At 36.8% G+C, this 72,089-nt stretch overlaps 4 protein-coding genes and 1 pseudogene across 37 annotated transcripts; 3 read left to right on the forward strand and 2 right to left on the reverse strand.

Moving 5' to 3' along the window:
• The first annotated feature begins 7,976 nt into the window (after positions 1 to 7,976).
• LOC147488925 (F-box/LRR-repeat protein At4g14103-like) lies at positions 7,977 to 16,120 on the forward strand. 15 transcript variants are annotated; one of them, XM_086572285.1, is made up of 9 exons: positions 7,977 to 8,382; positions 8,460 to 8,603; positions 9,347 to 9,626; positions 10,643 to 10,740; positions 11,865 to 11,915; positions 12,478 to 12,550; positions 14,280 to 15,242; positions 15,395 to 15,550; positions 15,645 to 16,120. In XM_086572285.1, exons 7-9 carry the CDS (start codon positions 14,304 to 14,306, stop codon positions 15,927 to 15,929), a joined length of 1,380 nt encoding a protein of 459 aa, XP_086428411.1. In that variant the 5' UTR covers positions 7,977 to 8,382; positions 8,460 to 8,603; positions 9,347 to 9,626; positions 10,643 to 10,740; positions 11,865 to 11,915; positions 12,478 to 12,550; positions 14,280 to 14,303; the 3' UTR covers positions 15,930 to 16,120. The 15 variants fall into 15 exon arrangements, with proteins under 15 accessions (XP_086428411.1, XP_086428415.1, XP_086428404.1 ...); XM_086572287.1 differs by having other exon boundaries at positions 8,056 to 8,603; positions 9,347 to 9,616; XM_086572276.1 differs by having other exon boundaries at positions 8,056 to 8,382; positions 9,347 to 10,740.
• A 2,508-nt stretch (positions 16,121 to 18,628) lies between these two features.
• Positions 18,629 to 26,664, reverse strand: LOC147488926 (uncharacterized). Its single transcript, XM_086574523.1, has 4 exons — positions 26,196 to 26,664; positions 19,540 to 19,627; positions 19,350 to 19,426; positions 18,629 to 18,798 (listed from the first exon to the last, which is right to left on the reverse strand). The coding sequence occupies exons 1-4, from the start codon at positions 26,662 to 26,664 to the stop codon at positions 18,629 to 18,631; spliced, it is 804 nt and encodes a 267-aa protein (XP_086430649.1).
• A 61-nt stretch (positions 26,665 to 26,725) lies between these two features.
• On the reverse strand, positions 26,726 to 27,478 carry LOC147488927 (uncharacterized). The gene has a single exon (XM_086574524.1). The coding sequence runs from the start codon at positions 27,476 to 27,478 to the stop codon at positions 26,726 to 26,728; it is 753 nt and encodes a 250-aa protein (XP_086430650.1).
• Positions 27,479 to 32,237: 4,759 nt separating this feature from the next.
• On the forward strand, positions 32,238 to 40,317 carry LOC147488928 (F-box/LRR-repeat protein At4g14103-like). Of its 20 annotated transcripts, none has more exons than XM_086571851.1 (9): positions 32,238 to 32,635; positions 32,713 to 32,856; positions 33,537 to 33,698; positions 34,809 to 34,906; positions 36,033 to 36,083; positions 36,677 to 36,752; positions 38,476 to 39,438; positions 39,592 to 39,747; positions 39,842 to 40,317. In XM_086571851.1, the coding sequence occupies exons 7-9, from the start codon at positions 38,500 to 38,502 to the stop codon at positions 40,124 to 40,126; spliced, it is 1,380 nt and encodes a 459-aa protein (XP_086427977.1). In that variant the 5' UTR covers positions 32,238 to 32,635; positions 32,713 to 32,856; positions 33,537 to 33,698; positions 34,809 to 34,906; positions 36,033 to 36,083; positions 36,677 to 36,752; positions 38,476 to 38,499; the 3' UTR covers positions 40,127 to 40,317. The 20 variants fall into 20 exon arrangements, with proteins under 20 accessions (XP_086427977.1, XP_086427981.1, XP_086427982.1 ...); XM_086571856.1 differs by adding an exon at positions 36,839 to 36,895 and having other exon boundaries at positions 32,295 to 32,856; positions 33,537 to 33,794; positions 34,809 to 34,930; positions 36,700 to 36,752; XM_086571845.1 differs by adding an exon at positions 36,839 to 36,895 and having other exon boundaries at positions 32,295 to 32,856; positions 33,537 to 33,794.
• A 26,609-nt stretch (positions 40,318 to 66,926) lies between these two features.
• On the forward strand, positions 66,927 to 67,563 carry LOC147488929 (isoleucine--tRNA ligase, cytoplasmic pseudogene; annotated as a pseudogene).
• The last annotated feature ends 4,526 nt before the right edge of the window (positions 67,564 to 72,089 follow it).

The raw sequence follows: 72,089 nt of genomic DNA on the forward strand, positions 1-72,089 counted from the left end.
TGTGTGATTATGATTAGCAATTATATGAGAAAACTCTGAAAACCCACAAATAGTAGAATCCCCTTCGCTCCTTTTTATACATATATATTTTAGTAATAACCTTGTTCGCACTTTTGGTTTAAGTTAGTTGGTTAATTTGTTTCTATGTTCATTCGGGCACATTGATAGAATGTTCTAACTTTCAGTTTTCTTCTACATTTGTTAATGGTGATTCATTTGATTGAATACACTGTATATGTGTTAACATTACTTCTATCTTATCTAGCTAGTTCGGTTGACAATATATGTGAGTCTTCTTTTGTCATTCAATCTATGTTGAGCTAAATGCTTAGTTTAGAATGTCTATTCAGCCTTCATGTTTTTCTTTTCTATCTTTCTGAGCATTTTATTTTGGCAGCCTACCTATGTTGTTACTTCTGACAATCTGACCGGCATTGATTGGAAATGTCATGACAGTTACGAGGGATTGGAGCATCAGCTTAACATTTTTTTCTTAAGCTCCATCCTTCCCATTCATCTTTCCAGATATGTTGTTGTTTCATGGCTTAACTATATGGAGTCATTATACATTCAAGTAGGCATGTTATGTATGGATATCTATTGAAGTAGGTTTTATGCAGAAATAATCATGTGTTGTTTATTTCATGTCTTTCCTTTATTCCATTGTTAGACATTCACAACCATGCATGCTCTGTTTGTTGAATGCTGGAACTCTAAATTGTCTGTTGGCTTTTTGTCTACCTATTTTAGATTACTATTTTCATTAAATTGTCAGAGATCTATTGAATCATATCAATATCGAGTGATTTTGAAAATAATGCATTCAGAACTGTATCCAAACATTTACATTGATGTTGGTTGCATTTTGAAGTAAATGTTAGTGCTACATTTGTCCTAATATCCACATAGTTCCTTGACATGTTGAGTGATTTCATAACTGAACCTTTGCTGAATTCTCGAATACCTCTTGTAATTTGATTGTTTGAGATATCCAAAAGCTGAAAAAGTTGCACGTTTTTGCTATTATGTAATAACTTTGTCGATATTATATGTACTAATACTTGTTTTTTTTCCTATTTATTCTGTAGCAATGCCTCGAACAAAGAATATGAAGAATGTAGCGAAAACTATCTACACGGGTGCTAAGAAGTTGTTAGGTGAGGGGAGTCGTAGTTCAGGTTGCGGTGAGGCACCTGAGAAAAAGAGATAAAGGGGAAATAACACCTCGGCATCAGTCCATAGAGGGGATAAAAAAAAAGATGATCCAAGCAATATAGTTGTAAGTGGTCTAGAGTTAGAAAAGAAAAAGAGAAGAAAGGGAAATGTTCTGAGTGATGTAAGCAATAGTGATACGGATAGTGATTTTAATGTAAATTTAGATGAAGATGTAGATTTAGATTTAGATTTAGATTTAGATGAAGAAGATGTAAATATGGATCATAGGAAGAGTGTAGTTGTAGCTGCTGCTGATGATGATGATGATGATGGTGAAAAAGATGACAAAAAAGTGTTGATGATGGAGAAGAAGAGGGTGATGAAAAGGAGGGTGAGGAGGAGGAGGATGAAGAGGAGGGTGAGGAGGAGGAGGACGATGTCGAGGTAGCCCCTGTACCTCCACCGGTTATTGTGAGAAAGTCTAAGAATGACTTGGAGTTCCAGAGAAGAAATTATAGAGGTGGCCCTTATGGGTCAAATATTTTGTATGACTATGCGATGCACGTGGCTCGCGATGTTTGGGAGGGGCAGGTAATATCATATAGTATCTATTAGTATTTAAGTTTTTTATTATGAAACCTTGTGCATACATACTGAGTTTTGGTTGTTTTAGGCGGATCGAGGAGCGTTGAAGTGCAATGGGCACCTAACCAAGTTGGTACAATGGGATATCGTCAGAGAGTGTTCAAACTGCTCAAATTTTCATGAGGAGCTTCAAAGGACCGGCTTATGTGCTATAGTATTCGGTGTATAGTATATAGATATCAGGATCCTGTGTTGGTCTCTACGTTTGTAGACAGGTGGCATCCAGAGACCAATACCTTTCATATGCCGCGGGGTGAGATGACGATCACGTTGGACGATGTTTCCCAACCCCTGGAGTTCCGATTAGAGGCAAAGCAGTGATTGAGGACACTGATTTGAGTCTGGAACAGACAAAGAAACTCCTCCACAAAGGTCTTGGCATACCCATGGACAAGATAGATGCGGAGATGAAAGCCAATAAGTTCGCTTCCAGAGTTAAGATGGATTTCTTGTTGAAGCAGTTTGCTGGGAAGGTGACGGATGAATATTTACATGATGGAAATGGGGTTGTTGTGAAGAAGGTGTCAACCCAGAAAGAGTTGCAGTTTGCTGTGAGAGCTTATCTCTTATTTTTCTTTGGATGTATCGCATTCACCGACATATCTGGAACTGTAGTTCCTGTTTGTTATTCGAGGCTGCTTTTAAAATTTAACGAGATCGAGACTACGCCTGGGGTGCAGCCTTACTAGCATACTTGTACAGGGATATTGGGACTGCGACAAGTGCCAAGGTGAAGAGTGTTTCAGGCTATTTAACTCTCCTATAGGTATGAGTATTTTCATTTTTCTTTTCAATGTTAATTTTATCTATCTATTAGAATGTTAACTGGGTGTCTATATTAATCTAGGCATGGATCTATGAGTACTTCCCGAGGTTCAGGCCATTCCCAAACTTGAATTATAACTTGAGCATGTCGCGCACTCATAGGCACTCAGTTACTCAGTTGAGCTATGCTAACACAACAGAAGCATTGAACTATACTCGAGCAATACTTAATGATTTGACTTATTTCAATGTAAGTATTTGGGTTTGTAAATAATTATATTTATTAATTGATTATTAGAGTACGTGGTTAATGATTGATTTACTCAATCATATATTATTTGACAGGTTGAATGGTATCCCTATGATAATGTCCAAGCCACACGCCCAATGGATGAAATAGCTTTTTTTGAGGGATTTATATGTTTTCTTGATGTTGTGGAGCATTACAATGTTTCTAGAGTTATGCGTCCGTTGGGACATGTTCAGTTTGTACCCTCAGATCCCCCAAGACCAAAGACCTTGACAAGAACCATTTCTGGATGCGGCTACGACGTGAAATATAGTATTGCGCATGCCTACTGGGGTAAATGGCAAAATCACATGATACAACCCCAAAATCGAGGACCTACCCCTACTTATCCATGGGAGTGTGAGAATAGGTACATGTATTGGTACGAAAAGCAAAATATTTGAATGATTAACCGTGATCTTCCTATTCACTTCTCCCTACAGAGTCGTCCATATTATAATCTGGTGAGTTAATATTCGAACTTTAGTTTTTCTTTTTTTTTTTTTTTTGTCTTTTGGAAATGTATATAATGTAGCTTTGCATTTTAATTTTGGCAGCACCCCATCATCGATGAAACTATTCGCTTGCTTAAAAGGGGTACTTCAATTGGGTGGGACTGCGATTCCAGAGGAAGCACGATACGAGTTCATGAATGCATACAATTTGACCCAGTGCAAGTTCTTTGGTGGACGATATCGCGCTGATACATCTTAGATAGGAAATTTGTTGTTTTGGATTTAATGTATTTAGTGTCTAATGTATTATGAGATTTGATATATGTAATTGTGGATCTTGATGTATTTTTAAGTTAAACGGATGTCTTCGTATTTGTCTTAATCTTTATTGGTTGTTTTGGATTTGACATGGATATGATTTTGTTTGGATATGAAAGTCCCAAAAAACCAAATGAATTTTGCCAAGTTTTTGTCCCAAACGATGTGGCCACATCGAGAAATCCACTCCCAAATGATCTAATGGGATCGTTCCAGAGCCAAAATTCCAGCAGCATCAAATTTTTGGTCTCGAACGATCTCACCACATCGGGGACTTCACTTCCAAACGACCTGGCTATATCGTTCCAGAGCCAAAATTCCAGCAACATCAAATTTTTAGTCCCAAACGATCTCATCACATCGAGACACTTCAAGCATAAACGATCTCACCACATTGACGAGTTTTAGTTCCAAACGATGTGACCACTTCGAGGGACAGTAAGTCCAAACGACTCCATCACATTGTTCCAGTGGTACACTTGAAATTTTGATACTTATAAACAAATGGATTGATACTTTCAAACAAATGAATTATTCAAAATTATTATGATTTAAATATTTTTTATTTGAATATAGTTATTCTATGAAATATGTTCAAAATTTCGATTTGGATTCGAATTTTTCGTACGAAAACACTTCTTCATAAACCCTAAACCCTAAATCCGGTGCAAGTAGTTTTTAATGATGAAATTATGAGTGAAATATGTTTGAAATGAAAATAATTATTTAGAACAATTAATTAAAATGGAATGAATTTTTGCCAAATCGACTTGGATACGTAATTTAGTCCGAAATTTCTAAACCCTATACCCTAAACCCAGTGCACGATGTTTATGATTTGCAATTGAACAAAACAAAATAGAAAATAACAAGTTTAGATTTAAAAAAATAATATTAGATTAGATTTGCTTTGATTACAATTATTCTCATTCAATTAGCGTAAACTGTATTGAATATATATGTCAAAACCCTAAACTTACTAAGATATACATTGAGTCGATGTAATTTGGTCGATAATTCTTCCATTTTAATCGATTATTATTCAATTAAGTATTGTTAATTAAATTTATAAAGTTTTAATCAATTTCATAATTTGTAATGTTCAATTAGCGTAAACTGTGTTGAATACATATGTCAAAATCCTAAACTTACTAAAATATACACTAAGTCGATGTAATTTGGTTGATAATTCATCTGTTTTAATCAATTATTGTTCAATTAAGTATTGTTAATTGAATTTATAAAGTTTTAATCAATTTCACAATTTGTAATGTTCAATTAGTGTAAACTGTGATGAATTTTGAGTCCATTAACCCAATATTAGGCATAAATGGATGAACACGGGAATGATTCTAGTGTTGTGGGTGGGTCGTTTGGAACATAGGATAATCGATATGTCCAAGTCGTTTGTAACAAAGGTTGATCGATATGACATGTCGTTTGAAACAAACCTGCTGGAATTTTGGCTCTGGAACGATATAGATAGGTCGTTTGGAACTGACTTCCCCGATGTGGTGAGATCGTTTGAAACCAAAAAATTGATTATGCTGGAATTTTGGCTCTGGAACGATCCCATCAGATCGTTTGGGAGTATATTTCTTGATGTGGCCATGTCCTTTGGGACAAAAACTTGGCAAAATTCATTTGGTTTTTTGGGACTTTTATATCCAAACAAAATTATATCCCTGTCAAATCCAAAACAACCAAATCTAAACCATCCAAATCAAGCAAGCATACATCCATACATCAAATTCCACCAAAGAATACCATCAAATTTAAGAAAATTGTATCAAAAACCAAATTACAATTCCAACCACACGAACATTAATTAAATAGACTTATTCGATAACATGTACTATTGGAGTTTCAGACTCATAATTAGTGTGCTCGTCTTCCAATACTAAACTGGGAATGTTCAATGCTGTAAATTGCGCTTGTCTTGCTTGTAATGCAACATCCCAACTATCTGCAATTAAGTGTCGAGCTCTACGCCATCGTCGCATCGGTTTTGGAACCGGACAATCATCAACAAGTTCAACATGAACAAAATGACATCCCTGTACGTAAGTGGTACCTAACACTTTCTTTGCTCTCTCAGGATTTGTTTGGGTTCTCAGTGGCAAGATAAGATGGCAGTACATACTTCCTAAATGTACGAGGACGACATTAAATCTTGAAGCAAATAAATATCCAGCAAAAGGCATGCTCATCCACTTATCAGGGGGTGGGCAACCACATTTATGTGAAATTGTAGATTTCACATACCTAACCTCACTGTGAGTGTACAATGTATAGTATAGGGGGAGGTTGTCATTAAGATCTTGTAACAACTCATTTCTCATCCACGACCACTTTTTCTGACTTCTTTCCATTGCAATTCACATTGCTCTATACCCATAATTGCCATCACCCAAAAGGTCATCCACTTTAACAATATATTTGTGCAGTTCTTCTGAAATATCCAAACCGTAATGTTTCGGCCCCCTTAGGGTGCCAATGTCTAACTTTTGAGGTGATTTTTTAGAAAGAGCTATTCCGTGGTGTGGTTATTTTAGGTGGTAAAGGTGATTTTTGAGAAGAGTTATTCTGTGGTATGGTTGTTTTAGGTGGTAAAGGTGATTTTTGAGAAGAGTTATTCCGTGGTGTGGTTGTTTTTGGTGGCAAAGGTGGTTTCAGAGAAGACTTCTCTGCAGGTGGGTTTGGAGTAGTGGATTTCGATGGTATGAGTGTTTTATGATAAGGCTTGGAATTTGGCGTACATTTTGATTGTTGCGACGAGACCCACTCTTCATGATCACGTTGGGAATATTCAAAACAAATGAATCTCGCTTTGAAGAGTTATCATCCCCAGTTTGAAGTTTTCTCTTACAGCTACTCTTAGGGTGACCTTTGGTTTTTGCCTCCTCCTGAGGCGGTTCTAGCCATGTACTTTATGGTACGACAATCTCTATAAGTTTCCTAACCATAACCCTCTGCGTTTTTTCATAAGTCATTTCATACATTTTCTGGAACATATCCACTGAAGGTCTACAATCGGGACCAACACCCACATACACATTTGGAGAGGCAGACAAAGTTTTCTAAAAGGGATCGATATCACTCAAAGATATGGACCGCTCTTACTTTTGAAGTTCTATAATTTCGTGAGCACATGGCTGGCGTGCAAATAACACACACAAATGAACTTAGAGTCTTTAGCAGCATTCTGGACGTGGGTATTCAGTTCTTCAAAAAGCAAGTACAAACATTTTATAGAGACTAGGTTTCTGAGTTCACGAAATAATGAAATTTTGTGGCGGTGTTGAGTTAGAATAAGACTCAAAAGTACCTCTAATCTCAGACATCTGAATCTCTAAAATCGGGTGAATCAAGTAAAACATACCTAGAAAATCATGTCTGTTTATGTTTCCTAGAACACGTTTCACCTGAGCATGAGACCCTTCAACTCAATTGGTCGTTGTACTCCCAAAGTGAATGTGTTGGTCTGTCCAACAACATACGAATCGATCCTTGTAAGGTCACCAAGTCTCTCGTAGATAACTGACAAAATTGGAATACTCAACCCTATAATGTTTTCCAAATCAGCAAATCTACGGTTGAAGATATCCTCAGTCCTTGATTTCACTACAATGTTCCACGAAAACTGGCCTTTCTCTACAAGTTTTGTGGTAGGAAAAAATTATGGCATTTCTGAAGGACACACGTAGCGATATGCCATCTACAGAGATGCTTGTGTGCGTCAGGGAACACAATATCAGCGGCGCGCATCAAGACCAACTCCCTATCAGACACGATTACGGATGACCTTTCGTCACCCAGCAAGCCGTTAAACTGATGCAAAACCATTCTCATAGTCTATTGTTGTTTCAAACCGAATTGAAGCAACACTTGACAGACCGTGAAAAACTTCTAGGTTGAAGTCACCCCATACAAACTGTACAAAAGGCTACCGATACCTATTGGTTTTGTAGGTGGCGTCTATGATGATAACTTTTAGAAAAGTCCGAGCCAACTTAACTCCCTTTAGATGGGCCCATAACAACCCCGTTATCTCATCCGTATTCGTATCCTCTCTCACCTCCTCAAAATAATAGTTTTTTGCTAACATCTCACGCAATCTCTGCATTTGCGTGCGACTGTTCATATCCAACGTCCTCACCTTGTGCCTCACATTATAGACTTGATATATGCTGGATAGGTTTTCAGGATACCTATTTCTGATGGACTTCAAAACTTCTTTAGACTTAACTGCATGAATTTTGATACATCTCTGACAAGTACTCAAATTGTGGAACGGTTAGTCGAGTAGCAAATGCATGTCCTTCAAGGGTCTTCGCTAGTGGATGGTTGTGAACACCATTAACAACAACAATTTTCCAACTATCGATAGTGCCGCATTGGAAAAAACACAAAGCCAGACTTGTGGCAAAAGGATTTCTTTATAAAAGTGGACAAGATTATCAACAAATTAAACCTTTAGTCCAGTTGCAAAACCTATAACAATCAAACTAATTCTGTTCTTAGCAGTGAATTTTAACTGGGATGCCAAACAATTAGATATTTCCAATGCTTTCTTGCCTGACCATCTAAAAGAAAGAGTATACATGTCACAACCTCAGGGTTTTGTTGATCCTCACAAACCTATACATGTTTGTAGATTGCTCAAACCAATTTATGGTTTAAAACAGGCACCATGAGGAATTGTATCAAGCATTATATTGCTGTCTTTTGGATTTGTAACTTCTAAAGCTGATCGTTCCTTGTTCATATCCACCGGTTTGGCCACCAATAATAAGAGAATAAAATTACTACACTAGTCTAGAGGTCTACAGGCTGGGGCCGCAATCTCGTAGGTTCTGAAACTTTCACTACGTTTCATACCGGCACGAAATTACCGACATTTTCGTCGCTATAAAGTCGCTCGTCTTTTTTGAAAAGTTGAAACATTTGCGCACCAAAAAAGAATGAGAGAGAAGGTAAGAGCTCAAAACTGTTTATTTCTGCTTTCGTTTCTTACAAAATTACTGTAATTTATTTCATTATTTACTGCCATATTGAACTTTGATTTCCTATTTTCGTCTAATTTTCCTGTTGAAGAATGACAATAATGTCCCTTAATTGTTGCGTGTTGGTTAATACAGACTTACATATATATTGGACAGAAATGTATGGTTCTAATTACTGTTTTTTTATTAGTTGTAACTTGTAAGCTGTCCTTCCCATATGTTGGTAATAATGTGTTTCGTTTTGCTAGCTTACCGATACTAAGGGAAAAAAATAGAGATGCATTCCATGGACTGAGGAGATTTTAGACAAATGATATATAATTAAAAGAAGGTGAAGTTATGACAGGACGCTATCTCACATTTAATATTACCCTAAGACCCTAAGTTACATACTTACATTGTACACGGATACCAAGTGTCTGACATGGCAAAATATCAAAAGCCTTAGATGTTTATCATATGCAATATGTGTCCGTGGAGTAGGCTCCAGGTTGAAAAAAGCCCCCCCTTTAGGCCCGCCAGACACGTGGATGGATCGTATCCGACAATCCGATTATTTTCAAAATAGGGCGTGCCCATGTAACATAGCTAGGAACCGATTATTTCATTCCCGTGTTAAATGAACTGCCAATATATAGTGGTGTTAACAAATGATTTACCATAGGTTTAAAGTTACAGTTATTTGAGTTTCTAATTATTTTTATCATATGCAGGATCTTGATTCTTCAAAGAAGTACTTCACTGAAGAAAGTTATAGTGGAGTAGTACATGTGCAGTGTTATTTATCCCACATCGAGATCTTGATTCTTCAAAGTTGATATAAGGAACTTCAATGGATATACTTCAATGTTGGAGCTGGAAGTGGTGAAATTTTTGCTGAGTAATGCAAAGTCCTTGGTGAGGATGTAATTCAGTTATTCTAAGCAATTACTGGTCGGGACCAAGAAGTACACTGAGGTTAATAAAAGATTGCAAACGTTAAGGTCTCAACAAGTATGATTGAATTTTCATATCCTTTTTTTGTCTTTTCTTTTTAAGTGAGACTACAGTTCAGTGATGTTGTTTATTAGAGTAGTATTTGATGCACAGTTAAATGTCCTTGACTGGTATTGTACCGCTAGTTAGGTGTCTTTTCACAAGTTTTCTTTTTGCAGTTAGGCTATTCTGTTAGGAATAGTCTATGACATGGTAAAATTATTCATGATTTTAGCGTTGTCATTGGGCGTACATTGTACAAATTTTCATATGTTGATGCAGAATCTTTCTCCGCCACATCTCATATTTCGTTTTGCTTCCTTCTCTCCTCTTGCCTTTGCAAGTGTTCTTATAGAAGTCAATTACATGTGAAATTATTTTACACTTGGAAAGTTTAAAGGGAAGCTGATCACAACACTTCTTTTTCAGCCAGCATTAAACTTTTAGTGCTTGTATTTATGCTGTTCTGCTCCCAAGTAATAGGAGGTTTTTCTTTTTAAATACTTTTTTGTTATTTGTGTAAAATCAACATTGTTTAATATATTAAGATATTCTGAATACAGAAAAAGTTCAGATGAACTGGTGAAAACGCATATTCTTGTATAAATCTTAAAATATCCATGAATATGGAATTCCACGTATTACACGACCAGAATCTGTTCTTGTATTTCTTTTATCCCCCTTTCTTTATTTGAGACTCGAAATTGGGCACCTGTATTTGGCAATTGCAATAATGGAAAAAAAATTCATGACCTCAGGTACTTGAAGAAGGATTTTTTTTTCCTTGTTTAACATTCTCCTTTGGAAAGATCACTTGTAGAATTTGCTTCTCTGTTTCCAAAACCAGTAGCACCACAGGAAATCATAGGAATATCTGTGGGGCTTTAATTATTTTCTATTTAATTGCTTATTTAGTTTATGTAATAGTGTAAATCTGATTCATTAGTAAAGATTTTCTTTTTTAACTATTCTGGGGTAAACGGTTTATAACGGCAAAAACCTTGTTACTTATGTTTTCTATCTGATTGAAATAGTTTCTTCACAAAGTCTCAGTCTTAAGTTGAAAAGCATTGTGTGAAGGAAATCAGGAATCGGGATCACCTCTTGTGACTGACTTTTTCAGTCATCAGAGGTAAGTTCTTGCTATCACAAAATTGTAAGCCTTTTTGTTTCTTTGTTTCTTTTTGTTATATGTTTGATTATCCAGTGAGTTCCATTCACTTGTTTATGTCCTTCTAGTTCAGTCTCATATTTATTTTTTCTAGTGACTAGGCTATCTAGTTCCAACTGACGATTGAAAGGATCAAAAAGATTTGATATCTGTCAGTAGGGAAAAAAATTCCATTATTTAGTTTCAAACCGAGAAATATTTCTGACCTGAAACTGTGTCTTGGGAGTTTTGTCCGTTTTTGTCATGCATGAATAAGTCTGAATAGAGAAGAGAAAGATATAAGTTGTTACGCCCATCTTTGTCTTTGTTGTTACATTGATCTCCCCTTGCAGTTCATGAAATCGTTTTACTTCATTGTTGATGTTAAACTTCTCATTTATGTATTCTGCGATTTGGTTGCAAACACATACATTTAAGTGTTAACTTGAGACTCATACACAAATGTTATGGAACATATCTGATGAACAAGGTATGAGCGAGAGGAAAGCCTTCTTGACACTGTTATTCTGTAGTTCTTTTCCTTCCTTCACGCAAGAGATGATCTAGATACTAATATTTTACAAATTAAATTAGTTGGAAACAACTGTTGAACTCAATTTGCAACTTGAATTTGATGAGGGAATGATTGATAAATATCGCTGGACAAGCTGATGGTGCTGTTTTTCTCCTGGTGAAAATAGATATAGAAAGTTCTGTATCATCATGGACATATGCTGCACTATTGGAAAAAAAATCAAGAGCTCAATCTGAATGTTTCTAAGAAGCAACTCACATTTATTCCTGCGTTGAAAAACAGTCGTTTTTAAGAAGTAACTCCTATATATTACTGTGTGAAAACTACAGTCAAAGTACTGGGAGAATTATTACTCCAAAGTTTTTCATTTGGAAAGTCTCCAATCTCCTTATTTTTATTATCGACTACTTTTCATATCTAGTTATGCAGTTAATGATTATGGTCGTATTTTAAGACTAATAATATACATTTAGATTGAGATATATGAAGGAACATATCATATCCTTCTTATACCAGGGTTTCATTTGGAACGAGCTATCTATATACAATACATGATCACTTGTTGATGCAGGTCTGGAGGCTAATCTTAAAGACGTACCGAAAGGAATCAGTCCCTGTGCAGGTAAGCTTGTTAGAAAGATTTTCTTTTAAGAAAGTAAGTGGCTGATTTCACCATCTCGGCACATGTGAGTCTCTATTTCTGTATATTCTTTTTATGAAGGTAAAAATTGTGCTTAAGGAAATTATAAGAAAATCACTTGGGGCCTAGATTACTTTCTATTTATGTCAATGATCATGTCTATAATCTCAGCAACCATTTAATGTTGTGATATATGCAGAACCTTATTCATAAGTTGAATTTCATCATTAGTATTTTATGTGATCACAGTTTCATGATGGCATCGATGACTAGGTTTTGTATGTATGTTGAATCTTAAGTGATTGCAGTTATCCTTTTAAGTATTGGTTATAGTTATTTTTTACATGTGAAAATTCTGGAAAAAATATTCTTCCCCTACCCCCTCCTGCTAAATATTCCCTGCAGTAAACATTTTAAGGTGTTATTTCCCAAGTCCTTGACCGTCATCACTGTTAGAATATCCTGTTTTTATATAGAAGCATGCATTTTTTTTCCAGCCTATTGACAAGTTTTCTTTCTAGGAACCTTCCTTCCTCCCTCTCAGTTTAGAGATATTAAGAAGTGTGTGGAAGAATTAGGAAGACCTTCCTGTGTCTTGGCCCTTACATCCAACAGAGGTAAGTACTCACTGTCGAGGAACCAAAACTCTGAATTTCTCTGTTTCTTTTTTTTTTGTAAAGTTGAACCAGTGGGTTTCAACAGTTATTACTTACTGCAGTCTCATATAAATTTGGAGATTCTGCTTCTGTTGAAATTTTGGTATGTGGTATTTTTAAGTAGAACTTATTATGGTTTGTCTTTAATAGTTCATATTAGCTTCCATGCATGTTTATAATCCAGTTTTGGAAGGATATTAGGTGGATGAGAAACACATAGATCTGGTTTTCCTTAGGTTTCGTGTTGTCTCTAGCTGTAGGTATTGCTTAGTTCATGACATCATAAAGAGGGATGATGGTGCTCTTGATTTATATTGGGGGTTCTTTGGACCTCTTTCTAATGGGAAAATTGTACATTTTTCTGGCCTCACCGATTGGTTAGATACCATTCCCCTTTGCGAGACAGGATAGATAGACATTTCTTGTCCATCTGCAAGGATGGAAATTTTCTTCTCATTCCTGTCTCTCTTTCCTCGTGGGTCCTTATCATAACTGTGATTGTCCCGTAACTAATCTACTTGGTGGATTTGGGGATCTAAATCTTCCAAGATTGCTATCTTCCTTTGCTTTACATGGTACTGCTTCTTGGCCTTTTTATTTTTTGATTGGTCTTTTGACTGAACTTTGTCCTCTTTCTTATTTTTCGTTCATTTATTCAACTTTTATACCTTTAATTAGTCTTTTCTTTCAACTTTTACTGACCAAGAAAGGAATTTTCAATTGCAAGATAGAAACTACCATAAGCACCTTGGTTACGTTTTCTTGTTCCGTAGAATTCATTAAACTTTAATTCGGACCATTTCATTGGACTATTGGCAGTATGTATGTTGATGATTGTATGTAATGATAGTGATCTACATTTAGTATACCTAATTTAGATAGCTTAAAAGAATGAACAGTTTCTATTAGAATGATACACTGCCAGGATCCTTTTTCTGTAGGGCCGAAAATTACATTGCCATGTTTAGTGTTCCACATAGGTCTATACAACATGGCATAATGCATCTCCTCCTACTCCCCCTCCCCCTTCCTCTCGCACTCTCTTGGTTTGCTTACCAAAAGTAACCAGTGATGTAAAATCGTTGAGGGAAGCAAACAACAATAATGAACACCAATGAGAGTTAATAGAACGTTATCCAATTCCTGGGTTCTAATCACCACAGAGGGGAAAACAGCGCTAACTTTAAGTTCAACCTCTCAATAACAATTAAATAGTCACCACAAACCAAATGGCAAAGGTGGCCAACATGGCTTTAAATTGAAAACATGTTCCTAATTTTAATTGGAGTCCAAGTAGGCACCCAAGTCCTATTCTATTTATTTTGGAAAACCAAAAATAGAAATTACTGATATTTCAATTTAAAGTAACTGAGAAAGTCTTTAAGTTGTTGTCCCATGACCTCAGCTTCGATATGCTCATGCATCAAGCAGTGATTATAGCGTTTCCATTATTCAAGTTAATTAGAAAAGTCGTTTTGGAATCTAGTCTTAAAATCATGTCTACTTGCAAGTTAAACCAATTTTCTACTATGCATAAAGAAATCTGTTGTGAGGAGTACAACTCTTAACTGTTAATCCTATATTTATCTTCATTTTTACGTTGGTGTCTGTTGACATTTGTGCAATTTTTTAACTACACTTTTTAAGCTAGTCTTGTGATTTATGTAGTCTAGATTTTGGCTGCAAACAGATACCTTAGGGAAACACCAGTCACATGGATGCCAAAACTGACAAACCTGCTTCCGAACTGAAGGAAGTATCTGAAGAGCAGAGTGTGAGTGAGGGAAAGGACAGATTCAGTACTCTTCCTAGCACTCTTCTGCAGTATATCTTATCATTTATTCCTACAAAAGAAGTTGTAGCTACAAGTATCTTATCTACTAGATGGAAGTACTTGTGGACCTCACACCCCAACTTGATATTTGATGAGGGCATAGCTGATGAAGATCCTGTGGAGAAGAAGAAGTTCGTGGATTTTGTTGATCGGGTACTGACTCTCCATGCTGAATCAAATATAAAAACGTTAAGCATCACATGTAAAGACCCGGATCAATCTCGTATTGATGCGTGGATCTCTGCTGCAGTACAGCATAAAGTTCAAGAGCTCAATCTAGATGTGAATGTTAAAGAGTGCTTGTCATTTGTACTCTTGCCCGAGCTCGTTTGCAGATCTGATTCTTTATCAATATTGGAACTACAATCAAATCTTGGTATTGTTATTGCGACTCCTTTTTCTTTGCCAAATCTCAAGATTTTGCATCTTCATTCGGTTTTGTACTCATCTACCCTCCCGAAGAAGGCGAAGCAGCCACTCTTGTTAAACTGTCCAGTGCTTTCGGAGTTGATTCTGGATAATTGTGAAATGCCAGACTTTGAGTCTATAATCATTTCTCTCCCCTCACTCGAAAGCTTCATACTATTGGATACTTATCGAGATAGTGAGATGAAGATTTTTGCAGAAAATCTCGTACACTTTGTGTATAAGGGTGGCCTGTCAAATGAGCTATCTCTGTGCAGTACACCATCGCTTGTTGATGCCTATGTTGAGGTTAATACTGAATATACGCCCGAAGATTTTGGTCTCTATGCAAGTAAGCTTTTTAGGCAGCTTTCTAAGGTGAAGTTTTTAGCTGTCACTAATGTGACCATCTCAGTACGTGTACATCTCTTTTTCTTTGTCTTCCTTGTTATACAATTACTTTTTGGAAAAAATCAAATCATGTCAACAGGAATGGTGTTTGGTATTTTTACCTGTGAGATTTATTTTCTGTTCTTGTAATGATATGTTGCCATTGTTTGCTGAAGACTCTCTCCCGTCTTGAGAACTTCCATGCCACTCTGCCAATATTTCAGAATTTGATACATTTCGAACTTAGTACAGAGGTTGCTTTGGGAGATACTAGACTCTTAATGACTTTGATGAAAAACTCGCCAAGTGTAGAACATCTTCTCTTTGAAAAGGTATGTTTATAAGGCCCTTGTAGACCGACGTTACATGAAAAATCAAAATTATTACTAAAAAAGTACTTGTGTCATTTTCTCGATTCTCTTATAGGATATATTTCCAAAATTCCACATTTATGGAGACAGGGACATGCCGCAATCGGTACCTACAAGCTTCCCATTATGCCTCAAATCAGTTACATTTGATGAATTTGGTGCCAGCAAGATTGAGTTATTTCTTGTAAAAAGTTTGCTGGAGAATGCTATGGCATTGGAGAGGATGACTATATATTCATCAGAAAAATTTGCAGAAGCCAGAGAAAAGCAAGTGATGCTTTGGAATTATCTATCTACGGCTCGTAAAGGCTCAAAATGTTGCTTAATTGACTTCTTCTAGAGGGCATGGGGCACGATGTAGCCTATTGAAAATAAAGATGCCTTTCTCTCTATTCTAATTCAGTCTTTTAAGATTCCAGATGTGTAATAAGGTGGATACTTTAGAGCCATGCTATGTTTTTTCTACTGAAGTTTCGATTTGGATCTGGATTGAGATTGATTAAGACTTATTATATTATTAGAATTAGATCATCCTGCCGTATTTTTCTTACAGGTTTGCGTGCTTGAATGACGAGAAGATGTTTCTTTAAATTACTGTGTGCTTTAAATAACATTTTTTTAGTGAGCATATTTCATAGGAGTGTTTTCCCGTTAATCACATACCCTAAGAAATTTGTATGTCTTCAGAGGGACAGTCTTATGGACCTAAACGTTGTTGTGTAGGTATCTTTTTAGTCTCATATATGAGCTTGATTAATGTATTGTTCATTGATACTTGGTAAGAGTTACTGTTGTTGCATTGGTTACAGGGGCATCTGGTGTTTCTGATCATTTGATTCGCAGGTCAAGCCTCAAGTTCCTGCATCTTGATTTTTTAAAAAAATTCTGTGACCTAGTCAGTAAATTTATATTTGTTGCCTAAGCCTTGAAGAGTTTGTTTTAAAAAAATTGTAAATGTGGAATATCAGAACTGTTAGCATCTCTGTTCCTGGCCTTAAGAAATGTGTTATTGATGATTATAATTGCCATGCTCGTTCTGAAGTATTGGTTATTGGTTGGTTGTTCCACTTTGGGATGGTCAGTCTATTTCTTGTGTTGGTATTTGGTTTCTTCTATTTCAAGTTCAAGTTGGAATAGACAAGTCTTTGTATGTTCCAACTTAGACTTGTATATTCCAATTTGAGGGAGAGAATATGGAGATATGAGGACATTGAGTAGTATATGAGGCAAGGAGAATATGGAAACGTATGTGGAAGAGTACTCATGTCTTCATATTCCATCATGTCTTGGAGTACTCACTTTATCAGGGTGTGCACCCCCTTTGCATCTCAACAGTATGAGCAATGACGTTCCACTATTTAGCACTCATATTTCTGGTCGCAGTCATGCCTAAATTGCATTCATGTCTTAGGTAGCAATCACGCCTAAACTGCACTCATCTATTCAGGTGGTAGTCAAGCCTAAGCTGCACTCATCTATTCAGTTAGCAGTCACGCCTAAACTACACCCATCTAAACTACACTCTTCAGTCTTCAGTATCCAGGTGGCAGTCAACCCTAAACTGCACTCATCTATTCAGGTAATAGTCATGCCTAAACTGCACTCATCTATTCAGGTAGCAGTCAAGCCTAAACTGCACTCATGTTTCAGCCATAACAACGAATGGAGTGAGCAGCAACCAAGTACCGCACCATCAAACCGGTGCTATGGTTTCAGTTTGTGATTGTGGTATAACTTCAGTATTCAGGTTAGGCTATTGCCTAAACCGACCATTTCACTTTTCAGAACATCTCAACAGTTGTTCGAGTTCTTCAACTAAAGACAATTCTATGCGAAAGGAGGAGCAGTATTCTTATATTTTATTTATGCAATCCAAGCTGTAATTTGTACAGTTTGTGTAATTACAGCTTGAGGGGGAGTGTTGAAGTATATAAAGTATCCCACATTTCTATAAGTGTGGATACATATTTAGTAGTTGCTGTTTTGAGTAACTTGACATCCAAGTAAGTAAGTCAAGTATAAATATATAATCTAAGGGGTAGAGAAATAAAATATCTAACTCAATTATTCTAGCCTCCACTCTTCTCCCTTCTTCTCTTTCTTGGTTTACCCATTACAACAATGTAACAACTTGCCTAACATTACCACTAACATGAAGTAAAGGTTTATGCAAAGAGTTTCACATCTTTAGACTTGTGAAGCAAAATGTGTAATGAGTTCTCTCTAAACAAGCTGTCCTCCCTGCGTGAGCAATGTTCTTATAGCGATCAATAATGTAAGAGATCTAACAATATCTTGGTTTTTTCTTTTGCCATTTCTTAGTTGCTGTTCTCCATTGCCTTTCCTTTTTCTTTTCATTTTGAGAATGCTTTTTCTTGGGAACAACTCTCTTTGCACAACCATTCTCATTGTGGCCGAAGATCGCTCACTTGGGGCATATTAGTGGTTTCCATGGGTACAATTACCTTCCCACTTTTCAGCTTGAGAGTGATGGCGTTTGGGAGAGCACAACCATTCTCATTGCGTTTGGGGTTTCCATGGGTACAATTACCTTCCCACTTTTCAGCTTGAGAGTGATGGCGTTTGGGAGCTCCTTCTCAGCAGTAACTTCCACACATACTCTGGCGTATGTGAGCATAGTTTTACTTTCCGTCGATTGTCCATACACAAGGGCTTATTTCCAATAGAACTTGACAGAAAACTAAGTCCTTTCTTGTTCCACATGTATTTCGGCACATTAAATAATTTTAGGGTTAACTAGTATTACCCCCCACTAGATGAGCCAATTAGAATTTCCCCCGGGAAAATTAGGGTCTCCCCCAGATACACACAAAATAAACACCTAACCCATAATTTTATCCATACTGGAACAGTGCAGATGGAACCTCTGTTATCTTCAACTTCTCGATTCCAAGCTCTTATGACAAAAAGCTTACCTGCAATGTATATTGATCCCTCATCAAGGATTCTTTCACGGTCCTCCTGTTATGAAATTTCAAGTAGAACATTTCACCATCGAGGCTCATATCCATTCCCCCTTTAAGATTCCATCTTTTTAAGACTTGATCCTTCACCATTGAATATGGTAGTTTTTTGCCTAGAAACTAACACTCCTACAACATGTTGCATCCACTCTGTTGCTCCTTCTTCAAGTATTTCTTCTGCAACTAATAGGTCACCATACCCAGATCTGAAATAAATCTGCATCACTGAATAAGTTGTTGCTTAATGCATTACACTTTTTGAATAGCCTATATTTCCATTTTTGTTTTTTATTACAAATAACGCATGGGTAATTTTATGCACTATCGAGGAGGATGTGCATCTTAGCATCTACGGAATATTGAGCATATTAACACATACCATTCATATATAGTTGACATTAGGTGGTGTACTAGCACCCATAAACTTAACAAAAACATAATCCTATTCTTATTGTGTTAGACATTAAGCCTATGACAAATCACTATGCCAGGCTGACCTTACTAGAAACTCTCATCTACAATTACTATAATTACTATAGCAAATCACTATAGCAACAAATCACTACAATAATTATTTTGTGGATGTTAATGCAAATTATAATAATATGGTCACAATAAAATCACGGGCACTAAGTAGTACGTAAACAAGTAAAAAGACATTCATACGGGAGGAAACAGTGTTGGTGGTGTATGGGAGGACATAAGAATCTCTCTTAAATAACGGGAATTACACACCAGATGACACGCCATACCATAATACTCCCACACATACTTACCATCAGGTTTAATATTTAGGCGGTGGATCTCAGTATCGAGGAGCCAAAATACATCCATTTCATCTTCATCCTCTTCCCTGCACCAAATGTGCAATAATATTTTAACTCCAATTCCAGCTAATCGAAGTCGAAGACTACATTTTAAATCCCAAGAGCAAGAGCAGTCTTCATTTATTTTGATTTCCCATACGTAGTGATTATAGAAGCCTTCTTCGATGAGATATATACGTCCTCTTGATTCTTCAAAATGATGCCAGCTATAAAAACAGTCACTGAGCCTAAGCCAGTATAATACACCATTCAGCACTACACAATTACTCATTTGCCTGGCATCAGGGCAAACATCAAAATCTTTTGAGATTTGGATCTGGCAACTTGAGTACTCGTTTTTGAATCGAGGATCTCCCCCCAGAAATTGCTTACCGATGATTCCCCACAACTTTATAATGAAGACTTTAAGGGATAAAAAACTAGCCACAAAACCTGATCCTGGTTTTGCTTTCTGAAGATCCACTAGACTACTAGAGGTAATTTTATGTAATATTTGGCTAATGAATTACATACAAACACGTCGAGAATATCACTAGCATATGCATATCCACCTCTTTTGCTTAGGGAAAGGAGGATGAGACCATTAGAAGCATGCATAACCCTAAAAAATATGAAACTATCATCCACAACGTAATTTCAGGATGATCAGAGCTTGACTGGGACGGCTCCAGGAGAACGTGAGCTATGCCATTTGAACACCGTGACTGCCAAAAGATACTTGGGAGCAAACTTAAAACTTTAGAGTGTTGAAGATAATAAACCATGTGTCGCCGACGGAAAGACGAACTGGAAATGAGTTTTAACGATTTTTTGGAAACCCCTTTGAATATTAGAACATCTGCCGGTGGAAGACGTAAAAGTATCTCCTCCACAAGATCATCGTTGTCGAGCACTTTCTTCATCTTTATATTTTCATTTTCCTCCTCTTGGTGTCTACACTTTCCATCTGACCTATTCACCATCTTTCTCTAGGAAAATGCTAGGGAACTTGCAACATCACCTATTCAATGTGTTATTAAAGGAAGGAGTGATCTCTTCACAGGCTCACACTTCACAGTTCACGTCTCGTAAGTTAAGGGTGTGTTTGTTAATGTGTTTGTTAAATTTTAACTCATGGAAAGGAAAGGAAATAAAATGGGTGGTCCACTATGGAATGGAATGGAAAGGAAATAATTTTAAATGGTATGTGTTTGGTAAACTGGGAAAAGAAAAGTAAAAACTGGGGAAAGGAATAATCATGTTTGTTTGCAAAAGCTATGGAAATGAATAATTGTATTGTTGGGTCATGAGTGTATTAGTAGTAAGTCCCTATCTATTTATTTCCTTTCCTTTCCTTTCCACAAAAATTTCACGGGTTAGCTAAGGATACAAAACCTTTTCCATTTCAATAATTTTGTTTCCATATGGAAAAGCCCCATTTCCTTTCCACAAACAAACACCTTATAAACTATGGAAAATGTGGACCACTCTTATTTTCCTTTCCTTTTCCATATAGTGTTTCCATCATAACAAACACACCCTAAGTTTAGTAGAAACTCATTGTTAAACGCGTGACATAACCAAGGAACTAAATTTCGGAAATTCTCGCGACATTGCACGAAATGTTTCATTTTTGGTGGGCATAGAATCATTTCAACCCTACATTTTCTGTTTGCAAGTTTTCGACATAATTTGACAAACATTTCGACCATTTTTTCGATTTCGTTTATTTTGTAATTTGTACACTAATATGCATTTTTTCACAAAATTTATAGAAAATTTCGAATTGTAGCAAGTACAATAAATCAATTAAATAGTGGTTAAATTATTTTGCCAATTTAACATTTAGCATTTAATATTTACTAGTTACTAAACATTAAAAACCTAATCTTTCTCAAACAAGCATTTAGCATTTAGTATTCACCTTGTCATCTTTGTTGCTTTTACTTTTTATTTTTTTATGGGGGCACATTTGATTATTGAGATATATAACATATATGTTTATTATATTTGAGAGGATTGTTAATTTTGAGAAAGTGAGTTGCTTATTTTAGTAATTTTTTCTGTATAGATATTTAAATTTGAAAGAATAGTTGCTACGCCATACATTTTTTTTTTTAATGTATTCTCATATTTTCTCTTACTTTTCGCGAAAATTTCTTAAAAATTTCTATATTTTCGTTTTTTGTGGTCACCAAAACAATAACCAAAAACGAAATTTAATTCCTTGGACATAACTGGTGAGCGCTAGCTGTATCTATCCCACTAGGCATGCATACATTAAATTGGTAGAATATGGTATCTTTAAATATCTTCCTTCCTACTCTATGTAGGTGGTGCTCTCGTAGGTGGCACTCTCTTAGGTAGGGTTGGCAATGGTTGGGTAAAAACTAATACCCGATCCAATTCGAACCAATAAAAATAGGGCGAGTCTAAGATAGGTAATTAGCATTTTGGACCGGTTCTGGATCCTCAAAATAAAAACTGAGCTCTCAGTGTGTATCGAACAATTATAGCCCCGATCCGGTTAAAATTTTGGACTTTATTGTTCCAAAATCCTAATTTTGCTCCACCATATAAAGATTTAGCAAATGAATAAGAGATCAGTAACAATTTTTTTTGTTCGTAATTAACAAGCTTTTTTAATAGGTTTATGTGACGTGCACCATCAGAAAAAAATAATAATAAACAAGAGTTGATATAATAACTCAAGGTTGTAAGCTCTTGTAATCAGGGGCGGATCTAGGATTTTAGATAAGGGGGGGGCTGCCATGGAGTTAACCTTTAAAGATTTTTTTAGGAACCAATAAGCTAGCATTGATAAACAAAAGAATTATCGCTTTTATTACCTTATCCAAAATGGACAAAATAGTGTTTTCACTATAGACCTAGACAAATTGTAACGTCCGTATTTAAAATACGTATTTATTTATTAATTAATTTAATTATTTATTTAATATTTGATTGGATTAGATTTGGAATATGTGGGTCTGGTTTCTGGGCCCGAGTCTGTGTTGGGCTTGGGTTTCAAACCCAAGTATATACTCGTATTGTTCTGGAGAATAGGGTGTCTCCGGAGAAACTAGTTTTTTCTGAAAAACCACAAACAACACACACAAGCAAAAAACGGAGAAGAACGCGGATTTCGCGAGCTAGCTGGGATTGGTTCTCACATTATTTTCTTCGATAGTTTTCTTTTCGGAATGCTTGGAGGTGGTGTGGTTTATTCTTTATTTTTTTCTCGTATCTAGACCACAGCACCACTTTCTTGTATAACCTTGTTTCGTTCATTTTATCATTTTTCTTCTATGTTCTCTTCAACCATTACTCTTCCTGTAAATGTTTAAAACTTCGATAGATTTGTTAGGATTTATCAACACCATTAGGTGGTGGTAGAGGGCTGAGCCCCCAAAACCTCCCCCTGTAAAAAACCATTCTTGTGATAATTGAGGGATTTGATATTTGTATTTATTTTCGTGTTTAAATTGTTTTTTTTGTATTGCGGGTTGTTGGTTGAATGAATGGTGGTAGGGGGAAAGTTTGAGAGTGGTTGAAAGCTTCAAGAACGTTAATGGCGGTCGGATCTGTGATTGGAGAGCGATTTCGAAAACTGAGAATTTGGGGTTTCTTGAGGAATTAAAGTTTTGGGGTTTTTCACCCTAACCAATTTCGGTTGGTTAGTTTTGGGTGGTGTGTGAAGGCTTTTGTGTGGCTGGAAATTAGGTTGGAGCGCTAGAGAAGATGAAGGGATCGGCCACTGTTCCTGATGTTTTGTTTGGGTACTATTTTAGTTGGGCCGGACCACATCAATTTTGTTTTGGGCCAATTCTTTTAGTCTTTTATTTTGGGCCAGTTTAATATGCATATGTGGGCTGGTCCCTAAAATTTTAAGTGGGTCGCATGAGAACTATTTAGTTTCGAAATTTTCAAGTTGGGCCAAATCAGTTTATGGGCCGGGTTAAACCGGGTCAGTTTAGCCAGTCGCTTAGGACCAAGGTTTGAACTCTTTTTAAATATGGGTTTGGGTGAGGACCGAGTGGAATGACCACCGGTTAGGACCGTTGACTGTTGTGTTGACTTTGACTTTGACCGTTGACTGTTGAATGTTGATTTTTCCAAATTTTCACATATTTAAAAATATGGACAAATGTAGTAATAAAATATTGTCGGAGATTGTATAACCTTGTTTGTCATTATCTATGTAAGATTTGACGTAAGTAGTGTGTAAAACATATAAATATTGGCACGTAACTAGAGGGGAATTCTGATAATAAGAATTTGATATATATGTTTTTATGAGTATTAAACTACATACGGACTTAGATTCATGGACTTTAGTTTTGGGCTTTTTGACGGTTGATCAGTTTGACTTGACTTGTGATTTGGACTCGAATAATTATGCGTGATATTTGGATATGAGTTGTTCCTTCTTTTAAAGTCGTTTCATTTTGATATCTGGTGGGATGGTCTTATATTTTGATTATTTATATACTATTTATATTATGCACAAATAGAAATAATGCGTGCCTTATATGGTGAATTGAGTTCACATAAATATATGGAATGAATACGTTACATGATTGATTGCTATTATGAGTTGCCACTGAAATGAATTGTAGTTTGTATGAAGGCTTGAGATATTTCATAGGGTGTAGTGCAATATATTATTGGCACGCGAAATAATAAGTTTCGAGATTTGATATAGAAATACTTGGATATCGTGTAATGAATAGTATTGGCACGTGATAATGTGGATATTTTCCACGGGATTGTGGCGTAGTGCAATAATATATTGGCACGCGAAATAATAAGTTGTTATGAGATGTATTGAGATAATTCTAAATATATTTGGCTTAGTGCAATAATGTATTTGACATGCACGTGATATAGTGAAATGATTATGAGATATTTATGTATGACACCTGAATAAATTACGTAACGAAAATCCTAGAACCTGACTACCACAACTCATGTGATTTGCCCTGTGTGGGCGTATGTGATATGATTGGCCTTTGTGTAGGGTGTATTTATAAGATGTTGATTGACCCATGTGTTGGGCAATTGTAGCCGAATGGTGGCTTGATTATTCCGTTCGCAAAATTAGAACGAGACGCGCGATATTTTATGCCGAATAGTGGCAGTGCTTGCATAATGGCTTCCGTGTGAGGGTTACCTGGTGTACGGCATCCCGCTTAGGGTAGTTACGCACAGAATGGTTCATTATGTAAGGGGAGGCATGTGGATGTACATGTTCGGCATTGGGAAGCGATTGTGGTAGCTAGGGAAACTAGGTAAGACATAGATACGACTTGATTTTAGGGACACGCAAAGAAAGCCTTAAATAATATAATTATGGTAAAATGTTGGTTAACTATATATCTTTGAATATATGATTGTATATGGCTTTGCAGAGGGGTGGGTCAAACTAATTACTTGGGCAAAGACGACCCACTCTGTAATTGAGCATAAAATGCGGTACGGATATAATATGCTTGGTTGGGTATTTGTTTAGTTATAACCTAAGGCGCCTCGATGGAGGAACTACATGCCTTATTTTAATATGCGTATGGTTTGTTGTGTGGTTAGTGGGAAGTTAAGGCGCCTCAGTGGAGGAACTACCTGCCTTAGTTGTTGTAGTTAGAAATGTCGTATTAGTTGTTGGAAGTTAAGGCGTCTCGGGGGAGGAACTAACGGCCTTATGGATTGTGTATATATATGTATAATTATATGTTGTATTTTAGGGCTACTCACACCAGCATTTTTATAATACTGACCTGATTTGCATGTTTGCTTATTGGGTGTGTTCATTAAATAAACATAGTTGATAAGTCTTGACAGATTTATTGTTGAAGAAGATTGGTTACTGCTTGTGGTTTGCGATAGCGTCGCATTTCAAGATAGGCCTTGTTTTCCTTTGAGGTGATATAGATTTTCAGTTGAGATAAGGTTATTTGCATTTTCATTTGTAAATTTTTGTAATGAAGATGACTTTTGTTTAAGTTAAAATTTTTATTGGTTTTTAATTATCCGCACATTTAAAACTGTTTATGGGTTTTTGGAAGTGGAGAGTGTGTCACACCTCAGAGATCGAAGAGTCAGGAACAAATAATGTTTTTCCGAATTCTGTCGAAATTCGGAGTGTGACACAAATATAACAAAGAAATGTGCAAGAATAACATAGCACATTAGCATCACACTAGTGAAGTTTTGACCTGCGTGGATTCTTATCAAATACATCTATTATTGTATCCAAATCAACTTCTTTAGCAAATTCCCGTTCAATGTAAATAGTCATGCAATCTGCAAGAAATTCATCCCCATCTTATTCTGAGAAATTAGTGTTTTTGAGCAATTTCATAGCTGAGAATGCTGGATTACAGTAGTTCTTGTGGAAACAAGAAGTGTCAAGACAAGACGAATCAATCTATCAATCAAATAATAGATATTGATCTTTCTTGTTTCAACTAGTCTTTGACATAATTCGGAGATGGTAGGCGTCTGACTTCTGAAAAGAGGATGCTTGAGCACATCAAGTTTGTAATGTTGCGGTTGACTTCTCAAATGATGTATCTCTTGTTTAAGTGAAGTCTCCACAATAAAACTTTTCTCTCGAGTTTGCAAATGTCATCAATCTTTGAAGGACTTAAATGCATCTTTCGGATCCAAAGCAGAACTAAGATAAAGAAGCTCTATTGTTTTTTTTTTCTGGAAATCTGTTATTTAATTCCACCAACTGGTAATCTATTACAGCATTAAATAACTCGACGCGGTAGTGGTGCTCAACTGTAATGTAATATTTATGCTGGCAAGAACGACCTGTACCCGCCATGTGTCGAGCACCCATATCAGGCATATCAATGTCATGTTTTTTGCAAAACAAAATCACATCACTAAGAAAAGTGTCCCAAGAAGATCCTTTTAATTCTTGAAGAAGTGCTTTCGTACTGGAGACTAAGCTGATAGTATTTAAAATGTCTTGGGACTTTTCTTGCAGGGCTTTACACAAGACATTAGTAATTCCCATAGTCTTATGCAATAAATGAAAAAGAAAGACAAACTCAAAACTTTTCATTGCAAGAATAGAACCTTTAGCTTCTCCACGCATGGAGTTGCTTGACCCGTTCTTCATGATGTTTTCAAGAACTATACAAATTGAATCAAACATCTCTTTCAGGCTACAAACTGAAGCAAAATGAGAACTCCATCTAGTATCTCCTACTCGTTGCAAAGTAGAAACTTGATTAGCTCCTTTTCCAGTAACAAGTTCACCACTAGCTACCAACATATCAATTTCATTTTTCCGAGTATCTTCCAACTCCCCGCTTTTTTTTGGAATGACATGAAGATTAACAATAGAAGCCAACTTGAAAAAAACAACCAAACATCGAAACATCTTTAGAAGCCGCAACTAGAGCAAGTTGTAGACGATGTGCAAAGCAATGCACATAATATGCATATGGACACTCTTTCAGAAACAATGCCTGTAATCCATTCCATTGACCACACATATTGCTAGCACCATCATAACCTTGACCTCTCATATTTATAATATGCAAATTATGGCGAGCAAGGATATTGCATATAACTTTTTTCAAAGTTAAAGCACAAGTGTCTTTAACACCAACAATACCAAGAAAATACTCTCTAACAAAACCACCTCTATTAACAAATCTTAGGACAACCGCCATTTGCTTCTTGTTTGAATTATCTTGTGCTTCATCAATAAGGACACAAAATTTTGCATCACCAATTTCCTCACGAATTCTCTCTCTCACTTTATCGGCATAGATATGCAAAAGTGTCTTTTGAACTGAATGTGAGGTATATGTGGCATTTCTCGGAGCATCTTTTAATAATTTTGCAACCTTGTCATTCAACATCGCTGCAAATCCCAACACTCTCTTGAAATTTCCACCATTTTTTGACTTTTTGGACTCGTCATGGCCTCTAAAAGAAATCCCTTGTAGTGCAAGAAATTGAATACACTGAAGAATAGCTTTGACTAGCAAACGGTTCTTAACAACCTTTTCTTTAGATAATGTATTTAACACATTATCTATATGTCGAGAAGGATTCATGAAATTTTCACAAGCTATCATCGCCGACCTATGAGGTGAGCATGGACCTCCTTCATGTTGCAAAAAGGAACACTTCTTTCCATTATTAATCTTCTTCCAATATTTAAAACCTTCAACAATGTGAATCACGACGGCCTTGGCAGATTTGTTTCAAATATAAAATATGGAAAACAATAAGCTCTATCCGTATGGAGTGAGTACTCTAGCCAAGTAAATAGTGTGAAGCAAGAGGAGTTGAACCGGCGAGTTTGCTTTCCGAATATGGTGGATGGATACTCTTTCTCACTGAGTTCAAGTAACCAACGCCCCTTTCCAAGAAAAGCTCGTCGAACATCATCTTGTTGATTAACCGGGTAATTATATATTAGAGTACGTTTATCCGGATCACGTTCAAATAAAGATGTGGAGTCAACTTCTTCAACACTAACTCTTTGGGCTTGAGGAGAAGGTTCAACTTGCTCAATTTCAGCAACTTGAACTTGTGAAGGAGGTTGACCATCTCTATCAAGTCTTGAAATATCAAGACTAGATGATGTAGAAGTTACATCATTTTCCGGGGTGACATCTTTGGGTTTAAAGAAGGAAAACATGGTTTTCATTTTCTTACGAGCTTGATGTTTAGACATTCTTACCTAAGATAAATCATAATAATTTCGTAATCAATAGTTTGCTCTATACTAAAAACAAAAAAAAAATATCACAATAATAACTACAATAATATTCAACTAATTAAATAAGACAAAAAAATTAAATGACAATCTAATACTCCAATATAAACTATAAGTTAACAAGGCAATAAGTTAAGTAGAGAACACATTAGTATTTGAAAATTGAAAAACAAAAACGAAATAAAAAATATAGGCATAATACAAAACAATTTACCTTAGCCCTTAGCTAATGAATAGCCGAATATGAAATAAAATGATAAATAGATTAGGTGCGGAATTGGAACTGCCGACTGGAAGAAGATAATAATAGAGAACAAAATTTTCTTTTGTGAACAGTACCGTCAGTACGAGTGTACGACACAAAGGACCTTTCAGTTTTTTTTTTGTTGACCTTTCGGGTTTTTTTTTTTGGTTTTACTTTTTTGAGAATATCGGATTGTGAGTTGTGAGAAACTGGAATAGACGGATAGTGACTTGTGGGCCTCTATTGTGAGTTGTGATTCCCTTTTTTTTTTTTTTTTTTTCCCGCTAATAGGAAGTTAGGAACAGCAAACAGGACAAGACCAAACTGGAATTGATTGTGACTTGTCACTTGTGGGCCTATGGGCTAGTGTTCATATTACTAATTTTTTTTTTTGGGGAAGTTTTGGGGGCTGTAGCCCCGGTCAGCCAACCTTTAGATCCGCCCCTGCTTGTAATGACATTTGATTAAGTAATGAAACTTTTCTTCTTTAAGTAATGTGTATGCCTTTTGGATTGATGTACATAGTTGATATTTTGCAATAAAGAAAATTATATTGAATGTTTATATCCAATTAGGATCCAAGTGGTACTGGTCGTCAAGGTTTTCGCAGTGGCAACAAGTCCATTTTGAGTCACTAATATTTGGGTGGGGAACTTATTCTCCAACAACAACTAGAACTAAATGGGCTTACTTAGGATGGCTATGACAATTAGAGGAGCTGATTTTCTAGTATGTGGTCTGTCACCCTTCTCTTGTTTGTATTAACTCTTGTAATACTTCTTATCATTCTCTAATAATAAAGTGCTATTTATAAATTAAAAAAATGAAAAAAAGAAAATAAAATTAGGATCCAATTACAAAAGACCCGGTCCACCCAATCTAAATTAAGGTTATTGGTTCGGAATGGATCGGATTTGGAATCAATTCAAGAAAAAGTTTTCAGTTCGGATCTAGTTATCTAACTCAAAAATCCAATCGCCCTATAGGACCCAAGCTCAAAAGATTGAAGATTATGGTTTTGTCTCAAAAGTAGTTTTGTGTAACCAAAACTTGCTTAAGAAGAAAACCAAAAGCAAAAAGCATAAAACATAAAAGAAAAAACAAACTCATGGGTGTCTTGCATCTAGGAAAAAAACATAAATCAAACTCATGAAGTGGCTTGAATCCAAAGGAGGAGGGCAAATCTGTAACTTATAAAATGTGGAGTATATAAACCAAAAGTGAGAAGAGAGAGAGGCACCTAGAGCTAGTCTAGTGTCAATAGGAGTAGCGTAGAATTTTAATTCAAGTATTTTATTTTCAAGTCCTTTATTTTCAAGTCTTTTATTTGCTTTATTTCATTTGTTGTTTATCAAGTTCTTAAATCTAAAGTTGTTTATCAAGTTCTTCATTCCAAGTTTTAATCTCAAGTCTTATGTGTGTTTCCATTTCAACTCTTCTCTCAGCATTTCATTTCATTGTTGTCATTCAAGTTTTCATTTAAAGTTAAGTCATTTTCTTCTTGCAAAACCAAAAGTAGGAACTTAGAAAGAATTCAACTCACGAAACTACATTTTCTCCTTCTCAAAACTCTCAATTCATTCTCCTTAAACATTCCATGGGGAACCTCAAATACACCACTCAATACTAAAAACTTCAGCTAATATATATGAGTGACTTCAGTTCAAATGGGGATGTTGCTTCTTCTTCATACAATAGGAATGTTTTCAATGCATCCTCTTCTTTTAATGCAGCCTCTACATCATATAATCCATTGCATCACAGGAATCTCTTTGGTATGCAGACACAGGAGCAACCAATCACCTCACCTCAGATGTGTCTAATCTCTTAATGCATTATGATTACAAGGGCTTAGATACAATTCTAGTAGGTAATGGCCAAGGTTTGTCTATCAAACACACTAGTTTAGCTTATTTAAAGCCTATCAATTCCTCTCATGTTTTTAAAATGCATAACATTTTACATGTCCCATCTATCACACACAACTTGTTGACTATTCAAAAATTTGTCACAGATAATCACCGTGTACTAATTTTTACTCCCACTGCCTTTCATGTCAAGGACATTGTATCGGGGAGGATGCTTTTCCAAGGCAAAAACTGATAATGGTTTATATCCTATCCATCTTACTTCCAACTCACAGAATGACACCACTCCTACTGCTTTTCTATCCACTGCATTCAATGTTTTTCCTTCTTTGAAAGCATCTACTACAACATGGCACAGGAGACTAGGACATCCTACTCATGCTACACTAAACAAACTTATTCAAGCCAAACATTTTGATGTTAAAGGATCTTCAAAATTGTCTTTTTGCTCTGATTGTGCATTAGGCCGACAAAAGTACAAAAAGTTCATTCAATTTGTCAGTTTGTAAGTCTGTGAATCCTTTGCGCGCAATTGTTACATATAGATCTATGGGGTCCTTCACCTGTATTTTCTCATACTGGTTTCAGATTCTATGCAAGTATATTGTGGATGATTTTTCTAAATATTGTTGGATTTTTCTCTTGACTCTTGAGTCTTAAATTTATATTATATTGTCTTTCAATCCTTCAAATCTTTAGTTGAAAACTTTTTTTCAATCCTTCAAATCTTTTGTTGAAAACTTTTTGAATCTTTCCATAAAGAGTATTTTATGGAGGTGGAGAGTTTACTAGTATACCATTTGAAACCTTCTTAACCAAATGTGGCATCAAACACTAGTTTTCTTGTCCACACACACCTGAACAAAATGGTGTTGTGGAAATTAAAGGAAACATAGACACATTTTAAAGATGGCCAGAACTCTCATTTCTCAATCACACATGCCTACAAAGTATTGAACTGAAACATTTTCTACTGCAGTATATCTCATCAACAGACTACCTTCCTCAACTTTACATCATATCTCTCATTGGGAAACACCCTTCACCAAACTACAAAACTCTCAAATCCTTTGGTTGTAGATGCTACCATTGGCTTAAACCTTACACCACAAACAAACTTGAACTAAGATCAAAACCATGTATTTTTCTTGGATATAGTCTACAACATAAAGGCTATCAATGTCTTGATGACACTACATGCATGACATATCTATCCAGACATGTAATCTTTAATGAATAAGAGTTTCCTTTCAAAACTACTTCCACTCCTTCAATTTCTATTCAAATTTTTTTGTCTTTTGAATTATGTACTACTGTTAGTTCATTTGATGAATCCATACCAACTCCTAAACCTACTACTCATTCTAATTCTACTTCTGACATTCCTCAAAGAACTACTGATACATCATCAAGCACAGACTCCTTCACAGACACTCTTCCATCAAATTCTAATCATTCCATGCAAACAAGATCCAAAAATGATATTTTTAAACCAAAAGCTCTCATTGTTTCTAAACATTTGCTTCCACATGCATTGCATGCATCTCTTAACTCATTGCCACCTACTCCAACTTGTTACACACAAGTGACCCAAATTGGAGACAAGCTATGGCCAGTGAATTCAATGTTAGTTCTTTAGTAGGTGTCGACTAGTAAAGTCGGTAAAATTTTTGGGTGATGATACCAGAGATCTGGTGGTCGAACCCTACAAGCATCAAAGAGTTACTGATCTAATTTAAAACAGATTTGCCAATCAAAAAAAAAAAAAAAAAAATCAAGGCTAAATCTTATTCTTGCATGATGCAAAGATGTAGGCTCGCCCTCACATCTCGCCACTCATCAAAAATGCGTGTGTATTGTATCAAGAAGTAGTGATCCACGGCCCTCACTTCCTGCGCACGATACATCTCGCGCACCGAAGTAGTGCTCAAAATTCAATGCTTTGATAATAAAGAATGCTACTTGGGAGTTAATATCTTATTCTTGCATGTGAGTGTAACACAAATGGATTTTCAAACTGAAACAAAAGTCAGATGGTACTCTTGACAAGCACAAAGCCAGACTTGTGGCAAAAGGATTTCTTTATAAAAGTGGACAAGATTATCAACAAATTAAACCTTTAGTCCAGTTGCAAAACCTATAACAATCAAACTAATTCTGTTCTTAGCAGTGAATTTTAACTGGGATGCCAAACAATTAGATATTTCCAATGCTTTCTTGCCTGACCATCTAAAAGAAAGAGTATACATGTCACAACCTCAGGGTTTTGTTGATCCTCACAAACCTATACATGTTTGTAGATTGCTCAAACCAATTTATGGTTTAAAACAGGCACCATGAGGAATTGTATCAAGCATTATATTGCTGTCTTTTGGATTTGTAACTTCTAAAGCTGATCGTTCCTTGTTCATATCCACCGGTTTGGCCACCAATAATAAGAGAATAGAATTACTACACTAGTCTAGAGGTCTACAGGCTGGGGCCGCAATCTCGTAGGTTCTGAAACTTTCACTACGTTTCATACCGGCACGAAATTACCGACATTTTCGTCGCTATAAAGTCGCTCGTCTTTTTTGAAAAGTTGAAACATTTGCGCACCAAAAAAGAATGAGAGAGAAGGTAAGAGCTCAAAACTGTTTATTTCTGCTTTCGTTTCTTACAAAATTACTGTAATTTATTTCATTATTTACTGCCATATTGAACTTTGATTTCCTATTTTCGTCTAATTTTCCTGTTGAAGAATGACAATAATGTCCCTTAATTATTGCGTGTTGGTTAATACAGACTTACATATATATTGGACAGAAATGTATGGTTCTAATTACTGTTTTTTTATTAGTTGTAACTTGTAAGCTGTCCTTCCCATATGTTGGTAATAATGTGTTTCGTTTTGCTAGCTTACCGATACTAAGGGAAAAGAAATAGAGATGCATTCCATGGACTGAGGAGATTTTAGACAAATGATATATAATTAAAAGAAGGTGAAGTTATGACAGGACGCTATCTCACATTTAATATTACCCTAAGACCCTAAGTTACATTGTACACGGATACCAAGTGTCTGACATGGCAAAATATCAAAAAGCGAGGTTTATCATATGCAATATGTGTCCGACCCAGACACGTGGATACGTATCCGACACCGATTATTTTCAAAATAGGGCGTGCCCATGTAACATAGCTAGGAACCGATTATTTCATTCCCGTGTTAAATGAACTGCCAATATATAGTGGTGTTAACAAATGATTTACCATAGGTTTAAAGTTACAGTTATTTGAGTTTCTAATTATTTTTGCAGGATCTTGATTCTTCAAAGAAGTACTTCACTGAAGAAAGTTGCGGAGTAGTACATGTGCAGTGTTATTTATCCCACATCGAGGCGGTTGATATAAGGAACTTCAATGGGTACGAGTTGGAGCTGGAAGTGGTGAAATTTTTGCTGAGTAATGCAAAGTCCTTGGTGAGGATGTAATTCAGTTATTCTAAGCAATTACTGGTCGGGACCAAGAAGTACACTGAGGTTAATAAAAGATTGCAAACGTTAAGGTCTCAACAAGTATGATTGAATTTTCATATCCTTTTTTTGTCTTTTCTTTTTAAGTGAGACTACAGTTCAGTGATGTTGTTTATTAGAGTAGTATTTGATGCACAGTTAAATGTCCTTGACTGGTATTGTACCGCTAGTTAGGTGTCTTTTCACAAGTTTTCTTTTTGCAGTTAGGCTATTCTGTTAGGAATAGTCTATGACATGGTAAAATTATTCATGATTTTAAGCGTTGTCATTAGTACATTGTACAAATTTTCATATGTTGATGCAGAATCTTTCTCCGCCACATCTCATATTTCGTTTTGCTTCCTTCTCTCCTCTTGCCTTTGCAAGTGTTCTTATAGAAGTCAATTACATGTGAAATTATTTTACACTTGGAAAGTTTAAAGGGAAGCTGATCACAACACTTCTTTTTCAGCCAGCATTAAACTTTTTAGTGCTTGTATTTATGCTGTTCTGCTCCCAAGTAATAGGAGGTTTTTCTTTTAAATACTTTTTTGTTATTTGTGTAAAATCAACATTGTTTAATATATTAAGATATTCTGAATACAGAAAAAGTTCAGATGAACTGGTGAAAACGCATATTCTTGTATAAATCTTAAAATATCCATGAATATGGAATTCCACGTATTACACGACCAGAATCTGTTCTTGTATTTCTTTTATCCCCCTTTCTTTATTTGAGACTCGAAATTGGGCACCTGTATTTGGCAATTGCAATAATGGAAAAAAAATTCATGACCTCAGGTACTTGAAGAAGGATTTTTTTTTCCTTGTTTAACATTCTCCTTTGGAAAGACCACTTGTAGAATTTGCTTCTCTGTTTCCAAAACCAGTAGCACCACAGGAAATCATAGGAATATCTGTGGGGCTTTAATTATTTTCTATTTAATTGCTTATTTAGTTTATGTAATAGTGTAAATCTGATTCATTAGTAAAGATTTTCTTTTTTAACTATTCTGGGGTAAACGGTTTATAACGGCAAAAACCTTGTTACTTATGTTTTCTATCTGATTGAAATAGTTTCTTCACAAAGTCTCAGTCTTAAGTTGAAAAGCATTGTGTGAAGGAAATCAGGAATCGGGATCACCTCTTGTGACTGACTTTTTCAGTCATCAGAGGTAAGTTCTTGCTATCACAAAATTGTAAGCCTTTTTGTTTCTTTGTTTCTTTTTTTGTTATATGTTTGATTATCCAGTGAGTTCCATTCACTTGTTTATGTCCTTCTAGTTCAGTCTCATATTTATTTTTTCTAGTGACTAGGCTATCTAGTTCCAACTGACGATTGAAAGGATCAAAAAGATTTGATATCTGTCAGTAGGGAAAAAATTCCATTATTTAGTTTCAAACCGAGAAATATTTCTGACCTGAAACTGTGTCTTGGGAGTTTTGTCCGTTTTTGTCATGCATGAATAAGTCTGAATAGAGAAGAGAAAGATATAAGTTGTTACGTCCATCTTTGTCTTTGTTGTTACATTGATCTCCCCTTGCAGTTCATGAAATCGTTTTACTTCATTGTTGATGTTAAACTTCTCATTTATGTATTCTGCGATTTGGTTGCAAACACATACATTTAAGTGTTAACTTGAGACTCATACACAAATGTTATGGAACATATCTGATGAACAAGGTATGAGCGAGAGGAAAGCCTTCTTGACACTGTTATTCTGTAGTTCTTTTCCTTCCTTCACGCAAGAGATGATCTAGATACTAATATTTTACAAATTAAATTAGTTGGAAACAACTGTTGAACTCAATTTGCAACTTGAATTTGACGAGGGAATGATTGATAAATATCGCTGGACAAGCTGATGGTGCTGTTTTTCTCCTGGTGAAAATAGATATAGAAAGTTCTGTATCATCATGGACATATGCTGCACTATTGGAAAAAAAAATCAAGAGCTCAATCTGAATGTTTCTAAGAAGCAACTCACATTTATTCCTGCGTTGAAAAACAGTCGTTTTTAAGAAGTAACTCCTATATATTACTGTGTGAAAACTACAGTCAAAGTACTGGGAGTATTATTACTCCAAAGTTTTTCATTTGGAAAGTCTCCAATCTCCTTATTTTTATTATCGACTACTTTTCATATCTAGTTATGCAGTTAATGATTATGGTCGTATTTTAAGACTAATAATATACATTTAGATTGAGATATATGAAGGAACATATCATATCCTTCTTATACCAGGGTTTCATTTGGAACGAGCTATCTATATACAATACATGATCACTTGTTGATGCAGGTCTGGAGGCTAATCTTAAAGACGCGCCGAAAGGAATCAGTCCCTGTGCAGGTAAGCTTGTTAGAAAGATTTTCTTTTAAGAAAGTAAGTGGCTGATTTCACCATCTTGGCACATGTGAGTCTCTATATCTGTATATTCTTTTTATGAAGGTAAAAATTGTGCTTACGGAAATTATAAGAAAATCACTTGGGGCCTAGATTACTTTCTATTTATGTCAATGATCATGTCTATAATCTCAGCAACCATTTAATGTTGTGATATATGCAGAACCTTATTCATAAGTTGAATTTCATCATTAGTATTTTATGTGATCACAGTTTCATGACGGCATCGATGCCTAGGTTTTGTATGTATGTTGAATCTTAAGTGATTGCAGTTATCTTTATGCCTAATTTGATAACACACAAATTTTCCTTGAAAGCATGACAGGTTTTCCTTTTAAGTATTGGTTATATTTATTTTTTACATGTGAAAATTCTGGAAAAAATATTCTCCCCCCACCCCCTCCTGCTAAATATTCCCTGCAGTAAACATTTTAAGGCGTTATTTCCCAAGTCCTTGACCATCATCACTGTTAGAATATCCTGTTTTTATATAGAAGCATGCATTTTTTTTCCAGCCTATTGACTAGTTTTCTTTCTAGGAACCTTCCTTCCTCCCTCTCAGTTTAGAAGTGTGTGGAAGACCTTCTTGTGTCTTAGTCCTTACATCCGTCAGAGGTAAGTGCTCACTGTTGAGGAACCAAAACTCTGAATTTCTCTTTTTGTTTTTGTTTTGTGTAAGTTTAACCAGTGGGTTTCAACAGTTATTACATACCGCAGTCTCATATAAATTTGGAGATTCTGCTTCTGTTGAAATTTTGGTATGTGGTATTTTTAAGTAGAACTTATAATGGTTTGTCTTTAATAGTTCCTATTAGCTTCCATGCATGTTTATAATCCAGTTTTGGAATAGGTGGATGAGAAACACATAGATCTGGTTTTCCGTTGGTTTCATGCCGTCTATGGCTTTAAGTATTGCTTAGTTCATGACATCATAAAGAGGGATGATAGTGCTCTTGATTTATTTTGAGGTTCTTTGGACCTCTTTCTAATGGGAAGATTGTACATTTTTTTGGCCTCACTGATTGGTTAGATCCATTCCCCTTTGCGAGACAGGAAAGATAGGCATTTGTTGTCCATCAGCATGGACGGAAATTTTCTTCTCATTCCTGTCTCTCTTTCCTCTTGGGTCCTTATCATAACCGTGATTGTCCCATAACTAATCTACTTGGTGGATTTGGAGTTCTAAATCTTCCAAGAGTGCTATCTTCCTTTGCTTTACATGGTACTGCTTCTTGACCTTTTTATTCTTTGATTGGTCTTTTGACTTAACTTTGTCTTCTTTCTTCTTTTTCGTTTATTTATTCAACTTTTATACCTTTAATTAGTCTTTTCTTTCAACGTTTACTGACCAAGAAAGGAATTTTCAATAGCAAGATAGAAACTACCATAAGCACCTTGGTTACGTTTTCTTTTTCCTTAGAATTCATTAAACTTTAATTCAGACCATTTCGTTGGGCTATTGGCAGTACGTATGTTGATGATTGTATGCAATACTAGTGATCTACATTTAGTACACCTAATTTAGATAGCTTAAAAGAATGAATAGTTTCTATTAGAATGATACACTGCCAGGATCATTTTTCTGTAGAGATGAAAATTACATTGGCATGTTTAGGGTTCCACATAGGTCTATACAACATGGCATAATGCATCTCCTCCTACTCCCCCTCCCCCTTCCTCTCTCACTCTCTTGGTTTGCTTACCAAAAGTAACCACTAATGTAAAATCGTTGAGAGAAGCAAACATTGGTAATGAACACCAATGAGAGTTAATAGAACGTTATCCAATTCCTGGTTTTTAATCACTACAGAGGGGAAAACAGCTCTAACTTTAAGTTCAACCTCTCAATAACAATTAAATCGTCACCACAAACCAAATGGCAAAGGTGGTCAACATGCCTTTAAATTGAAAACATGTTCCTAATTCTAATTGGAGTCCTAGTAGGCACCCAAGTCCTATTCCTATTTATTTTGGAAAACCAAATATAGAAGTTACTGATATTTCAATTTAAAGTAACTGAGAAAGTCTATAAATTGTTGTCCCATGACCTCAGCTTCCATATGCTCATGCATCAACCAGTGCTTATAGCGTTTCCATTATTCACGTTAATTAGAAAAGTCGTTTTGGAATCTAGTCTTAAAATCATGTCTACTTGCAAGTTAAACCAATTTTCTACTATGCATAAAGAAATCTGTTGTGAGGAGTACAACTCTGAACTGTTAATCCTATATTTATCTTCATTATTATGTTGGTGTCTGTTGACATTCGTGCAATTTTTTTACTACACTTTTTAAGCTAGCCTTGTGATTTATGTAGTCTAGATTTTGGCTGCAAACAGATACCTTAGGGAAACATCAATCACATGGATGCCAAAACTGACAAACCAGCTTCCGAACTGAAGGAATTATCTGAAGAGCAGAGTGTGAGCGAGGGAAAGGACAGATTCAGTAGTCTTCCTAGCACTCTTCTGCAGTATATCTTATCATTTATTCCTACAAAAGAAGTTGTAGCTACAAGTATCTTATCTACTAGATGGAAGTACTTGTGGACCTCACACCCCAACTTGATATTTGATGAGGGCATAGCTGATGAAGATCCTGTGGAGAAGAAGAAGTTCGTGGATTTCGTTGATTGGGTACTGACTCTCCATGACGAATCAAATATAAAAACGTTGAGCATCACATGTAAAGACCCGGATCAATCTCGTATTGATGCGTGGATCTCTGCTGCAGTACAGCATAAAGTTCAAGAGCTCAATCTAGATGTGAATGTTAAAGAGTGCTTGTCATTTGTACTCTTGCCCGAGCTCGTTTGCAGATCTGATTCTTTATCAATATTGGAACTACAATCAAATCTTGGTATTGTTATTGCGACTCCCTTTTCTTTGCCGAATCTCAAGATTTTGCATCTTCATTCGGTTTTGTACTCATCTACCCTCCCGAAGAAGGCGAAGGAGCCACTCTTGTTAAACTGTCCAGTTCTTTCGGAGTTGATTCTGGAAAATTGTGAAATGCCAGACTTTGAGTCTATAATCATTTCTCTCCCCTCACTCGAAAGCTTCATACTATTGGATACTTATAGAGATAGTGAGATGAAGATTTTTGCAGAAAATCTCGTACACTTTGTGTATAAGGGTGGCCTGTCGAATGAGCTATCTCTGTGCAGTACACCATCGCTTGTTGATGCCTATATTGAGGTTAATACTGAATATACGCCCGAAGATTTCAGTCTCTATGCAAGTAAGCTTTTTAGGCAGCTTTCTAAGGTGAAGTTTTTAGCTGTCACTAATGTGACCATCTCGGTACGTGTACATCTCTTTTTCTTTGTCTTCCTTGTTATACAATTACTTTTTGGAAAAAATCAAATCATGTCCACAGGAATGGTGGTTTGGTATTTTTACCTGTGAGATTTATTTTTTGTTCTTGTAATGATATGTTGCCATTGTTTGCTGAAGACTCTCTCCCGTTTTGAGAACTTCCATGCCACTCTGCCAATATTTCAGAATTTGATACATTTCGAACTTAGTACAGAGGTTGCTTTGGGAGATACTAGACTCTTAATGGCTTTGTTGAAAAACTCGCCAAATGTAGAACATCTTCTCTTTGAAAAGGTATGTCCATAAGGCCCTTGTAGACCGACGTTACATGAAAAATCAAAATTATTACTAAAAAAGTACTTGTGTCATTTTCTCGATTCTTTTATAGGATATATTTCCAAAATTCCACATTGACGGAGACAGGGTCATGCCGCAGTCGGTACCTACGAGCTTCCCATTACGCCTCAAATCAGTTACATTTGATGAATTTGGTGCCAGCAAGATTGAGTTATTTCTTGTAAAAAATTTGCTGGAGAATGCTATGGCATTGGAGAGGATGACTATATTTTCATCAGAAAAATTTGCAGAAGCCCGAGAAAAGCAAGTGATGCTTTGGAATTATCTATCTAAGGCTCGTAAAGGCTCAAAATGTTGCTTAATTGACTTCTTCTAGAGGGCATGGGGCACGATGTAACCTACTGAAAATAAAGATGCCTTTCTCTCTATCCTAATTCAGTCTTTTAAGATTCCAGATGTGTAATAAGGTGGATACTTTAGAGCCATGCTATGTTTTTTCTACTGAAGTTTCAATTTGGATCTGGATTGAGATTGATTGAGAGTTATTCTATTATTAGAATTAGATCATCCTACCGTATTTTTCTTACAGGTTTGCGTGCTTGAATGACGAGAAGATGTTTCTTTAAATTACTGTGTGCTTTAAATAACATTTTTGTAGTGAACATATTTCATAGGAGTGTTTTCCTGTTAATCACATACCCTAAGAGATTTGTTATGTAATATCTTCACAGGGACAGTCTTATGGACCTGAACGTTGTTGTGTAGGTATCTTTTTAGTCTCTTATATGAGCTTGATTCATATACTGTTCATTGATACTTGGTATGAGTTATTGCTAGTGCATTGGTTACAACCAGAGGGGTATCTGGTGTTTCTGATCATTTGATTCGCAGGTCAAGCATCAAGCTCCTGCATCTTGATTCTTTAAAAAAATTCTGTGACCTAGTCAGTAAATTTATATTTGTTGCCTAAGCCTTGACGAGTTTGTTTTAAAATTTTTTGTAAATGTGGAATATCAAAACTGTTAGCATCTCTGCTCCTGGCCTTAAGACTGTTATTGATGATTATAACTGCCATGCGGGTTGTGAAGTAAAGGTTTATGCCGAGAGTCTCACATCCTTAGACTTGCGAAGCAAAATGGGTAATGAGTTGTCTCCACACAAGCTGTCCTCCCTGCGTGAGTAAGGTTCTTATAGCGATCAATACTGTAAGAGATCTAACAATATCTGATTCTACTGCCGTGAGTTTCCTTCATTTCTAATCCTTTTCATTCACAGTTCGGTTTTTCTTAGATTTCTTTGGTATCTCTGTTGCTGTTGTGATCTGTGAATCAGTAAGTGTACTTATATTTATGTATTGGGCTAACGAATATTACCCCCCACTAGCTGAGCCAATTAGGATTCCCTCCCCTAGATAGGAAATTAGGGTCTCCCCTCCAAATCCATACAAAAAAAAAACACGGTCAGTCTAATTTGATTATTTTTTTTGTGTGCGTAGGGGGGAGACCCTAATGTCCACTAGGTCGTATCTTCACAGCTCGTGTATCACTAGATCGTACCACGCCACTTGGAAGTAATCACGACCCAAACTCAGGTCGTCCCAAATATTAAATACAGTCACACATAGAAACAAATGATCTACCGCGATTCTGAAGCTCATGAAACGTACCAATGAAGGAGGTATTTACTTTGTAACAGCAGAAGTAATAACGAATCATCAAGAGAGCACAAAATATAGATCTACACTTGACAACGGCCTGGAAGCAAATAAGGAAAGTCAGACCAAACACCTATAAGTAGAGAGAGATGAACTACATAAGGCTTGATTCAAGTTCATCCAAGAAACTTGATACGTAGGCAACTCTTACCCAAAGAAAGAGTGCAGCCATTCCCCATCAACCGCAATATCAGGTCGTAGGTAGAAACCCACACATCTACATTGGCGTCGTCTGCCAGTTCGTTTCCTTGAGAAAAAGTATTCATACAATTTTCTCAAGCCCACGAAACCTGGTAAAACCACCATGGAAAGACAGCTCAAAGCTTTAGCAGATCAAATGAAGACTCTCCAAGATTCTTTTACATCCCTTCAACAAAAGAATCAACCTCTTCGCGAACAAACAACATCCAACAGTAACAACATGGATCCCGACGCCATTGATAACAACGGCGTTGCAACACTATACAACAACCACAAATCAACGCCTTGACGACTTCACCCAGAGCTTGGAAAAATCAAGCGAAAAGGCTAGCGCAGCACAGATCGTCCAAAAGATGCTCCAATCTTACAGAGTTCATCCACAACAGGAAGAAACAAGTCGAACTAGACTCGTTGTTTTAGCTGAACCAAGCACACGGCGAGACCATTCGCACCTTCTTAGGTGGTTTCAAAAAAGGAATTGCTGTCAATGGAGCCAGGCCTCAAGGACAGCTTTGCAACCTCGACATTCACCAACGCCCTCCTAGACGATTCTGAACTAGCAGGGTCTCTCATACGCAATAAGCCAGAATGCCCAGACGACCTGTACCACAGAGTCGACAAGTACATGAAGTACGAAGAATGGATGACTCAGCGCAAAGGCAAAGAAGTTTCCGCAGTAAGCGAACGGGGACCCAAAGAAAGCAAGCATTACTCAGGCAACAACAAGGGCACCAAACCCCAGAAGCCATCTTACACCAAGAGAGAATTTTCTAACTTCTCCAGGACGCCAAGGCATATCCTGAAGAAAATATATATGACACCTAACTTCAAACCAAACATCAACAATGTGATAGCAATACTAGGACGCCCATACTGCCATTTCCACAAACTCCACCACCACGACACAGATGAATGTTGGAGCCTCAAGCACTACCTCTAAGACTTACTCGAAGAGGGAAAACTGAAACAATTTCTGCCAGAAAATGACCTTAGGCATAAGCTGAATGCCAACCGCAACAGAAGTAGGAGTCGTAGTCATGAACGACCTGCACGCAAAAGGAGAAGAAGCAGAACAACCCGACGATATAAATCTCCAGGTTGGTCGAGGCACAATAGACGACAACACTCCTTTGATCAGGATGAGAAAAAGGTACTCCACATCCTCCAGCAACGAGAACTCTGGTCGTGAAAAGTGCAGGCGCGTAGGAGCACTGCAAGAGATCTACCACCTCTCCCACAAAGTTGAAATGATCACTCTTGCCAATTCTCAATCTACAACCGAGATATCATTCACCGAGGAAGATCTCGACAAGGTGTGCCTATCTCATAATGATGCTCTAGTAGTGCATGTCAAAATCAACAGATGGACAGTCAAGAGGGTCCTAATCGATCAAGATAGCTCTTGCGACATCCTCTTCTACCAAACATACAAGGACATGCACCTACCAGATTCGGTGATGATAGAGTCAAATGCACCACTCTACGGGTTTAATGGAGATCTCACAGATGCCATTGGAGACATCATCCTATAAGTCTCCATTGAAGAAAAAGAGGACATGGTCAAAACCTCAACACACTTCAGTGTGATAGATGTCAAATCATCATACACTGCCATCTTAGGACGCAGGTGGATTCACAAGATCCAAGCAGTCCCATCAACCTTACACCAAGTCCTGCGGTTCCCCGGACCCCAAGGCATCATGGAGCTCAGAAGCAACCAACTAGAAGCTCACCAATGCAATCAAGTAAGCACAACAACCAAGGCCAAAATTCAGGTCGTCAAGGCAAACGACATTCCGAAGCTACAGGATCCTCAAGCTTCCAACCCTCCAGCATCAACAACAGACAAGCTCAAGGAAAAACAAGCACAAGTCAAACCAGGAGAGAAAGTCAATTTGGGTACAGATGATCACCCAAAATTTGTTTATGTAGGGGTTGATTTAGACCCCAAGCTCAAGGAGAAACTTGTCAATTTTTTATCTCTTAATAAAGATGTTTTTGCTTGGTCGTATATCAATATGCTAGGAATAGACCCTCAGGTCACTTGCCACAAATTAAATATAGATCAAACTATAAAGCCTATCAAACAACGACCTCGAAAACTAGCACTTAAATTTCAAAAAACCATCAATGAAGAGATAGAAAAGCTCAAAAAGGTTGGATTCATTAGAGAGGTCGAATACCTGACCTGGTTAGCTAACATTGTAGCCATTTCTAAGAAAAATGGCCAGGTACGACTTTGCATCGATTTCACTAACGTCAACAAACATTGCCTAAAAGACAGCTTCCTCCTACCCAGGATTGACATACTGGTAGATCAAACTTGCGGACATGAACTTTTAACATTTATGGACGCATATAGCGGATACAATTAGATACCACTTGCAGAAGAGGAGCATGAAAAGACGTCCTTCATAACCGAACAAGGAACATTATGCTACAACGTTCTACTATTCGGCTTAAAGAATGCCGGCACGACCTACCAGAGACTTATCATAAAAATATTCAAAGACATGCTGGGCGACACTATGGAAGTCAACATAGACGACATGGTAGTCAAAAGCACAAAGGCTGGCGATCACATTTCTCACATATAGGAAGCTTTTGGAAGATTGCACCAAAACAAGATAAAGCTCAACTCACCACAGTGCATATTTGGGGTAGCCTTAGGGAAATTCTTAGGATACCTCATCTCCCAACGACGCATTGAAGCAAATCCAGAGCAAATACGAGCTCTCCTTGAAATGTCAGAACCAACTTCCAAACAACAAATACACAAGCTATCTGACATGGTTTCAGCCCTCAACAGATTTATCTCACGTGCATCAGACAAATGCAGACCGTTCCTTCAAATACTGAAGAAAGGTGCAACATTCACATGGACAGACGAATGCCACAAAGCCTTTAACGACCTGAAGGCTTACCTATCAACTCCACTTGTCCTGTCTAAACCAAATGAAGGAGAGACACTGGGGCTTTACCTTGGAACTACCGATTTTACCATCAACTCGGTCCTATTTCGCAAAAGTGAGAGAATCGAAAAACCAGTCTATTTTACCAGCAAGACATTGGCATATTCAGAAAAACATTACTCTCAAATTGAGAAAACAATATTAGCTTTGTTATACTCTGCTCGCAAGTTTCGACCATACTTCCAAGCTCACGGCATTACCCATTAAGCAAGTCTTGAGTTCCACCAACAAAACAGCCCACATGGCCAAATGGGCTGAAGAACTCAGAGAGCATCACATCGAATTCTTCCCTAGAGCATCGCGCAAAGGTCAGGTCGTTTCCGACTTCCTTGTTGATTTCCCTATCGAAGATATCAACTGGGAACCCGAGCCCATTATCTCACTCCATCAACCAACCACCCCAGACACATGACACCTCTATGTAGATGGCGCTTGCAACAACAGCAGTAGTGGAATGGGGGCTGTGTTAACTTCACCAGAAGGAACCCAACTACAAAAGTCTATCAAAATCAATTTCGCAACATCTAACAACGAAGCGGAATATGAAGTGTTAATCACAGGCCTCCGCATGGCACAACAATTACAAGTACAAAAGCACAAAGCTTACAGTGACTCACAACTAATCGTCAAACAGATCACCAAAGAGTATGTGACAAATGGAGTAAACTTAGCCAAGTATGCTAAGGTTGTCAATGATATAATCAACTCATTCACAACATTCTCTCTGGAACACATTCTCTGAGAAGATAACAGACATGAAGACAGCCTGACTTTCTTAGCCTCAAAGACCCAAGATGCATGTCTCAGAACAGTTTACATCAACATCCTATAGAGGCCTACTTACCAACATGAAAGTATCAACAACATCACGGACTTCCAGCCCTCATCCGCAGAAAAGATCACCCAATCTTAGATCGGTCCATTTTTGAAATTATCATACATGGCGAGCTCCCAGTGGAGGCAAGGAATGCTCATGCCATACAATTTTGCACTCCCATATACATTGTCATCAACGGACGATTGTTCTGTAAATTTGTAGGAGGACCCCACCTAAGATGCATAACTCCATGCGAAGGCCAACTCATATTCGATGAAATTCACAAAGGCGAATGTGGCAACCATGCAGGAGCAATATCTCTTGCTCATAAAGAAATCGCCCAAGGGTACTATTAACCCGGCATGCACATAGAGGCAAAGAAGTATGTTCTCAAATGCCACCAATGCCAAATATTTGGTCACAACCACCTAAGCCCAGCACGGGAGTTGATCAACATAGCCAGCCCGTGGCTTTTCATATGTGGGGGCTAGACATCATGGGACCATTTATCCTACAGAAGAAGACATGACTAAAATACGACCTTGCCGTAACAAATTACTTCACCAAATGGGTTGAGGCGATCCTACTTGTTCAAGTCAAAGAGGTCCACGTCATCAACTTCATATGGACCAACATCATCATAAGATTTGGTATACCCCCACGTATACCCTCATCATGGACAATGAAACCCAATTTGCCAGCACACAAGTCAAGGCATTCCTACAAAAGTGGCACATCACTCAAGCATTTTCTACACCTAGATACGCACAAAGCAATGGCCAAGCAGAGGCCACAAACAAATCTATCAAAAAAAATCTCCAAAAGAAGTTGGAGAGCAAGAAAAGCCAATGGCCAGAACAACTTGAGAACATTTTATGGGCATACAGAACAACGGCCTGAGCCAGTACCAACGAGTCTCCTTTCATACTTTTCTTCAGAACAAAAGCAGTAATACCATCAGAATTTACAATCACAACTACACGTTCTGACATCATTGAATCAGGAGAAAACGACAACATCTTATCCAAAGAAGTTGACCTCCTAGAAGGGCGCAGAGAAACTACTACAATATCCCTAGCTCGGTACCACCAAACCATCCAGCGATCTTACAACAAGAAGGTCGTCCCAAGATCTTTCCAAGTTGGCGACCTAGTCCTCAAAAAGACCCTAGCACCATCCAAGCTTGACTCAACTTGGGAAGGCCCATACATAGTTCATAGAGTCATTGGAAATGGAGCTTACTGGATCAAAACTCAGCTGGGTGATGTGCTTCCCCGACCTTGGAATACAGCTATACTCAAGTGCTTTTACCAATAATTTTTCTCCAGATGTATCAATCAATATGAATAAAATTTCATCAGCATTTCGCGTATAAGTGTTCTCCTTGCATTACATGAGTACCACGCCTCTTACATTCATTGCCCGATCTGGGACATCAAAGTAACCGACCTAACGTACACCAATGCCAGGGTTAAGCATGATTCAACTATAATTACCATGCAAAAGCTAATTATCAATCAAATTTAATCTACGGTCCCCCAAAAGGACCACAAATCAACTTAACACCAACGCCAGAGTTAAGCACGATTCAACTATAATTGCCACGCAAAGGCTAATTATCAGTTAAGTCCAATCCAAGGTACCTCCAAAAGGACTACAAATCAATGTAAGGCCTTTGAAAGGGTTAAGTTTGACTCAACTATAATTACCACTCAAAGGCTAATTATCAGTAAAAAATCAATAAGAAGTTCCCCCAAAAGGAACCACTCAATAAATCCACACATACCTAAGGACAAGAAGAAACCTAGGTGTCAACTACGCGCATCTATCAGGTCGTGCAAAAATACTTATGACCTAAAAGCATTAGGCGATCTACCAAAATATGGCAGGTCATCGAATTTACTATACATGATAGGTCATCAAATAACAAAACAAGAAGCAAGGGAAGCAATCATATTCATACCAAATTCACAGATAATCTCATTTCAAAACAAGTAAGTAATTTAACTACTTTACTTACTACAAAGTCGGTTAGATACTAGAGGCCCCCCAGTTATCCTGGGAAAATGACATCCGCATCCCCATAAAAAATTGAAGTTATCAGTATCAACAGCAAAAACATTTAAAAAAAAAAACTTCACCCATCACCAAACATATCGCAAGAAAAACAAATTAGTTGACACGAGAGAGGTTCTCCACATTCAAGGGGTCCAAATTGCTGCCCTCTTCACCAACAGAGCCACCAGCTGGATCACCACTTGCATTAAGCACTTCAGTAGCAACATCCTCAGTTGGTTTGGCAACTGGAGCAACACTTAAGTCAGTAGGTAGATCAGATCGTCTACTAGCATCTACAACAGTACTTTTTATAGTTACTGCTGTAGCCCCGCTTTCAACAGACCTTTTCAAGGTTTTGTATTTACGTTCTAGTTCTATATAATCATTCACTAGAATGTAGACATCTCCCTACCAGATCGACCAGGTCGTTGTACTCCTGAGCCCTCAGCCCCACCATTTCAGCTCGTTCAACTTCCTGCACAGCCACCAATTTGTCATAAGCCTCCTTGGCAACCTCTAGCTCCTTCTTATACAAGTCAGAAATAATTGTCATCTCTCTCAACTTCCTATACATAGCTAGAGCCTGAAAAACTAACAAAATAAGTCAAAAATTAATAACACAAAGCACAAAACAAAACTCAGATCGGAAGGATACTTACAAAATAGATAAAGCGATCAATGTCTTTCAGATTTGCCTCCAGATCCTTCCTAGTCTCTAGCGCGCTCCTATCCCCATCAAGGACAATACTTTCCAGCAGTCCATTCGCAACAAGTGAAGACTTGAAACTACAGTCCCTATTCTTCACCAGCCGTGTCAGCGCACTCACAAGGTCATAATAGGTGACCGTCTTATCCAGAACTTCAGACTTACTAGCCTCATCACCTTGGAATGTACTTCTAGACCCTTTATATTTTTGGGTAGTTGGCTCAGTGTCACTAGACTTCTTCTTGCCCCTAGCATCAGCAACACCAACATCAACCGCCAGCTCCTTCAGATTCATCCTTTTCAAAGGAGCCCGACCTGATGAAGTACGACCTTCCCCCATAACAGGTCGTTCCTCAGACTCAGGTCGCGTCCTCTTAGCCCTATCAGGCTCGCCACCTTCAGTTCTCCTCTTCAAATTAGGCATACGAAATTGAGCGGGAGCATCACCACCTCCCCCAGCACTCCCACCTCCACGTCCACCCTTATCATTCTCACCCCCCTTCGCAGGTCGTCTAGACATAGGATGGCTACCAGAGCCTCCTCTAACAGTCCTTGTCTCAGAAACAGGCCCTCTCATTTGATCCTCTTTTTTCATCTCAGTGTCCGAGCTAGAATCAGAGATCTCAAAAATTAACTTGCGGGCCCTCTTATTCTGCTCAACCTTCTTACGGTTGATCTTCTCACCTCCGCGCTTCTTGAAGTAATGCGCAACCTCTTCCAAAATAGATCGATTCTCCTCCCAACTCAAACAAGCAAACCCTTCTATAGCTCCGGTGTTCATACGCCCACGAATAGCAACCTCTGCAAAACGAAATAAAATTATCAGAAAATTATAATATCAACTAACCTACATACACTACGACTTATCACATAACAACTTACCATCCCATTTTATAGTACGATTCGCTAACTCCCAGTGAGAAGGAAAATAATTACCCCCTTTACTCACACCCACAATCATAGGAGATTTACCCTTAGGCACCTACAAACTAAAATTCATAGCAGACGACCTCTTCACCAAAAAATGCTCAAGCACATCCGATAAATAGATATTAGGATTAGTTAAACTTAACACCCCCATTACTAGTTGCAATTAGTGTTACCCCCCCATTTTCAAAAATATTAGTGATACCCCCCCAATTGCAAGATCCAAAGGTTACGAGATGATTTTTTTTTTAGATGAAGAAATCTGACCGTTGGATCACTCAAATGGGGGGGGGGGGGTATCACCTAATATTTTTGAAAACGGGGGGGGTAAGTCTAACTAACCCTAGATATTATAACCCCTATCATTCAACAAATTCAACACATGTAACACTCTCTAACTATTCCCCATGAATTGACAAGAGGCTTTCCCACAAAAGTTCAAAAACTTTACAACAAGACGTGAGAACGGTAACCTCAGCCCAGCCTTCAATTGACCATAAAAAACCACAACATCCCCATCCCAAGGAACGTAATCCAAGCCAAATACATTCCTCTCTCCACTCAGGTCGTATATTCCTAGGTCGGAGTTCTCCAAACCAAACTTTCTCATCAAATTAACAGTATTACCTACCGACCTAGGTACCGCCTCCTCAGTCGTCTCTAATGAGGAAGACGATGATGCCTCATCTGCACTACGCGCTCTAACACCACCATCTCCATCACTCACAGTTGTCTCCCTCAACTGATTCAATGCCACTTCCCCACTCACACTACCACTAGTAATCGACATGACAACACAAAAGCAAAAAGGAAACAAAAAGATCTAATTTTTCTATAAAAAAGAAACGTACCTAAAGACGAAAGGTTGGAAATTTTTGTTTTTTCTCTTTTCTGCTTTCTTCCTTTGTTTTGATAAAATGAGGAGACGAATGACCTTCATACACAAAAACCCTTTAGCCGCACAAATCTCAAAACAACAAAAACGTTTTGCCTTCCCCACAAAACACAATCATAACCAACTTACCTCACCCACAAACCTGCCACAAGTTGGGCCCATGGATCAAATCCAAACAGTTCCAACACATTTTCCAAAACCGTTCATTTCTTTCAAATAAACCAGCTGTATGACACATGTAGCTAGCTTTATTTGATCTTTTCTTTTCACATCCGCGCTATCCAAAAATAAAAATAAAAATAAAAGGGGCTGTGTAAGTACCCTCAGTTCTCAAACAAATCACTATATCACACGTGTCCACACATCAAGTCATATATTCATAGCTCGTGTATCACCAGGTCGTACCACGCCACCAAGGATGTAACCACAACCCAAACTCAGGTCGTCCCAAATATCAAATACAGCCATACATGGAAACAAATGATCTACCGCGATCTTGAAGCTCAGTCAACGTACTAATGAAGGAGGCATTTACTTTGTAACAACAGAAGTAATGACGAATCATTAAAAGAGCACAAAATATGGATCTACACTTGACAACGGCCTGAAGCTAAGCAAATAAGGAAAGTCAGACCAAACACCTATAAGAGCATTCCTAATGCAAGTCACTATGAGGGGAAATTGAGAGTTTTCACCTTTGAATACCAAAAAACCACATTCTACGGAGGGGCTAAGTTCGTTCGTGGACATGATGTTGAGTTTGAGGAGTGAGAGCGAAGGGGATGAGACCCTCCGCAGAGATGGTAATGAGTTCTATAAAGGAGAGTTGATGGCGGAGTTGAGACACTTCGCGGGCATGATGATGGAGTTTGAAGAGCAAGAGCGATGGGGATGCAGATATGGTACTGAGTTTTATGAAGGAGTGCTGATGGCATGGTCGAGACACTTCGCGGACACGATGATGGAGTTTGAAGAGCGAGAGCGAAGGGGATAAGACCCTTCACAGAGATGGTAGTGAGTTATATGGAGGAGAGCTGATGGCTGGGTTGAGACACATCACGGGCATGGTATTGAGTTTGAAGAGTGACAGCGAAAGGAAATAGACCCTCTACGGGCATATTAGTGAGTTCTATGAAGGAGAGCTGTTGAGACACGTTGTGGACATGGTAATGAGTTCTATAAAGGAGAGTTGATAGCAGGATTGAGACACTTCGCAGGCATGATGATGGGGTTTGAAGAGCGAGAACGAAAGGGATGCGCAGATGGTAGTGAGTTCTATGAAGGAGTGCTTACGGTGGGGTTAAGACACTTCATAGACATGAGGATTGAGTTTAAAGAGTGAGAGCAAAGGGGATGAGACCCTTTGCGAATATGACATTGGGTTTTACAAATGAGAATGCATGGGAAGAAACCATTCGCGGGTGTGTGAGCGAAAGGTTGGAGACGAATAAGGATATGCCGATCGAGACTCGTCCACGAAAGTACAAGGGGCAGCCATATAAAGTATATTCCAAATCACGAAGGAGATGAGCACACTCGAGAACAATATGGTGGCAAATTAACTATGCAGAAGGGGATTGAGTCCGTCAAAGTTAGATATGTGATGCAAAGCACCGAGGACAAGTTGAATAGGAGCAGATGCTGTGGAATTTGAGATACATATAGTTGATAGACTGAGGATTTGGTAGACAAGGAAGGTCATGGAATTCGAGATATAGACAGTTGGCAGACTGAAGATTTTTTGATCCTTCACGGATATAATCATGAGTTCTACGAAAGAGAAATGGAAGGGATAAGACTCTTTGCAGACAAGAAGTTGAGTTTGAAGAGTGAGAGTGAAGGGGATGAAACCCATCATGGATATGCTAATGAGTTCTATCTATGAACGAGAGCCGATAGATTGAGACACTTCGCGGACATGATGATTGATTGTGAAGAGTGAATGCCAAGGAAAAGAGACCCTTCGCGGAATGGTAGTACGAAGGAGAGCTAATAGCAGAAAGAGATGAGAACTTCGCGGGTCACGCGACCAAGGATGGTGATAAGAGCCCAAAACTGTAGTTTTAACCCCTTAATAATAATATTTTTAGACCAATTATGTGAGTAATAAATAAGAGTTAATGCTGATTACATACTTTTATGTATTTCAGGCATTGGAGTCAATTATGTGTAGAAATATGTCACTTTTGCGAGATAAAAGAGCAAGGGTTGGTTGCTAAGAAGTTCTGTGATTAAAGGCCAAGATTCAAGGAGAAAAAACCTTTTTAAATCCTGGTAAAAGCTGAAAAGTCAAAGTCAACGTGGGCAGAAACAGCACACAAAAGTCAGTAGAACTTTCGAAGACCATATCTTTGGACTCATACCTCGGAATTAGGCCTACCTTATGTCAAAATGGCCGTCTTGAAAAGAGCTTTCCAATGGTCCAAATTTTGACCCAATCAGAAGAGCAGAAGTGGACGAAAATTCTGTTGAAGTCAAATCCAGCTTAAAAGACCTATGTGGACTGAAGAAATTAGGTTTTGGGATTGATTTTCCGGCCCAAAATATGGCTCCAGGCCCATGCACAAAATTGGGGATCTCTTTCTCTTCTTGAAAGGAGGAAAGGAGGAGACTCATTAGCTAGACCTAGATTAGAAAATAAAGTAGTTTAGACTCCATTAATTAGTTTTATTATCTTGTTTTAAATTCAGTTTTGAATCAGTATTGTTATTATTCATTAGATCAATAAAGTTAGTTAGTTATTCATAAATCTAATTTCATTCCATTAAATAATTTTAGCTTTAATTCATAGATTTAGTTAATAATCATTACTAGTTTTAATTCAATCTTGCATGATTAGATTTCCATTTTAAATCAAATAAGTAAATTTATAATCTTTTTTATCATGTCTTGTTATGATTTATATATTAATGATAACATAATAATTCAAGGTTAAAACCTCCATTAAAGGGGTTTGAAGAAGCCTTGATGAACCTTGATTTTTGTTAGCGTAGAATAGTTCGTGATATTCAATTCCATTCTAGAAAACAATTAGTTTACCATGAGAATGGGTTTGATTGTTTCACATGCTAGTTGTTAGTTGGTAGAGATTACCATGAACAATTAGGGATTAGGAAGACCAAATTGTTATGCGAAAGTATTTCAATTAGGATTACGACAATTCTTCGTTAGTAAATTAAGTCGAGTTAATGTGGAATAAAATCCCCCTAATTCCTCCTCATATCGTCAAATTAGTGATTTCGTAGTTTGAATTATCGTATCTTGTTTAGTACAATTTCCATCGTAGTATAATTTATGTCGTTACTCTTATTGACCTTGATAGACTGATAATCGTAGTTAACTTAGACTTCTAAAGAACTAGGAGTGGAACGAATTTTCTATTCCAACTATATTGCAATAGCATCGAGAGTAGAGAACTTTGAAAATTAGAATCGAAAATAGTTTTAGTTTTACTTGCGTTGAGTTTCGTAGCTTATTCATAGGTAAAACTATCGTTTTACATTTATCAAATGGCGCCGCTATCGTATCAAATGGCTCCGCTGCCATCTTAGTTCCTTTTAGAATTGTTTTCATTAGTATTGTTAGTCTTCCCAAAGTTCCATTAAACCCACCCACCCACCCTTGTTTGATTCTAACTGTGGTTGTTTACTTCGGAACTGATTTTTTTTTGCAGGAATACACTGAGCGCACCTTGTGCCCTTGTAGGGGCCAAAATTGGAGCGCACCGCGCTGAAGTGCCTGGACATCAAACAAAGCACGAGCGCAACCCCGCGCCCATCCTAGACAAAATCAAGGCGCATCACGTGCTGAAGTGCCTGGACATCAGCTAAGGCACGAACGCACCCTGCGCCCTCCCAAGGCTTAACCAGAGCGCAACCCGCGCCCAAAGTGTCTGGACCTCAAGTCAGACACGAGCGCACCCTGCGCCCTATCTAGGCTACTTCAAAGCGCACCCTGCGCCCTCTTCTGAATCGCCCGATTTCCACAGGTTAGTTCAAATTTCTATTTCTTCAAGTTATTTAGTGTTTCTAACTTGTTAAACACACGGAGCTTGCGTATACAAGACGCTATTCATAAGTGAAGCAAGGAGGCATTCAGGTACTTCTTTTTTCCACTCCTTGCATCTCCTGTTAGATGTTTATACTAGCATATCAGGATTGCTTTAAGTATTGTTGTGTTTAATTAAGATTGGTCTTAACCTTGCATGAGATTAAGGTCAGGTAGAAGAAAAACACCTAACGTAATCAACCGACAATGTCAACAAACACGCCTTTCTAGTATACCACTTACTACACCTCTAGCTAATATACCACACACTACACCTGATATAATGGTTGAAGAAAGAGAGTCTCCTCTCTCTGACTTTTACAAAGCCTTGAACGATAGCCTAAAATCTTGCATCGTTCTTGCAGACCCAGTGGGGGATTTCCGAATCCCTCAAAATATATTTAATTTGTTACCCGTTTTTCATGGGTTAGACCATGAAAAACCTTATCAGCACATGCGTAGGATTAAACAAGTCCTTACCACATTCCACCATCCTATAGTTGGTGCTGAACAAATTAAACTAAGAGTGTTTTTTTCACCTTAGCCGATAGGGCGGCGTCTTGGTTAACTGCCCAAGCGTCTAATTCTGTGGACTCATGGGCCAAACTTGTTCAACTATTTATGGAACATTTTTATCCACCACTGAAGATAGATGAAATGCTTTCCAAGATTAATTTCTTTCGACAGAATCCTCATGAATCATTTTCAGAGGCTTGGGATCGTTTCACAGATCTTCTTATATAGTGTCAACACCATAACCTCGCGAAAGACACATTAGTTCGTGCCTTTTTCAAAGGAATTTTACACCACCATAAAGAAGTCCTTGATATAATGAATGGGGGTAGTTTTCTAAGTAAAGGAGCCTCAGAGGCTTATAAATTTTTAGAAGATCAAACTAATCGTAATAATAACTAGGGGGTGGTGACGATATCCCCCGCTAACGCTAGTTCTTCTTCAACAGTTAAGGCTACTAGTATGTTTGAGGTTAAATTTGATCATGAGCTTAAAACTCTAATTGAATCCCTCACTAAAAAGGTAGAAGCTATTTCTGTTCAACAAAAGCCTACCCCTGTCATGAATATCAACTCTATTCCATGTAACTTCTGTTTGAGTCCTGCGCATCCCGACTCCTATTGTCCTCTCGCTTATGAACAACAGATGAAAAATGCTTGTTCCATTAATAGTGAACCTAACGCACCTTGGAGACAAAACCCAAACTACGGTTGGCGAAATAATAAACAAGTGGCACCTCCAGCGTATAACAACCAAAATGTTAGGCCAACAAACAATTACAACCAAGCTCCACCACGACAAGGACAAGGTCAAGGTAATTATAACAATAATAATTATAATGCTAATAGAGGTATCATTCTGGTAAATAATCACTATAACAACCCACCCATTAATAATCAACGTGACATAGTTCCTGTCACACAACCTATAACTAACACTCCTCCACAACCGGATCATTTTGACGCCTTTATGCAAACCCAATAATAGATTTTACAAGCTATCCAACTTTCCTTACAACATTTAGCACAAGAGAAAGTACAACCAAAAGGTGTGTTTCTAGGACAAGCGATACTTAATCCTAAAACAACAAACACAGCCTTTGAGGTAAAAGGTAATACTAGTAAGGAAAATGCAAACATAGGTGAGCTAAATGCCATCACCACTCTCTGTTCTAGCAGAGTGGTTGATAATGCCGTAACTATGCCTATAGTTACCCCACCAGTAGTCCTTACACCTGATATTGAACTAGATACCGAAATATAAACTGAAGATCCTACCCCTATAGAGGTACCAGTTAAACCACAACCTAAGAAACAGAAAGCCAAGGTTAGACATCCTGTTGATCCATATGCTAAATATAGAGAGAAACCACCGTTTTCCCAGAGATTAGCCATGTTAAATAAGGATACAAATTTTGATGAGATTAGAATTTTTTTTAAAATCTAACGATAAACCTACCTTTTATGGAAGCGATTAAAAAGTTATCTCACCATGCTAAGTTTCTTAAAGAGTTGTGCACTACTAGGCGTAAGATAAATATTCCTAAAGACGCCTTTTTAACTAAACAGTTTCCAACTTTAACCAAACATAATGGAATCATTAAGTACAAGGACCATAGTCGTCCTACTGTACAATGCACCTTAGGAGATTCCCACACGACGACCGCACTATTAGACCTGGGGGTGAGTGTTAACTTACTCCCTTATTATTTATATAAATAAATAGGTCTACAGGGGATACAACCTACTAAAATGATGTTGCAATTAGCTGATCGGTCTATTAAGTATCCTAAGAGTGTTATCGAAAACATGCTTATTAAGGTTCAGGATTTCTACTATCCTGTTGATTTTGTTATCCTCGATATAGAAGTCGTTAACAACTCTATTCCGATCATTTTAGGGCGTCCTTTCTTTGCTACTGCCAATGCGTTCATAAACTGCCGCGATGGTTTGATGTCCATGTCTTTTGGCCATCTTTCTGTTGAGATAAATGTTTTTAAAACGACGAAACAGTTCCCAGATATGACTTCGGATGGAGAGGTTAGCATGATCGAGAGCTTAGCTCAAGATTATTTCAAAACCACGTTTCTTGATAATCAGATGCACAAATTCATTTCCTTTGGAAGTTCCAACTTTGACGAGAACTCCCTGGAAGTCGAGGAAGATTTCCTTCGACTCTTTTGCAACTCTTCCTTACCACCTCGCGAGTCCCTCCCTGTCAACATCCATTCATCCCTTGACGCTATGACGGAAGATGAATTTTTCACCCTCTATCCCAGTGATTCTTTTGACCCACCTATTAAGGAATGTCTTGCATATCTCAAGACTTCTGATGATCTAGACCTGAGAGCTCTAGCCGAGCCTTATTCATCCACCTCACATCATCCTGTCGCTAATTCATCTTCCATCACCAATTTTCCCCACCTTCCACCTTTTCAAAGGAACCTTGAGTTTGCACTTGGCCCTCTTGTTTCTCCTGTGCTTCATGATTTTCTAAATCCTCCTAATACTGAAATAATTCCCAAGGAAAAGGCACTTGACACCTTTATTTTCAGAATTGAGACAGTTCCTACCTACACCATGAATGAGTTTTGTGCTAAACCCACATTCCCATTTTTTTCATTCTTTCCTTCTAAAACTTATACATATCCAACATATCTTCCACAAACATCCATTTTCTCATGATCATTCACTTGGACACCCTTTCGTTCAAAGATGAAGAAGAAGGTGTATGTGATAAGCACCCAAAAGTGTATTATGAAACCCCGTTGAGACATATAAATTTGGTTAACTATGTGTTTAATAATCATGAAATAAATATATTTTCATACTTTTGCAGGTATTCACAGTAGACATGGAAATATGGTTTAAACCTGCGATAAAGTACGAGGAACGACATATATATAAAATCTTCCAAATCCACACAGAAGCATCAAACTTTCGAAGCTCCTACCTCTTGAACCAGGACTCCAAATGCGACAAGTGAGCTGCTCAGACAATCAGGGCGATGAACTCTACGCATAGGCGGAAAGTTGTAAAATTGTCCAAATACCGGACCACCACTGGACTGCACACAGGACCCACTATACAGGCCCGCAAGATTGGATGAGTCATCAATCATGGAGCATGTCAAGACAAAAATGACAAATTATTGGTGCAAAGTTGACACCTTGCATGTAATTAATTAGATTAGGTGTTAATAGTGAAAAAAAGGCAAGGTGTCACTTTGTTTTAATGTGGCGGATAAAAATAAAGTAAATGTGGTTTGATGTTTCACATGGGAGGAAATGAGATGTCTCTCAAATGAAGAAGAAAACAAAACAAGGAGGGGGACACTCCATTTACTCCCTTGACTTCTTTTCCTTACCTTGTATTATTTTAGTTCCTTAGTCATTCTTAGTTTTTTAGTTTTTAGTTTTTAGTTTCTAGTAAGAAAGCTTGTAATAGTTTTAATGGAGGAAACCTTGGTTTTCTTCTAAGAAATAAATAAAAAGCAAGTGAGTTTAGTTAGTTTTTCTTCTTCTTCTTTCTCTCTCTTTTGTTCTTCTAGCTTGTAATTCATTATCCCAAGGATCATGAGCTAACTTCTCTTTTGGGGAGTTAATCCATCTCATGTGAGGGAGAATATTTGTGGTTGGCTTGGTAGGTTGTTAGGAAGAACAACTAGACCTACATCCTATCCCAAAATGATAGTTGGTGTAGTGTCTAGTTAGGAATCAAAGTAATGAGCTTAGAGATAAGTCATTGCTTGGTTCCACTTGCTAGCATGTATGAGCTCTTTAATGAGCCATACATGTTAGGGATCAAGTTTTCTTCCATTAGGGCTTGTCTATGAGTCTAGGAAGAATCAAATGAACCTTTTCAAATCAACAACTAAATGTTATTTTTACATGAGGAGGATTAGCTCTCCACCTTTTCTTTAGTAAATTGTATTTTATATTAATTGCATGATTTCAAATCTTAATGTTTTTTCTTTAATGTTTGTATAGGAAAGAATCCTAGCATTAGTAGTAAACTTACTCACTAGTTCCCTAAGAGTAACAACCAAGTTGTAGTTGTCCTAACCTTTAGGTTGGTTCGATCCTTACTTCCACTTTACGATACGAAAATCGTGAGTAAGGAACTTTGAGTTCGCTTTTGCATCATATTAGAGAATCAAATCTCTAAAGACATAGAAAAAGCTAATATCAGTATGCTTGGTTACGTTCTAGGTTTATCAGACTTCCCTTTCATTTCACTAAGTTGCGTTGTAGAAAATCTTGGTGCTTGATTCTGTTTGGGTGGTACATTCCGTGTAAATTATTTATGGCAAAATCCACAACTATTTCGGTTGTTGATATATGGTAAACTGCATGTTTATTATATACATATGTTAGAGATGAAGTCTCGGGAATCTGACTTTAAAAGACCCACGTTTAAAACAAATTTTCTCAACTCTGTTCTATAAAATTTGTTTGGGGGTGGGGTGTTGGTATTTCCATCCTAAACTCTGTTCTATAAATTTGTTGTTTTGATGTTGTTTTTATTGTTTTTAGTATATTGGAGGTTAAGTTGTTAAATTCAATAGTTAAATTTGAATTTTGTAGTTAATTGTCATTTGAATTTCTATTTTAATTTAAAGTGGGGTTTGTCTAAGCATGCGATGATTTTTGCGTAAATCTCACTTTCCCGAATTGTTTGGGGGTGGTATTATTATTTTAGCATTGCTTTTATCTAATCCACCATTTTAGAAGTAATTTTGCAATGAGTTAGTTGAGAATGTTGCCATTATTGGTGTGGCTATGATTAGATATTGTAGTAGGATGAAATTTCAATGAGTTAGGAAGTTGCTATTCTAAATTCAATCCAAAAGATATTAGGTTGGTTTTGGAATAATGAATCTGGGTTGTTTCCATTTTAGGTTTTGGAAATATTTTATTTCCGGTAATTGCCTTATATTTTTTGGCAACTTGTTAATTCGTTTTAGAAACTAAAACCCTATATATACTTGCTTTATTCTACACTCAAAACCCACACATCTCACTTTCATCTCTCACCTTAAACCTCCAATTTTTCCTCTTGATTTTCACTGCACCCTGCTCTTCACACACGGAGCGCGACCCGCGCCCTAGCAAGACCAATTCTGAGTGCGCCTAGCACTGAAGCTCCTGTAACTCGGTTTAGCCCTGAGCGCGACTCGCGCCCTACCAAGGCTATTTCTGAGCGCGACCTGCGCCCTGACCTTCGTAGCCACGATTTTTTTTTTAATTTTTTGTGAGTTGTTCTAGGGTTGTTTGCAACTCTTCTAGAGAGTAGTTATTATGATGACATCTCCTACAGTCATACCTGAGCAGTCTTTCGAAGACTTATTGGGAAGCGACACCTATGGTGCTTGGTTCTGCGAGGTGATCATACACGTAGGTTGGGAACCGCTAATGGTAAGACCTGATGAACTTTATTCTCCTGCACTTACATCTTATTTTTATGATAATTGTAAGTTCTTTGATAGATTGGATGGAGAACAGGTGTTCTCCATCACCATTGAGGATGAACCAATGGAAATTACCAGGTTCTTGCTAGCCTTTGTTCTTAGACTTGCTATGCCTGCTGAAATTCAAGACTCACAGGCCTATTTGGTCGATAATATGTACCTTTATAACTATGAGAATTTGCATGAGTATTATGGGGCAGGAATCTTTAGGATAGAGGACCAAGGGGAATATAACGTTGCCCTTGGAAGTCTATCCATGAACGTGGGCAATGTTATGTTTTGGATCATGCTAAACATTAGAGGGGAATGACGTTATTCTTCTGCAAATGACGAAACTTATGATATTTTTCTTGCTTTAGCTGGGGGACGTATACTCTATGATATTCCCCAAACCCTAATGTCTAGTTTAGTATGAGCTCATAACATGAGGCATAAGTACCTTCTTATGCCTGTTTTAGTTTGCTGTATTATGCTATGTTTCTTCCCTGTTTTTTGTGCCCGCTTCACGGATTGGGTTGGGGTCGACATCGTGAGACCCACCAATTGTATTATTCGATCTTTCCGTACAATGACTTGGCAAGGGTGGAGGATACAACCTCATCAGGTTGCACCTTATTACACCCCATCCAACCAAGTGGCATTTAACAGGCTAGCAATCGTAGATGATACATGACGAAGGGCTTGGCAAATCATCATGGCATGGCAGGACGCAAAGGAACCTTATTTCTTTGAAGAGGATGAGGATGACGCTTAAACGCTGGACATAAGGTAAGTTTGTTAGTTTCAGTTAGTGTCTGCTTATGTCCTAAACAATTTAATTCTTGTTATCCCCATAACGGGGGGAACTCATATAGAGTTGCGTCTCTTTTTATTTATCTATATTAGTATGTTTAACCTTATTTTGTAGATGTTTCAGAATTTCACGCGTTTCCATGGTATTTTTCTACCCTTTTTATTTTTATACTTTGAGGACAAAACATGCTTCTTGTTTGGGGGTGGCATAGAAACACGTGTAACTAAGACATCTGTTAGGATATAAATTTGTATAATATGCACTTGTTTTCTATTAAAAATTTCAAAAATAAATAAATAAAAAGTTATGCTATATACTTAGGAATATTGGTATTGTTTTCTTTCTTTCTGCTCTTAATAATCTAAAAGTTTCACGTTAGCTCTTGCTTTAGAATAGTTTTTAGAAACTTAGGTTAATATGTAGATAATAATCTTTGCATCTTTCTATAAATATATTGCATGAGTATCTATAATTGTTTGGCAGTAAGTTTATGAAATCTAGGCTAGAGTACTTATTCTACAAATCTTGTGAGAATATAGCCTATAACCTTATATGAGTGAAACATTTGAGAAATGACACAAGAGAGAAGTAAATTCCAGATAGAGAAATCACACGTCCACTTGCTTGATCACTATACTATATCCTAAGCGAGAATTTAGGCCCTTTTTGGATAGATATAGCCAAAAATCCTAACCTATTAATTATTTTCCACTAGTCTCCCCTCTTAGCCTTTCTTTAACCTTTCATAAACTGCAAATCCTTTAACCTTTTACAAAACAAAATAAAAATAAATATCAACCTACCCATTCTTTGAATGAGTCTGAGAATAGAGATGAAGAATAGAAAAGAGAAAGACCTTTGAAATCAAGAATTTGTTAGTCGCTTCAAATAAGAAAAGAAAGTTTCCATCCAAATAAAAAAAAATAAAAATAAAGAGTTAGAACTCCAAAATAGAATCAAAGGAGTCAAAAGCCAAAGAAAAAAAAAAATGGCTAAGGATGGAAACAAAGTGTAGAAGCAAAAGTAAAGAACAAAGTTTTCTCTAGTTACATAATATGAAGACTTTATTATCTCAGACTTGTTCTTTTTGAATATCCATTTCCTTCATTCTTAAACCATCACCTAATCCCCGTAACACCTAAATAAGACCTCTAGCTCAATTAGGAATAGGTCAGTATGATAGTAAGTGGCAGATGTGTTTGATCAACTTCGGCTTCCTTGTGTGTCATTGAGATTGTAAGGTAAAGTGTGCCCACTGTACACTGGAGTAGCGAAACTTGAGCGGAAAAATCAGAGTGGTTTTTGTCTTGACATTTATGTGAGGACCTACTTAAGGACGCTATTCTGAGTTTTCAGAAATGGACCTGCTAGTGCATTTCATGGTATTACTCATTGTATATATGTTTATTCATAGATGATTGATTATTATGGATATATTATCTTAGATTTCGACTTGATTATTCTGTATTCATTGTTAGTGAAATATATAGATAATTGGGAGCATAAATAAGGAAACAATAGTTTTATTTCTTAGTCGTTGTAATATAGATGAAGTTTGTGAGTACCTTCACTGGAAAACTCTCACGAGGTTATAACTCGTCCACTAGGAAATTTTTAGCGGTTTAAGGCCTTGTTGCATACGGTCAATGCAATCGCATTCGGCGAAACGAGATTAGTTAGAACTTCATTTTTGGCCACTTATTCTAATTTCTCATATTTGTTTGAGGACAAGCAAAATGCTGTTTGGGGGTGGTTTGATAAGAGCCTAAAACTGTAGTTTTAACCCCTTAACAATAATTCTTTTAGACCAATTATGCGAGTAATAAATAAGAGTTTATGCTGATTACATATTTTTATGTATTTCAGGTATTGGAGTCAATTATGTGCAGAAATGTGTCACTTTTGCGAGATAAAGAAGCAAGGGTTGGTTGCTAAGAAGTTCTGTGATTAAAGAACAAGATTCAAGGAGAAAAAGCCTTTTTAATGCCCGGTCAAAGTTGAAAAGTCAAAGTCAACGAGGGCAGAAACAGCGCATAAAAGTTAGCAAAACTTCCAAAGACCGTATCTTTGGACTCAGACCTCAGAATTGGGCCTACCTTATATCAACACGACCGTCTCGGAAAGAGTTTTCCAATGGTCCAAATATTGACCTAATCAGAGGAGTAAAAGTGGATGAAAAGTCTATTGAAGTCAAATCTAACTTAAAAGACCTCTGTGGATTGAAGAAATTAGGTTTTGGGCTCGATTTTCCGACCCAAAATATGGCTCCAGGCCCATGCACGAAATTGGGGATCTCTTTCTCTTCTTGAAAAGAGGAAAGGAGGAGACTCATTAGCTAGACCTAGATTAGAAAATAAAGTAGTTTAGACTCCATTAATTAGTTTTATTACCTTGTTTTAAATTCAGTTTTGAATCAGTATTGTTATTATTCATTAGATCAATAAAGTTACTTAGTTATTCATAAATCTAGTTTCATTCTATTAAATAATTTTAGCTTCAATTCATAGATTTAGTTAATAATCATTACTAGTTTCAATTCAATCTTGCATGATTAGATTTCCATTTTAAATCAAATAAGTAAATTTATAATCTTTTTTATCATGTCTTGTTATGATTTATATATTAATGATAGCATAATGATTCAAGGCTAAAACCTCCATTAGAGGGGTTTGAAGAAGCCTTGATGAAACTTGATTTTTGTTAGCGTAGAATAGTTCGTGATATTCCATTCCATTCTAGAAAACAATTAGTTCATCATGAGAATGGGTTTGATTGTTTCACATACTAGTTGTTAGTTGGTAGAGATTACCATGAACAATTAGGGATTATGAATACCAAATTGCTATGCGAAAGCATTTCAATTAGGATTACGATAATTCTTCGTTAGTAAATTAAGTCGAGTTAAAGTGGAATCAAATCCCCCTAATTCCTCCTTATATCGTCAAATTAGTAATTCCGTAGTTTGAATTATCGTATCTTGTTTAGTACAATTTCTATCGTAGTATAATTTCTGTCGTTACTCTCATTGACCTTGATAGACTGATAATCGTAGTTAACTTAGACTTCTAAAGAACTAGGAGTGGAACGAATCTTCTATTCCAATTGTATTGCAATAGCATCGAGAGTAGAAAACTTTGATAATTAGAATCGAAAATAGTTTTAGTTTTAATTGCGTTGAGTTTCGTAGCTTATTCGTAGGTAAAATTATCGTTTTACATTCTATCAGACAGTTAGCAAGGAAAATACTGCGGAAGTAAGGCTTCTTCAGTCCTAGACTATTGAAAGAGGGATCGCGGAGTAGAGATGGGAAAAAAGAATAGGTATGAAAAAGGAGACACATATTGAAAAAAGGACCTCTTCATACCTATAAAAGTGAAGAGAAAGAGGAGATTCCCGAATATATGTGTCTTCATATTGAAAGAGGGATCACAGAGTGAGTGGTGAGGAGAAAAAGGAGGAGGATATAAAAGTGAAGAGATGGGAAAAGAGGAGGGGAGGAGGAAGGGGGGAAAGAGAAAAGGGGGGTGTGAACTACAACGACTTGATTCCCGAAGAGAGATACGTAGGCAACCTTATGGTACAGCCGATCTAAACAAGAGTCCTTCGCCCCCATAAATCTAGTGAGACGACATCCGTAGAGGAGGAGACGGGTGCATCACAAGTTTGCCTCTAGAACCACCAACTACTACACATGGTTGGAATTCCCTTGCAACCGTACCAATGAGAGTCACCCTTCTAGTGGGACCCAGATAAATATGTAACAATGGAAAGATTAGATAATAAAGTAAAGGGGTTTTTTGTACTGACCCCCCCATTATATGGTCACATTTGTGAAAAAAACCCCAAAATAACAATCATCACAAATTCCATCTCGAAAATGCTAACAGACTGTTTGCTTTTGTTTGCTTTTTTGAAATACCAAATTTACCCCCAAATTAAGTAGTCGTTAAGATTTCATTCATTATCCTTTATTACCAATGACTTTTTTCATAACCAAAGTCAGTTTTCTCACTCTTGCGTTCTGAAATCCTCTTATGGGCGGTGGTTTTGATAAGGTAATTCCAATTCAATTTAATTAATCTCTCATTGTTCCTCCATTATTCATCTTATCTTCTTGGTTCTTCTAAATTGGAAAAATGTGTATATAATCAAAAAATTTGTTGGTAAATTTGGTATTTCAAAAAAGCAAACGGTCTGTTAATAGTTTCGAGATGGAATGGGAGGTCTTTTGTGATGGTTGTTACTTTGGGTGGTTTTTCACAAACGTGACCATACAATGGGGGGGTTAGTACAAAAAAAAAAAAAACCCTAAAGTATAAGTGATAGGAAACAACTAAGTCCTCATTACATAAACTAGCAAAGAAATATCTGGGGAATCTGACTTAAAACGACTCCATATTAAGCCTCGGGAATCTGACTTAAAAAGACCCCACATTAAGTCTAGGAAATCTGACATTAAAATACCCAAGTTTTTTTGTAACATACCACATGTTTAGAGTATACACAACAAAATTTTCAAACTTCAAAAGAGTTTTCAAATTTGTTTGGGGGTGGAGTATTTCGGTCTTTCAACTCAAAACTTTTTAAACACCCCTTGTCTATCATGTTTACTCCAGTAGAGTCCGTGTTAGTTTAGTACGTAACAGTTTGATTGTGTTTCATATTATCATATCATCTTTATAATATTGTTGTTACAGGTACTATTAATTTTTGTCACGTTTCTATGGTATTTTCTTTCCTTTGATCTCTTTACACTTTGAGGACAAAACATTCTTCTGTTTGGGGGGTGGGATAGAAACATTTGCAAAAATTAGACACATTTAGGATGTAAATTATGCATTTTTCTTTATAAAAAGTTTTTTTTAAAAAAAAATCATAAAAAATATTTATACTATGCACTTAGTGGCAATGGTTTAGTTTCCTTTTATGTGATGATAGTAGATTAGAAGTACGTCTCACTTTAACATTAGAATTAAGAGTAGTTTTTAGAAATTTAGGTTAATATGTAGGTAATAGTCAATGTATATTTTCATAAACGTCTTGTATGAGCATCTATGGTTGTATTTGACAGTATTTTTCTGAGACCTAGGTTAGATTACTTAATTTTACAAATCCTGTGAGAATCTAGCTTAAAAGCCTCATAAGAGTGAAATATATGAGTGATGACACAAGGGAGAAGTCAATTTCTAGTCGAGAAATCACACGTCCACTTGCGTAATCACCACACCATATCCTAAGTGAGAATTTAGGCCCTCTTTGGATCGATATAGCCAGAAATTCCAACCTAAAAAAATATTTTCTGCTAGTCGTCCCACTGAGCCTTTCTTTAACCTTTTCATATACCACAAATTCCTTACTCATTATAAAACAAAATAACAATAAAAATAGTCCACCCATTTGAATAAGTTTGAGAAATAGGATGAAGAGCAGAAAAGTGAAAAGAAATGCCTGTGCAAAACAAAAATTAGTTAGTTGTTTAAAAGAAAAAAAAATCCAAAAGAAAAGAAAAAAAAGTTAGAACTCTAAAAATAGAATCGAAAGGAGTCAAAAGCCAAAACAAAAGGGCTACCTACGTATGGAACAAAAGTGTAGAAGCAAAGTAAAAACAAAAGTTTTCTCTACGTTACATGTTTTGAAGAACCTATTTTCCCAGACTTATCATTTGATCATCCATTCCATTTCTTCTTAAACCATCACCTAAGCCCCACATCACATAATAAAGACATCTAGCTCAATTACAAAAGAATTAATTAGTTAAAACCCCCCTATTTTTAGACATGCATTTGTGTTTATCTCCCAAATTTTGAATCATCACAAAAGTCCCCCCATTCCATCCCGACCCTGTTTAGAAATCATCCATATTTGCTATATTGCCTAAACTATCCCTCGGGGGAGGGTAAACACAAATGTATGTCACCAAAGTACCCTTGGAAAATTCTGTTTCGATGCTTCCAATTGTTCTCATCTTTATGCTATTCAAAGGTAAATGTGTGAGTGTTCTTAGACATCTAATTTGGACGAAACAAGCTACCAAGAACAATTGACTTTGAGAAGGAGGAGATCTATGGTATGGTATTTCAAATCTGATGGTATTTCAAATATCAACGTTCGAAACCCAATTAAAAAAAAAACTGAATTGAAATCGGAATTCATCTTCTACGACAGCTGACCCTTCGTAATTGGTTTACCACACTACGGTCATCTAGTTACACGTTACCAGACAATGTTTGGTCATCATGTGACCCGTAGGTTTGGTTGGGATTGTCACGGTTTGCCAGTCAAACACGAGATTGATTTGAAATTATGGATTAAGAGTAAAGATGATGTTTTCAAAATGGGGATGCTGGGGAATAGGAAAAGACGGTTAGGAGAATGGGGAGTGGATTGATTTCGATAATGGGTATAAGACTATGGACTTGAAGTATATGGAATCTTGTTGGTGAGTCTTTGCTCAACTGTTTAAAAAAGGGTTTGGTCTACAAAGGTTTTATGGTGATGCCATACAGGTGATACAACATTGCCTGCAAAACACCGTTTTCCAATTTTGAAACCACTCAAAACTACAAGGATGTACCTGACCCTGAAATCATCGTGTCCTTCCCAATAATTGGTGATCTTGATAATGCCTCCCTTGTGGTGTGGACGACCATACTGTGGACTCTTCCCAGTAATCTCTGTCTCTGCATCAATGCAAATTTTGATTACATCAAGGTGCGAGACAACTCCTCTCAAAGCAAGAGTTGGTGGTCGGATATGATGGAGATATTGGTGGTTGTCGATGGTCAAAAGCAAGATGAAGGAGATGAACATTATCCATGCATCAAATTTGAAATACCATAGATCCCCTCCTTCTCAAAGTCAATTGTTCTTGGCAACTGACATACATTTGTGTTTACCCCCAAGCGTACTTTAGGTAATAGAGTAAATATGGATGATTTCTGAACGGGGCTGGGATGAAATTGGGGGACTTTTGTGATGATTCAAAATTTGGGGGTAAACACAATGCATGTTTAAAAATGGAGGGTTTTAACTAATTAACTAATTATGAAAAGGTTGGTGTGATAGTAAGTGGTAGTTGTGCTTGATCGACCTCGGCTCCTTTGGATTTTCATTGAGATTGTAAGCAAACGTGTGCTTACTGCACATTGGAGTGACCGAACTTGAGTGGAAAAATTAGAGTGATTTGTGTCTTAACACATTCCTTGTGAGAACCTACTTAAGAACGTTATTCCAAAAGTTTTCGAAATAGACCTGCCATTGCATTTCATAGCATAGTTCATTGCATCTATGTTTATTTTTAGATGATTTGATTATTATGCATGTATGTTTATCTGTAGATGATTTGATTATTATGCATGTATTAACTTAGGTTTTAAAAAATTATTCTTTATTCATTGCTACTGAGATGTACAGATTTCTTAGATTAATTAAGGGAACTTCACTTTTATTTCTTAGTCGTTGTAGTATAAATGAAGTTTGTGAGTATTTTATTTGGAAAACTCTCATGAGGCTTTAACTTGTCTACTAGGGAATTCCTAGTGGTTTAAGGCCTTATTGCATATGATCAATGCAATCGCACTCTACAAAATGAGACTTATTAGGATTCCATTTTTTGTCACTTATCTATTTTAATTTCTCATCTTCGCTTGAGGACAAGCAAAATGTTGTTTGGGGGTGGTGTGATAAGCACCCAAAAATATAGTTTAAATCCCTTAATAATATTCTACTTAGGCCAATTATGTTTATAATAATGTGAGTTTATCACTATTTACTTGCTTTTATGTATTTCAGGTTTTGGAACTTAATAAGTGTTGAAATGATGTTAATTGTGAGTGAAATGAAACTAAATTGATTGTTAGGTGAAAACTATGGAGAAAGGCCAAGATGTATGAAGAGAAAACCCTAAAAAAGCTCACGTCAAAGGACTCGAGCAAAAGTCAACCCGGAATAGAAAGCTGCTAAAAGGTCAACATAACTTAAAACATGCATATCTTTGGCCTTAGAGCTTTGATTGAGGCCCATTTTATATCAAAACGACTAGCTTGGAAATAACTTTCTAGTGGTCTAGGCCTTGACCCATTTAGAGTAGTATAAGTTAACAAAAAGGGCACAACAGTAAAATATTGTAGATTTGGCTTAAGTTAAATTTTATATATTGGACCCTAGTGTGATTTTGAAGCCCATGAGCCTATGGAGAGATAGAATTTAACTCAAACCAAATTTGCAGTTTTGGGTACTTATCACACCACCCTCAAATAACATTTTGCTTGTCCTCAAGCAAAGATGAAAAATTAAAATAGATAAGTAGCCAAAAATGTAATCCTAACTAGTCTCGTTTCGCGAAGTGCGATTGCATTGACTATATGCAATAAGGCCTTAAACCATTGAAAATTTTATAGTGGACGAGTTATAGCCTTGTGAGAGTTTTCCAGAGAAGATACTAACAAACTTCATCTATACTACAACGACTAAGTAATAAAAGTTTTGTTCCCTTAATTTATCTTAGAAATCTATAAATCTCATTAGTAGGGAATAAAGAATAATTATTTTGAAACCTAAGTTAATACATGCATAATAATCAAATCATCTAAAGATAAACATACATGCAATGAACTATGTTATAAAATGCAATGACAGGTCCGTCCCTGAAACTTTTGGAATAATGTCATCTTTAAGTAGGTTCTCACAAGGAATGTGTCGATACAAATCACTCTGATTTTTCCACTCAAGTTCGGTCACTCCCGTGTGCAGTAGGCACACGTTTCCTCACAATCTCAATCACAATCCAAAGGAGCCGAGGTCAATCAAATACAACTACTATTTATTAGGTGTTATGGGGCTTAGGAGTTTTTATTATGTTTTAGTAAATAATTACTAGAGAGAGAGAATGTAGGAGTAGTTAATGATTAGAGGAGAGAAAAATAAAATAAAAAGGGCTTGTTCTTTTGTGAGCATTAGAGAGAGAGAATTGGAAACCAAGAGAAAAGTGGGAGCACTCACATAAATTTTAGTAGGTCCTGACTTTATTTTGTTAAGGGGGTTCGGAATATATATATATATATATATATATATATATATTATAAAAATGACAATTCACATTGCATGTCTTTCTGCCCAGGCATATTATTCCAACAATTTAAAGGGCAGATTTTCAGCCAAAAAAGGTATCTACCTTTTTATTTTATCAATTTGGAGACGAAACTTTTTATTTTATTAATTTGGGGACTAAACTTTCACAATTTTAACAATGTGGGGTAATCGTTAGCTTTGCCATCCAAAATTTTCAAACGGAATGATTAAAATCTTCATTGCAAAATTTATTCAGTTTGGAAAATTTGGACGACAATGTTAACAATTCCCAATATCAATCTAATATAATAGAGAAGACTGATTTCAAGGAATTTGAACGTTAAGTAGTGCTCCTAATTGAAAATCCCAAAGTTAATTTATGACTTAGATCTAATTTAATACATCGAGATATGTATACAAATAATTTAGGGCTCCCAAATCCGAGAGATTCAAAATGGGATAAAACAATCATAGTTTAAATAGGATACAAATTCATAATTAATGACCCTATAATTGTGCTAAGTTGCAACTATTAAGGAAAAAAAATTTCTCTTACTTCTATCCCAAATTTAAGGTTTCACGTAAGAGTCATTTCCTTTAAACTATAGTAATTAACATAAACTGTCCAGATTGATTTCGATAATAGATAGCCATTCCATAAGTATACATTATGGAAATTCAAACAATAGATGAACCAAATTTGAATGGCGAACTGAAATAGTCAATGAACAACTTAATTCATATAGAAGTTAATATGGAGTTTTCTTCAAAATTTAATAGAAAATGTCAAAGGTAATGACAATTTTTATAAATTTTGTTAGCTATCTGGGACCAAAATTGTTGTAAGAATGAAGAGATCCAGCAATTAGAGTAATGTCGACTTAGAGCAATTAAAGCAACTTAATTCATTTAGGAAGCGCATGCGTGAAGCTCATTATGGTCCATTAGTTCTTTGGGACACACATAAAAAACAGTTGCAATTGAAGACTATAATCAATGATAATTGGTATGTCTACAAATCTAAATTTTATTAAATAATTGAAAAATATATTATTGACAATTATGCAATGTTTAGTTCAAATTGAACACAATCATTTGAACAAGGCAACCGAGAGAAGCCAAAACAATTTAAATAGAAATCATATATCAAATTAAATTGTCATATATGTGTAGGTTAACATTTAAAATGAGATACCAACTTAGATCACCAGTAGGATCATAGTAGGAAAGACCATAACGACCATCACTTTCGAGAAAGACCTATTGCAACTCAACTTTGAAGCACACTTTATCTTGTGGTCACATCATTGAATTTTGGGACCAAAAAAATTTTAAACCAAAATTTAAACAATTGGCATTTTTATTTTATTTTTTCCATGTGTAGAGGTGTGGATTTGTATCTACGACCTGATGTTGAGATTGATAGAGAATGGTTGCACTCTTTCTTGGGATAAGAGTTGCTTACGTATCAAGTTTCTTAGGTGAATTTGAATCAAGCCTTACGTAGTTCATCTTTATCTACTTATAGATGTTTGAGTTGACCTTCTTTATTTGTTCCAGGCTGTTGTCAAGTGTAGATCCATATTTTGTGCTATCTTGATGATTCGTCACTACTTACAAAGTAAATGTCTCGTTCATTGGTGCGTTGACTGAGCTTCCGGATTGCGGTAGATCATTTGCTTCTATATATGGTTGTGTTTGATATTTGGGATGACCTGAGTTTGGGTTGTTGTTACATCCTGGTGGCGTAGTACGACTTAGGGATATACGAGCAGTGAAGGTATGACCTAGACACGTATGCTGTAGTGACTGGTTTGAGAATGGAGGGTACTTACACAGCTCCCTTTATTTTATTTATTTTTTTTATTGGATAGCGGTGTAGTGAAAAGAAAAGATAAAATAAAGCTTTTAACACGTGTCACACAGCTGGTTTGTTTGAATGGTTTTGGAAAATGTGCGGGAACTGTTTGGATCTGATCCATGGGCTCAACTCGCGGCAGGTTTGTGGGCAAGGTTATGATTACGTTTTGTGGAGAATGCAAAACGTTTTGTTTCTTTTCGAGATTTGTGCAGCTAAAGGGTTTAGTGTTTGGTGGTCTTTCATTTCCTCATTCTATCAACACAAAGGAAGAAAAAGCAGAGAAAGAGAAAAAACAAA

This window comes from Coptis chinensis, chromosome 7 (assembly GCF_015680905.1).
Source record: "Coptis chinensis isolate HL-2020 chromosome 7, ASM1568090v1, whole genome shotgun sequence".
NCBI classification, from domain to species: Eukaryota; Viridiplantae; Streptophyta; class Magnoliopsida; order Ranunculales; family Ranunculaceae; genus Coptis; species Coptis chinensis.

Excerpts from the sequence above, each read along its gene's own strand:
- LOC147488925 (XM_086572285.1), top strand. The coding sequence starts at position 14,304 with ATGGATGCCAAAACTGACAAACCTGCTTCCGAACTGAAGGAAGTATCT. Across the intron at positions 15,243-15,394 it reads TCACTAATGTGACCATCTCA|ACTCTCTCCCGTCTTGAGAA; the intron begins GTACGTGTACAT and ends TGTTTGCTGAAG. Across the intron at positions 15,551-15,644 it reads AACATCTTCTCTTTGAAAAG|GATATATTTCCAAAATTCCA; the intron begins GTATGTTTATAA and ends ATTCTCTTATAG.
- LOC147488926 (XM_086574523.1), bottom strand. The coding sequence starts at position 26,664 with ATGTTGGTAGCTAGTGGTGAACTTGTTACTGGAAAAGGAGCTAATCAA. Across the intron at positions 19,427-19,539 it reads AAGGCTTCTATAATCACTAC|GGAAGAGGATGAAGATGAAA; the intron begins GTATGGGAAATC and ends CATTTGGTGCAG. Across the intron at positions 18,799-19,349 it reads CCTAAATATTAAACCTGATG|TGATGCAGATTTATTTCAGA; the intron begins GTAAGTATGTGT and ends CAACTTATTCAG.
- LOC147488927 (XM_086574524.1), bottom strand. The coding sequence starts at position 27,478 with ATGATAGCTTGTGAAAATTTCATGAATCCTTCTCGACATATAGATAAT.
- LOC147488928 (XM_086571851.1), top strand. The coding sequence starts at position 38,500 with ATGGATGCCAAAACTGACAAACCAGCTTCCGAACTGAAGGAATTATCT. Across the intron at positions 39,439-39,591 it reads TCACTAATGTGACCATCTCG|ACTCTCTCCCGTTTTGAGAA; the intron begins GTACGTGTACAT and ends TGTTTGCTGAAG. Across the intron at positions 39,748-39,841 it reads AACATCTTCTCTTTGAAAAG|GATATATTTCCAAAATTCCA; the intron begins GTATGTCCATAA and ends ATTCTTTTATAG.